The 72,089-nt window shown below is 37.0% G+C and overlaps 1 long non-coding RNA gene across 2 annotated transcripts; it reads left to right on the top strand.

Moving 5' to 3' along the window:
- The first annotated feature begins 38,633 nt into the window (after positions 1–38,633).
- On the top strand, positions 38,634–64,742 carry LOC140622645 (uncharacterized). Of its 2 annotated transcripts, XR_012022338.1 has the most exons (8): positions 38,634–40,735; positions 41,817–42,033; positions 43,448–43,524; positions 58,108–58,359; positions 58,607–58,788; positions 61,162–61,356; positions 62,280–62,447; positions 62,995–64,742. It is a non-coding gene; the product is annotated as an uncharacterized lncRNA (long non-coding RNA). The 2 variants fall into 2 exon arrangements; XR_012022339.1 differs by lacking the exon at positions 62,280–62,447 and having other exon boundaries at positions 38,636–40,735.
- The last annotated feature ends 7,347 nt before the right edge of the window (positions 64,743–72,089 follow it).

Raw genomic sequence — 72,089 nt, 5'->3', positions numbered from 1 at the left:
AATGGAGATGTCAGGAGGCAATATTGTATTGTTTAACTGTGTTAATTTATTTTATGTATGTAAATTTCATGCTTCTCGGTATTTCACAAGCTTGAATACTGGCTAATTGTCTAACCAGAGAAGACAGAAAATTGGGTACAGAAAGTAAATGACAGTCTAAACACACTAAAGACTTTCTTTAAAACCTCGGTTCCTAAGATTAGAAAGACTCTTATAATTTTAATGAGATTTATTTTGATTTCTAAAGTGAGAACAGTTGTTAAATGTACCTTAAAGTTTGGCTGGATTTTGGGGTTATGATCATTTATAACGAAAGGAACCTTCAGGCTGATAAATGTGAATTATGCTATCAAAAAAGAAAATAAGTATCTGTGGGACTCATACTGTTCACTCTAGAATACTGAAAATGTCTTGATATTCCAACCTACTTTTTCTTTATAGGTAAAGATGTATTCTTTAGAATTCATTTCAGATTATTTCTTTCATGTACTTGCTGTTCTCCTGATTGTTGTAGAGATTTTGTGAAATTGTGGGAAAATGAATCTGCAAAATTAGGTTACAAGAGAGTGTACTTTGAAACCGTGGATGGGAATAGAAGTAACTCTGCGTATATTTTCATGCACCATCTTTGTATCACTAAGCTGCACATGGCATAGGAGTTTAGCAAAGGCTTGTACCATGTGAAGTTGATGACTTAATAGATTCCGAAAACTGAGTCACAGTCCACAATGAAGCAACACTCACCATCTGCTAGTTTACAGAGGTTTATGACATACTTGCATTAGCAAAATTGTCGCCCCCATTATTTTTAAAAAACACCCACAGACACTTCATGTTTTAAACAGACCTTCAGTGGAAAGCCACATGTCTACAAGTGTTCTGCCGTGGGTTTCTGCCATGGGCTAGCTTCACTGGAAGCCCTGCCTCTGTGCAGGAGGCATCCAGAGTTGGGGATGTGGGATGGGGAGTGCTGCACATGACTCTGGGTCCCTAATCTGTGGCAGGACTGTTCCAATTAGAGTGAGGAGCCAGAAGTCCCGATGTCAATGTGTGGTGGGACAAGAAGGAAAACACTAGCTCAGTCTAGGCTGGCTGATGCAGACAGGGCTGAGATAAAGTCATTGGTGCCATGAAATAGGAAGAGGCTCCTGATAGAAGACAAGGAGAGAGGAGGCTGTCATCACTGCTCTTCTGGGTGGTCCATGCAGGACCGCCCAGGACCATGGTTTGTGTGGAGTGGGGGGGTTTTAGAGACATAGTCTGGCCTTTAGGGAAGGTTGAGGCAGGGTGTGAAGGTCTCAGCTAAGTAAGCTGAGAGGTTCAGTGCTGTACTCCCAGTCAGGAATCCTCAGAATGCTGAGCAAACGTCTAGTCATGAGAGCTGGGGAAGCAGGCTCGGGCAAGGAGATAGTGGCAGCTGGACAGACATACCCAAATAGGATTCACATGGACCTTGGGGTGCAGGATTCAGTCCAGATGCCGCTGGCCAGCGGGATTGGCATTGCTGAAGGTTCCCAGTGCCAGAAGCTTACCAGGGCAGGGGCTGAGACACAGTTACTTCTGCTGGAGGACAGAATTTGAGATTTGCTCTTGAAGTGTCAGATCTTGTAGCTTTATTTATTTTGCAATGGTCTGATATTTGAAAAGGACTGATTTGCTTTGGGCCTAATGTTTTTCATTCATTCATTCATTCATTCATTCATTCACCTAACAAATACTGATTGATCAGTTACTGAGTGCCTTCTTAACTAATTCTTACTGTAGGGCTCACAAGTACTTTTAAGTGGACTTTATGAGTTATAACTTATCAGTCTCTCTCTATAATGTTTTTGGAAGTACACTTGAGGTCAAAATATATCATCTTCTACATTTTTGTTCATCTTTGAACTATCTTGATTTTTTTCCTTTTCTTTTTAAAGTTTATTTATTTATTCATGAGAGATACACAGAGAGAGAGGCAGAGACATAGGCCGAGAGAGAAGTAGGCTCCATACAGGGAGCCTGATGTGGGACTCAATCCCAGGGCCATAGGATCACGCCCTGGGCCGAAGGCAGATGCTCAACCGCTGAGCCACCCGGGTGTCCTGATTTTTCCCTTTTGATTAGATAGATACATATTGCCTTCAGGGAGTCTCTTACTAGAGCTTAGTGGGGAGAAAAAAGCAAGTGCCGTGTAATTAATTCTGAAATGAAGGCTTTCACAAGGTACAGTGTGGCACACCAGAGAGTATGCTCACCTCAGCCCACCAGGTATCTGGGCACGCATCACAGTGGGGTTCTTTACCTGCCTTCTCTGTTCTGTATAGATGTTCTCCATCCTTGCCAAACTCCTACTCACCTTTTAAGGCTGAGATCCAGTTTCCCTCGTTGTTGAGGTTGCCTCTGTCTCAGGTTCTTGACCAGAATGGAGGTTCTTCTCATTTTTCAAATTGGTCAGTTGAAGAATCACAATTTACTGGATCTCTATATAGCCGAAAGTGCCATTACTATTGAATCTATAATGATGTCTGCTTGGGAACAGGCGATTTAATCCTGGAATTGGCACTACCAAGCTGATGTGACAAATGGACTCATGAAACAGAAATGTGTTGCATTTAGAAACTCTTCTCTTTCTCTCTTTTTTTAATCTTGGGAATTTGATGGAATAAACCTAGATGAAAGGAGAAGTCAAGTCACATTAGCACTGGGCTTCCTTTTATGGAATATATAGGAATAAATGAGGGAAATGTCCTCTCAAAAACTGTAGCAGTGTAGCATTACAGGTAAGATGAACCTGAACAAAAGCAAGGATGTCAGCTTGCCAATTTACAGTGGCCTTTTCTTTGCCTTATAAAGATGCCTTGGCAAGGGGGGTGGGTACAAGGGCTGATCTAGCATCTACCAAGTGCCAGGCTTTATGTGTATTGTATTTCAGCTCACAAAAAGCTTCATACATTAAATATTGTAATTCCTATTTATGGTGCTTTAGAGCTCACAAAGGTAATCGGCCCAAGGTGTCAGGATTCAAACCCTGGTCTCTCTAACACCAAACTCCACTATATCAGTTGCTTCTGATGTAAGACTTAAAAATATAACCACCCCTCCCAGTCTGCCTTCTTTTCTACCCCTACAAAATTATCCTGATTGTAGGTAGACTCAGACATCTTTAGGTAAGAGGAGTATTAAGATCACAGTTACTTATTATTTATTTTGACCAAAATGTGTAAATATCTGGATATAAAGGAAGGGATATGTGATTGTTAAGGTGTGTATGAATTGAGTAATACTACTCAATGGATATGAATGCAGCACATATCCAGAGCTAACATATGAGTAGTAGATTCAGTATATTGAAGATCCTCATTTCTATTCTTGGTCACCTCACTTTATTGTCTTTGTGTCTAGGGTTTCACATAGCAGTGTTCCGTTACAAATCAGGTAGATGCTTTGTCCATTGTTTGCCTCTTGAAGTGTCATAAAAGTCAATTAGGTTATAAGTATAAGGTGGTGCACATAGTTTAGAAAAAATACCTGTATAAAATATCTGTAACAGTCTGATTATGACAGCATATGGAGTTATGAGATTCTGTGCTTTCTCTAGGCCAACTCTTGGCAAATTATAGCCCAAGGGCCAAATTCCACTACTGTTTTTGTACAATCTACAAGCCAAGAATGGTTTTAAACAAGTTTAAGCATTTGAAAATATAATTTTTTGGTCAAATATCAAAATTATACAAAAGTCGATTTTCAGTGTCCCTAAATAAAGTTTTATTGAAACACAGCTACATTAACTTACTTATGTATAGTTTATGGCCATTTTCATGCTAGGATGGCAGAGTTGAATAGTTGTGACAGAGAGTCTGTGGAAACTCAAGGCCTAAAGTATTGATTATCTGGCTCTTTCCAGAGAAGATTGCCCTCCTCTGGCCTAGGCAGGAAAGCGGTACTTCTCTGAAGGTACGTGGCAGCAATTACGGAATCTACCCACTAGGTATGTATTTGAGCCCAAGTGTTGAGTGTACGAAAGGAATTACTCTCCAGATGCATACCCGAAAACTGGGGAATGGAGATGTTGCTGAAAAAAAAGTAAGATTTAAAGTTGCATCCTATCCTCAGACAGTCTAGAAACAGAAAAGAGGAACATTTTTAAAAAAGATTTCATTATTTATTTATGAGAGACACACACACACACAGAGAAGCAGAGACAGAAGCAGGTTCCATGCAGGGAGCCCGATGTGGGACTCGATCCCGGGACTCCAGGATCACACCCTGGGCTGAAGGCTGCGCTAAACTGCTGAGCCACCGGGGCTGCCCAGAGGAACATTTGTTTTAGTCAGTCCGGCTTACACAGGGACTCCACAGTGTTAGTATAAACAACGCAGAGCAAAGGTTAATTTTAATTGCTTTTGTTTTTCCATCCTTGCTCCTGTGTGAGGGCAAATGATTACCCGTACATTTGCTTGGAAGGGCTTTTTCATTTCTCTATCGTTAGACTTACATGCCTGAGAAAATACCAAATCAACATCCCTTTCATTGTTACTTTCTTTGTAATAATAGCCTCTTTGCCAGCTAAGCCTTCCAGTGTAGGGGAAGGACTTGACTCCTTGGTCCAGGCAGCTTTGCTTTTCTCTGCCTCCTTGAAAAAACAGCCTCAGTGGGAAAGACATTCTGGTCAAGAGCCCTCAACCCAGGATACTGCCAGTTTCCTGAGTGGCACTTCCGACCCACCCATCATTATTGAAATACACTTGGCTGCTAATTTCCTGGAAGATTCAAATGCTCCTACTTCAAGGTCATCTCAAAGGAGAGTTTAAAGAGCATTCCTCACCCCCTCCCTTCCCTTGTAAAATATGTATATTTACAAGAGCATGCATAAATGGTCACCAGGGAAGATAAGCTATCAGAGAGTTGGGAGATGTCTTTCCTCATACAGTTCACACATCACTGAAGCAGATAAAATTGGTTTTGTACCTAGCCTCCGAATACACTGTTAAGAACTCTGTCCTGAAAATTGATCTATACCACTACAATAAAATTCAGAGCATCTCTTTCATAAATATCTAACTGTGGCATCAACGGTTGCTGCTCCTGCCTGGCTCCCGGAGACTCTGCTCGGGCAGGCAGAGAATGGCCTGCAGCTTGTGGCCTCCATGTGCGCCATGGTTGTCATTGGCCGCATTGAAACTTAAAGCATTAGGTTTGCTGCAGTACAATATATGCCTCAGTTTACAGTTATAAAGTCAGTTGCATGACTACCCATGGAATATTGGATTACATCTCTGAATAACAACAACAACAACAACAACAACAATAATGGCATCCAGATCTGCAACTTGTCATTTTCCAAATGCTACTATTTTCATTCATGCCTTGCTGCCTATGGCCCTGAAAGCTGCCTGTGTTATTATCAGGCTTTGTAATTCACTAAAAGAAGACAGGACTACAGATTTCTTTGTTCTATTTTATAGTACTAATGCTATTTGAAAAGTCAATGCACCCTTGTACCGAGATTTTACAAAGACCTCACTTAGAAGCCATATGTGTACCATATGGGGCATCTATGAGAAACAGTGGTAATACGGTAGATAAAAAGTAAGGAAGCATAAGGTCAGTTCTTCAACATTATCTCTAACTGGCCATTAGATCCTGATTGGACAAATATGGGAAAGTTGTACCCTAATGTAGGAAAAATAGGAAAAAATCTTTAAGTAATAATAGATGACCCCAGGATTGAATCCGAAGCCTGGTACATGGCAGGTAACTTAGTAAATATTTATCAAATAATGGAGTGAAGGATAATGAGAAATGTCCTTGGAGCCAAAAGATGTGGGTATGAGACTCTGCTCTGTTGTCCACAATCTCTGGTAGCTAAGACAAGGAACTTAGTCTCAATTTCTTCTCAACAGAGGAAGAAATAGCTGCTTTCCAAGACTTCTGGACAGGCTGAATTGGATAATTAATATGAAAGTTCTTTGAGAACTTGTTTAGATATATGTAATGTATTGTTATTCTTTAATGAAATTGCTACTCATGGCTTACTGTTTAAACAAGTGTAAGAGGGTCTAGGATACTATGAGACAAAAGACATTATTACCAATTAAAAATCGGATTTTTGAAAGAAAGTCACCATGTAAATTAAAAAAAAAGTGATACTTTAATGATAGGATAATTTTGGTGACATAAGAAAAAAAGACTGAGAATCATGAGATCTAAAACCTAGTACTGGCTTTGCTAGTCCTTAAATATGTGATTTTTGGCAAGTCCCTCTGTTTGCCTCATTTGATCAGGAGACTGGACTAAGTGATTTTGAAAAGTCTTTTCCAGTTCTTTGATTCATTGATGCAGATCTGAGCAGACTCAAAAACATGTCAGGTTTTCTGTTTTTAAATCCATATGCTTGTGTTTCTGTATACCTCAGAGTTTTATTTTGTTCTTAGTATTTGAGAAATACTAAGTCTCCGCTTAAAGGAGCCTCAGGAGTTATAGAAGGGGAGTCAGAAGAGAAGGGACATCGGGAAAGTACGGAACAGGTAATTTGGTTTTGTGTGGCCCATCATTTTGCAGAATTAGATATATCTTTAAAAATATTTTATTTATTTAATTGGCAGAAAGAGAGCACAAGGAGAGGGGAGGGATAGAGGGAGAAGTAGGCACTCCAAGGAGCAGGGACTCTGATGCGGGATTTGATCCCAGGACTCTGGGGTCATGACCTGAGCCGAAGGCAGTTGGTTAACTGACTGAGCCCCCCAGGTGCCCCAAATTAGATACTTTAAATGCAACTGGAAGTCTCTGAGTGACTGCAGGGTTCCTGAGGTACTGTCCTGAACTTTCTTCCTTTCCTTTCTGTCGTTAAGGGACTCTCACAGAAGAGTAGTGGCATCTAGGCTAGGAGCTACTGGCCTGCCTGGATATTGCCAGTGACTCTCCCTGGGCTCTTTGTTCTGTTTGAGGAATGGAAAGAAAGCTCTCTAGTAGTCACAGCTCATGGAGACTTTGTTTACCTTTCAATGACAGGTGATTTGTGAAGAGCCAAGAGAGGCAGCGATCCTGACCTGAGCGAAGAGCAGTTAGCCAAGCGTTTTCTGCAGGAAAATGACCTGACTCTGTCACTGTGAGAAGGGGATTGTGGGGACATCAGCAAACCTATCACTGTCATCCTTCTCACTGCTGCCTTAGAAATGCACTTCTAAAGTTTTGAACTTACCCAACCAAATTTGCATTTTGAAATATTTCTGTTGCTTGAGTTTCTTATGTGGTTTCCTTACTTGTTAGGAAGATAAATCTTGCATATATAGCAGTGGGGGTAAGGGACTGGTGGTTTATTGCATAAATTTAGAAAAATGCTACTTTTTTCTAAAAAAAAAAAAAAAACCTTCTATGACAAGGGCTTTCCTCTTATTTACTACTACTACCGTTACTATTATTTACTTTAAAAGATTTGGAGATCAGAGGTGCCTGGGTGGCTCAGTCAGTTAAGCGTCCCTTGATTTGGGGTTAGGTCATGATCTCAGGGTCGTGAGATGGAGCCCTGGGTCAGGTTCTGTGCTCAGCAGGGAGTCTGCTTCTCACTCTCTCTCTCTCCCCCTCACTCTGCCCTTCCCCCACTCTCTCAAACAAATAAAATAAAATAAAAAAATTTGGAAATCATGTTCATCCATATATACTCCATCCAATTTCAATTTATTGGGCCTCTTCCTGCTTAGCAATTTTAGTTCATGGCTCTTTCTTGAGGGAGGTTAACAGTGAAATAAACTATTATGCTCCCAAGAGGGGAAAAAATAGAAACCCAAATAAGACGTCACTATCATACCTCGTTTAGGGTTTCCTCTGAAGTCTCTTTCACCTAGAATTCACTTCTGCTAACCTGAGGCCTGTGATCTTATTTAATATCAGCTGGTAATAAAGAGCCCTTCAGCTAACTACGGCCACATTCCACTATTAACTGCAGCTCTTGAAGCAGTCATCGAGGGAAGGGGAGTCGGAAGCCTTCAATGTCAAGACGTTTAGAGGTACTCTAGCATCAATCAAGATGCACGTCGCTAAGTGCCTGCTTTCATTTACATGAAATATTCATACAGCATTCCGTTTTGCTTTTCTCTCTCCTAATCATCACTTTTCGGAAGAAGCTACAATCATCTCAGTTAGGGGAGGGTGTTATGGGACGTGCTGTACCTTTCAAAGTCAGGCTTCCTGCAGATAGCTAGTTCTGTAATGAGGCAGCAGACTGCATAGACCACCAAAGGTCTCCCTCACAGAGGCTGGCCTTGTTATCATGTACTATTCATCTTCAAGTATACAACTTAGTGCAAATGAAAGTAATTAATTAACCATAACAAACCTGTCAAAAAGCTATTTAGGATTTTGACAGAAAAAATGTAACATTTGCTTTAAGTGGAAAACAAAAATCGTCTAGCTCAGAAAATTCAGAAGCAATTCTATTTACACAAGCTTTCCTATTACTGCCGTCTGTTAATTACATGATAAGTAGCATTTAAATTAATTTCTAGTTCTTTTGACTTATATTAATTGTATGATGCTTTTATAGTTGATACAGATTTTTAAAAAAAGAAGTCCTAGGTGGGAAAATTTGCTGCTAATAAGTAATTTCAAAAAGTAGGTATAAGATACATTGGTCATCTAAATAATAATTATGAGTATATGGTATTTGTGGCAACATGGATGGACTTTGAAGACATTATGCTAAGTGAAATATGCCAGAGAAAGAGAAAGACAGTGTATTATCTCACTTATATATAGAATCTAAAACAAAGCATAGAAACAGAGATTAGCATGTGGTTAACAGAGGCAGGGGTTGATGGCGAGAGGATTGGAGGAAGGTAGTCAAATGGTACAAACTTGCAGTTAAAAATAAATACTGAGGATATAATGTACAGGATGATGGCTAGCTAACACTGCTATATGATATATAGGAAAGCTAGTAAGAGAATAAATCTTGGATTCTCATCACAAGGAGAAAAAATTTTCTTTCTTTAATCATTTCTTCTTTTTATTGTATCTATATGAGAAGATGAACCTATTATGGTGATCATTTCACACAATATATGTAAATAAAACCATCATGCTGCTTGCCTTAAACTTACGCAGTGAAGTATATCAACTACTTACTACTTCTCAATAAAACTAGAGGGGGAATAATAAAGAGTACATGGTAACTGGAGAGTCTCTCCTTCCTCTCTCTTTCCCTGCCTTTCTCCATTCTTTACTCTTCCTTCCTTCCTTCTAAAATAGTGATTTACTTGTATATTGGATTTCTCCTCCTCAAACAGTAAGCTAGGTCCCTAGAATGGCATTCATTTGATACAATCCTTTGGAATGATACACCAATGATGAAATTGTTTCCTTATGAAAGGAGTATTTCATCTGCCTTTGTTTCTGATAGGTAAAGAAAAAGGGTAATGATCTACTGTGCAAGATTTCTGATCCATCATCTAGAAGTTAAAATTTCTTTCCAAAGATTTTCCTGTGTTATATCTATTCCTACTTGTCTATCCAGGTCTGGTCATGGCACAGGGAGATATAGGAGTTGGTCTTTGCTTGTGGAAATAGCTTTTGCAAATGTTTTTTTACATTGAACAAGAAATGTCAGATGAATTGTTAAAGTCTAATGGCATTGAATAAACGTGCAATGTTTTTACTTAGAGCACTATATTTTTAACAGGAACATTTCATAATCGGTACACACTAGAAATGTACTCATTTTCAAAGTTAGAAATGTTAATGGCCCTGAAACAGTTCATTCTTCTTGTCCGTTTAACCCTTCATGCTATATAGACTGAAACAGCAACCTGAGTGGGCAGGATGAGGTCAGTTTTCATTTAGGTAGGCCGTTTCTGCTTTAGAACAGAATGTCAAAATTGTAGCTGATTGCCCAGAATTGGAATATAAATGACAGATTGGTAAAACCTTTGAAAAAAATTCTCAAATGCTAGTTGAATCCTTATACATTTTACCACACAATTCTAAACGTATTTGTCTCCCTTTTGACCCATTTTACATGGAGTCATCTTTTTAAAGTCATACTATATTTCTCTAAATAACACAAAATACACTAAAGATTATATTTTAAGAAAAAAGAAGCCCCTAAATTCCAATGATTTGTGCTCAGATGGATTAAAGTGGGTAATATAAAGCAATTTGGAATAATTCAGATCAATGATCTTTAGTTATCTTAAATAAACAATCATACTTAGTCACATATAAAGTACAATTGTGGTTTTTCAAAGTGAAAAAAATGCCGAAGATAAAAATTTAAGAAAATTGTATATGCTGCTTCTTCATTGTCAAGATGGTTAGGAGCTTTGTTCCAAATGAAAAAACAACAACAGAAATAATAATAAAGAGTTTGAATACATTCCCAGTGTTGCTCTTCACTGTGTGATCAATGTTTATCAATAAACAAGTGGGGTAAAAATTGAGGTAATCAAGAGTTTCATAGTAACTTTGTTTTAAATGTTATTTTGTGGCTATTTTTTTTATTTACTCTGGATAAGAATTTTTTCCCTTCTCTTTGCTATTTAAACTTGATAACAATTTGAAGAAGTTTTGTCTTTGTTTATTCCTCTAAAAGTGCTTTTCTAGGAAAAAGAAACCCTGAGAGTAATAGAAATTGATATTTCAAACTACAACAAAAGTTGACACAAGAATTGTAAACAGAACACAATTTGCCAGTAATTTTAAAAGATGCTGGAACATGGAATAAAAAGAAAATACCATGGGGTTTAAGATCCAGTATATTAAGCATTCAAATACAAATAATGACTCTAGAATAAGCACCTTTTTAACATTAACGAGTTGCTGAGCATGTTAACACCCACGGTTCCACCCATCTTGAATGAATTTAAAGCCATTTGGAGTAGTGCAATTGCGTTATTTTGTAAAACTGAGTCATAAGTGGCAAAATCCATTACTTACTCCCTCCTTTGTATGTGACTTCTAAAGTTGATGTGCTTCTACTTTATGGCCTGACACTATTGTGCACGTATTTAAACATTTCAAGTAACTAATGTAAAACAGGTCATTTCCCTTTCTTCTTCCCACCATAACATATGGGTTGGCTCAAATTCCAAGTTTGCTGAAACCTGCTGAAGTTTGCAGGGTTTGAATCAGATGTAACCTATCATACCTGTGGGATATCATTAATCCCTGGAAGTAGTGGGAACTTTTGAGTAATTGTTAGCTTTTGATTTTATGACAGTGGTTTTGACTGTAGCTCACTCACTAGGCAGATTTAAAAGAATTGGTTCTCCTTGTCCTGTGTCCCTTTGGGTTCTCAAAATAGGAAATACTCTGAAATATGACATTAGGGATGGGTCTTGTGGAGGTAAATTTTCATGGATAGAAGGAAGGGTGTGTGTGTGTGTTAATGACTCGTGCTGGAGTTTTACAGTAATATGGACAGGCTATTGGTGAAAAATTGTCTTTGCTTTTCTTTTCAACCTAGCTGTCTGATGGTTACTTTTTCTGAAAATGGCTCAGCTGCTTTGCTTGGGTTGAGACCTCATTTCAAGGCAATAGTAACCATTAGTAAGCCATTTAAGGCAATAGTAACCATCCATATGGCAACACACAAAGGCTCATAAAAAAGGTAATGATTGCTATTTCAAATTAATATCATTCCCATCAGCAATCACCTTAGGAAGTGTTAGTAATGCTAGTTTCTCAAAGGCCCTCTTTATAATTTGCCTTCCTATTCTGTTCTAAACTGTTCTTGCCTTTAAAAAATATATATCTCATTTAATTTTTTTCTTTCTTGTTTTAAAAGAGCTTTACGGGGGTATAATTTACACACCATAAAATTCAGACATTGTAAGTGTAGAATTCAATGAGTGTTAGTAAATTTACAGAGTTGTGCAACCAGTACCACAATTGAATTTTAAAATATTTCCATTACCTCAAAAGGAAATCTCACACTCATTTGGAATCAATCCCCATTTCCACCCCTCTCTCCAGGCAACCCCTAATTTGTTGTTTGTTACTATAGATTATTCTTTTCTGGAAAGGAAAATCATATAAATAGAATTATACAATATTCATATGTATGTATCTTGCTTTTTTCACTTAGTAAAATATTTTTGAGATTTATCCACATGGTGGCATTTATCAGTAGCTGATTCCTTCTTATTGTTGAGTGGTCTTCCATTGTATGGATGGATATACCAAGTTTGGTTTATCTGTTCATCAGCTGATAGACATTTGGATTATGTCTATTTTTTGGCCATTATGCATAATGGTGCTATTTAAATTCACTAAAGAATATTAGTAAATCTTTAACAACTTAAGGTAGCTTTGGGTTTGGAAAACAGAAAAACTCATTTGAGGGCTAGTGGATAGGCAGATAAAGAGTGAAAGTATTGATTGTTATTAAAAGTAAAGTGTGATTATAGGAAAGATGTATGTGATTGGCCAGTTGTTCTGGAGGCATTTCCTAAGAGCACCTATCAACGTATTTTTAGTAATGTCAGTCTCTTTATCATTTAATTATTCTCCCTATAGATTAGATCTAGTATATTTATTTTTAAAAATGAATCTGATTACTGTGTAGTCAGGTCCTGAGCTATGTATTCATTTTTTCCAAGTTATGTTTCAGAGAACAAAGTTTAGTCATTCTACACTTTTTCTTGAATAATAACTCTGACAGATACTCAAAGTAATATTTATCATCCAAAATTTTTTTTTAATTTTTTTTATTTTATTTTTATTTATTTATGATAGTCACAGAGAGAGAGGCGCAGAGACACAGGCAGAGGGAGAAGCAGGCTCCATGCACCGGGAGCCCGACGTGGGACTCGATCCTGGGTCTCCAGGATCGCGCCCTGGGCCAAAGGCAGGCGCTAAACCGCTGCGCCACCCAGGGATCCCATCATCCAAATTTTTAAATCAGAAATTATAATCAGATTATTAATACATTGATAGTATGATCATTATTCTTTAAGCACTTTGTTACTATGGGATAATTGCAGATTTTGAAAGATGAAGCACCCTGTATTTACTCTTTTTTGCTACGTATTTGTACATAGATATCTCATGACATGTATCATTTCTGTACAGTGTGGAATAGATATGTGGGTCTGTGTTGGAATATTTCATTAACATAATCACCTACAGGTATAAAACCGGTGAAAATCATCTCACTTTAGCTGTTTATTAATACTCTGAAAAATCTATGGTCTCTGGTTAACAATTGTTAGTTTAGGGACGCCTGGGTGGCTCAGCAGTTGGGTGCCTGCCTTTGACTCAGGGCGTGATCCTGGAATTCGGGATCGAGTGAGTCCTGCATTGGGCTTCCTGCAATGGGAGCCTGCTTCTCCCTCTGCCTATGTCTCTGCCTCTCTCAGTCTGTGTCTCTTGTGAATAAATTAATAAATCTTTAAAAAAACCAATTGTTAGTTCATATAATTGTCAGCCACAAATAGTTGGTTGATATCATTTATTTAGCCATTCAAAATTATGGAAACTATGCTTAATTTAGAAATTGTACATTTGTATTTCTGGCTCCTGCAAGATGAAACATAAACCCATTAATCCACCTTAGAACTTTTAAACTTCCCTTCTTTTACATCTGTAGTTCTCATTATCCAGAAGTTATTCTGTCCCTTCTGTTAAATTACTTTATGGTGCAGCTTATACGAACATGTCTTGCTTTCATCTAACATTTCAAATAGGGCAAAGACTGCTGTACAATTTCCAAACACAACTGTGCTAACAGAGATGAATTACTAGAGTTTATATAATTTATATTAGGAATTCATAGACCTAGCAAAAGGGATTAGTACATTTTATTTCAGGGTAGGAGATGATCCTGTCATTAATGGTCGATACTTTCATCATCTTTTAAACCTGAGGAATTTCCTGGGTGACAAGACTGTAAGGACATATCAGAGATTCACAGCTGTGAGCTTTATCTGGACATGCACTGCTTTACTCGCAGTATGTGGACTACGTCCCATCAAAACTGGATTAGGCTGTCAATCACATCTTCCGATGTATATTGTATTATGATTTTTTGAAAATGTCACTGAGATCAGAGTAATTTCTTGGCTAATTGCATCTTGTCTCTTCTTAATACCGTGCATTTAATGGTTTCATTACCTGACGTGACAATCACAGTTTCTAGTCTAGTATTAGGGGCAGTTTTATTCCCCTTCTTTTCTGCACACACATGCACACACTCACACACATCTAAGGCACTTCTTTAATAAAAAAGAAAAAAGATATATTTAAGACACTTCTGTTTTTTTGTGAAATAAAATGTATGTGTAGGATTCCTTGTTTTCTCTGTGGTTTAACAAATACATAATACTTGAAATTGTTTCTGTAATCCCCAAAGCATACCCAATGCTTAATACAGTATTTTCCTTCTCTGTTATGGAAATATATTAAGGAAGATATTAACCTTTAAGAAACTGTCACTCATTACTCACGTTGCCTGTGCTTTCCTCTAGAGAATCTGCTCCAAACACAAAAATATTTGTGTTTCAGTATTACCTATTTAGCCATGAGAGATTCATTTGGATGAACATTAGGTTTCATTAAATCCTACTTCGGTGCATGCAGCTCTAGTACTACCTGTTACTGGTAGAAAAATGGGCAACAAGAGATATTAAAATCCCTGTAATCATGAGTTGCTCTGAAAAGGTAGTTATTAAGTCTTCCTGAATATACTCAGGTTTAGATTAAAATAGGTACAAGAGACACATGGATGAATAATGTAATGTGCTAATCTCACATTAGTATGGACAAATAACTGTGATTTCTGGGTAGAGAGAAAAACAGAACTTCGGTTTTGTTTTATTCTGTAGTTGTTAAAGATCATCTTTAGTACCATAGTGTGATATCACGGTCTTTAGGGGTTTAGCTATAGGCCTCATGGGGAGAGGGTTTCAAACAAAGGTTTATGAGACATTGTTCCAGTCATTAAAATGAAGTAACTTCCAATGGGTTCTGTTGATTATGTACTGCAAAGTAGAATGATGGTGGTGGTGGTTGGGGAAAACAAGCACTAGCTGGAAAGCAGTGCAGAAGCGTCTTAGGGGTGGATTTTGTTCCGTTGGTGCCTCTGGCAGCTCTCATGTCCATCAGTGGCAGGGAAGGGTTGTACTTCTGGTGTCCTTTGATTTTCCTGTGCCACTGAAAATACTAATTGTGAGCTACAGGGAAAGAGATATGGATGAAAGATGGGCAGATTTTGCCTGGCTTTCATGGTAGGGGGCGGCAGCTGAAGGATGCACTTGTGTTTAGATCTGACAGCAGCTGTGGTATCCAATTCAAATTCACTGTGGCAGGAAGAAAGAGTGTGAATGCTAAAGTATCCAAGGTGTTTGTAAATACTCTGCTTTGCTAACCATTCAAATCTGGTTTGCATAGATTGCTGCAGTTGCCTGTATAAATGTAGAATGACATTTATAAAAAAATAATGTGCAACCGGTGATGAGTTTTCCTTCTAAATGTTTTTTAAAACAGTACTGCACGATTCATTGGTATTCATATAAAATAGAGGAAGAGTGATGATTAAGAAGCAGCTTCTGACTACTGTGTATTTCAGGGGAGAAAATTAATTGTGATTTCAAAAACCTTCCTCCACATGGGTTCAAGGATCACCCTTTTTTTTTTTTTTTTTTTTTTAGCTTCGGGTAGATTTCAAAGTTAACGAACTACTCACTTGTCTTGCAAAAAGGACTTACTAAACTGGTTGTGATTTTTTTTTTCATTGAATGGGTAGTGCAATGTCCCAAGAGCTTTAGACATTGGAAAGTCACATAACAGTCATCAGGTACCCACTCTTAAGTAGGTGACTTTATTAGTATACTTACTTCAGTGCATCTCTAAAGGGACTTCTAAGTGATTCATCCTATTTGCTTCTAAGTACCGGAATGTGGAACTTATTCATATGAGGCACCTTCTGAGGTGACAAGTGCCCCTCTGTAAATCTTCCCATGTCTGTTTTCTCAGAGCCTCCTGGAGATGTCATCATTGTAGATAATGTTACCAAGAAAATAGGTAAGAATAAAGGTAACTTGGAATCCCATTACCCATTTTGTTTTGTGGTAGCAAAGAATAGATTAGGGAGAAGTAGCTGAGATTTAAAAAGGGGGAGAGAGGGACAAGCATAGACACGTTGTAGTTTTGACATGAAAAGAAGAGTCAACAGCTGCATTTTAGAGCCGTATTTACATTGAATTGTGTCATTTTTTAAAGCACATTCAGGCAGATGTGGGCTTAGGTTGCAGTTGCCATTGGGTACTTCTTTTATTTCACTTGGACTTCTGTGGCCCTGTGCAGAAAGTCTCCCGGCCTAGTCTGTGGCAATGCAGAACATCAGATCTCAGTGTTGAATAGCTTGGATTTTCAATTTTTAACCTGTCCACCTGGGATTACCCTTGTTGCCCTGGCTTATGAATGAGACAGCAGTCCCACTTTGGCCTGAAGAATCCACGGTGATAGATGGTTGGGTGACCCTCGACTGTTTTTCATACTGTCTCCTGAATGGATAAATGTGTCAGAATTAAAAGATAGTTTATGCCTTGACATCAGAGAGGAAAAATGAAATAAAGCTGTGTTGTCACCTGCCTGGTAATGAATAAACACCAGAGATCGATGTCTGTGCTCCTTTGGAAAAGATCACCAGTGACATTGGGGCTTTACTTAGGAGAGGGCAAGAAATGCCTTGATTGAGAGGAATTACTTAGGCAATATTTTGTTGTTATACTTGGAATTATAGCTGACAACCCCAAGTATGTCATCAATAGAGTCTTGGGCTATGCATATAACTAAGGGCAGCCTCCTTTAAATTAAAGGACCCTTCATGTGAGCTTCAGCAGGCTCAAAACCCTTGTGAAACGGTGTGCAAATTCTGTGCAAACTCTGGATTTTCCTGTGTCTGTGTGTGGGGAGACTCTGAAAGAGTCTGTGATTGAAAAATAGATTAAGAACACCTCTGATAATGAAATGTCAAGATCATTAATAGAGGAATACACCATCAACACTGAATTTTTATTATACCTAGTGGTTGGTACCAAAGTCATTGAGTGAGGCGAAGATCACAAGAAGCCGAATTTTCCATAAAAATTTCTTAGGAAAGCACATAATAAGACTGATACACTTTCTTTGGAAAACGCCAAGCAGTTGGTTTTCCTTCTTTCCAGGTGAGCCCCAGATTTCTCTACCAATTTCACAGTCATCATAGGATACAGAAGATGAAAAAAAAAAAAACAAAAAAAAAAACACCAGCACAGTTTAAATTGTTCTCTCAGCCTCTAAACTTTGGTTGAACATATTTAGTTGAGTTCAAGCAGAATAACAATGCATTTGTTACATGATTTGATCATCCTGGTAGTTTTTGAAGATGGCCAAGCAGATGTAGAGTTATTCCTATTTTACATATCAGGAAATTGAGACTCAGAAAGGGTGACTGAACTAAATATCTTAGTTTTTAGATGGAAAATCTTATTTATTACCTCAACTCAGAGGTGAATTATGTTATTTCCTATGGTTCCTATAGTAAATGGCAGAATAAAGACCAGACTTTATTTCTCAATATCTAAATCAAAGATATTTTCACTAGAAGGAGAAAGTAAATAATGCTAACCAGTAAAAAATGTTAATAATGATAGAAGTAGCAAAGATATTGTAATTACAATATGATAATATCCCAGGGTCCTTTAGAAAAAACTTTTCCCTCGAATGTGTTTTTTTTTTCAGTAATCTGATTTTCCATTTTCTAATTTTTCTGTGAATTACAAGTTCAAGTATCTATGAAAACACTAAATATTAGCCATCGGGTTAATCCTGCTATTGGAGTCTTTGTAGGTGTCTAGTGAGATATGATATACATGAAGGTCTTTTGACAAATCCATAAATATGAGCATGATTGTAAGGTCAAATGTTATGAACAACATTATTGTTATGGTTATTACTACTACTATAGCATATTAGCTACTGTATACATTTGTGCTTCTTAACAGGAATAAGGGGTGAGGAGAACAGGATATATTTGAATTATCCAGGAAGATTTTTTTTCAAAATACACATTATGCCCTTATTAATCCTAGGTCTTCTTCCACCTTCCTCCATTTTTCAAGATGTATGAGAATCTTAGACTTGTGTGCATATTGTAAATAAGCAAACAACAAAAATAAACTCCCACATGATTGTGGCTTGTATCTCTTGGTTGTTAACCAGTAATACTCTCGGGAATAAATTTATTCATTTACTCTCTTGCTCAGCCATCACATACTTTTGAGCATGTACTGTATGCTAGGCACTGAGCCTGCTGGGCGATTCATGTACTAGCTTAAAAGATAGTTTCCACTTCTGCAGCTTTCCATTTATATTTGCTAGTAGAAGCATGTTGTAGAGACACTGATACTTATCCTGATATCAGTTTTCATGTTACTGAGGAGTTGATAAGACAAAGAGACACATTTAAGGGCTACTATCCTTACTAGAAACAGTGGACTTTGGCAACTGCCAGGTATGTGTCCAGTCACCTACATCTATGTCATTTCAGAGAAGAGATGTAGAAAGGAAGAGGTCAGAGGAGTGTTCAGTGGGCCAAGGATACTATGGCTCTTTTAAAAATAGCCCTTATTATGATACGTGGTGAATATCAAAAGCAATGATGTACTATTGCTATGTGTACTCTTTTGTTGGGCTTAAAGATAGATTTTTATTGAAAATCAACAGATGCGGAATACATTACAGGTACATGAAATAACAGGTATTCACTTGATGCTATATATAGCATGGGAATCTCCTTGGCCAAATTGTAATGCTAAGGTAGGCAAGGTCTGAGATTCTAAGAGTCATATCAGTCGTTGGTAGCCTTGTCTTTATGTACACTGATTTCTATTTTACTTAAAATCTCCTTTCCCTTTTTTCTAAATTCTTTTTTTTTAAATTTTATTTACTTATGATAGTCATACAGAGAGAGAGAGAGGCAGAGACATAGGCAGATCCTTTCCCTTTTTTCTATGGCCTTCCCAGCTTGTATGGCTCATTTGACTTGTACTTGTCCCTGCAAGAAAGTATCAAATAACATGGGTGCTCCATACTTCACAGACCTAGCACTGAATCTTATGATATCTTATGATTTATCCAGTTCTCTCCTACTTCAGAACAGGTTATATACTGAGATCATGTTTTTTATCTTATTTTAAAATCACTCTGTACTTTGTTCTGCCTATTAAAAACTTTAGCTCCCCTCAGTGTGGCTATGCTACTTACTATGAGAAAATAACCCTTTCATCTGGATTTGGCCCTGGTACCCTCAGTACAAACATAATTCTTATACCTAATTTCCAACTGCCTTTCCAATTTCTTTCATTTCTGTTTATGCTTCACTACTACATATTTCAGTGATTCCTAAATCTGACTCTACTCTGGAAGTACCCAAGGAGTTTCTAAAAATATAGATTCTAGGGCCAGATACTAGATTTGCTGATTGACCTTTCCAAGGTGTCAGTTTCTGGGATGATAAAAATGATTTATGTCTGTACTGTGTCATATGGTTGCCACTAACTGCATGTGGACATTTAAATTTAAAGTCAAGAAAATTAAAAATGCAGTTCCAAGGTTGTTTCAGCCACATTCAAGTGTGGGTCCCAAGAAACTAACAAAATGGCCTTGCTTTGTTCTTCACAGAGAACCATGATGTTGGATGACCAGTAACTTCCCATTGATTTTAAACTAATTGATTTACTTAATTTCACACACACACACACACACACACACACACACACACACGTTTAAAAATGTCTGCTGAGTCTGGTCCAGGGGTTAAGGAAGGAAAGATCTTAAAAGGTGAGGAGAATGGAAGGGAGGTAGCTGACTCCTGTCCTAAGACAGGAACTTGAGTAGTCTAGAAAAATGCTGATATGAACCCAGTGGGTTTATGGTAGCGTCTATGACTCAATATTTTAAAACATGAGGAATCAAAACAAATATAAGAATGGCTCTGTCACATAAGTGAGAGGATACAGTTGGTCACCCTCAGATAAGTAACTAATTAATATGTCAGAAAATGGTGGCAGGATATTTTGCCCAGTAGTATGTATACACACATACACACAACCCACATATATGAAGATACTCCGAGATGTTGTATTTAACAATGAAAAAAATGGTACAAAATTTTGTGCATGTTAATTAGGAGAAACACGAACCATAGCAGGTCAATTGGACCATATTAGAGTCAGGTTAGATACTATCACTGAGTGGAAGAATGACACATTGAAAGTGCTGAGATATGTAATATCTGTTCTGATTTGCAGCTGAAGGTGGTAGCCATAGTAGGTGACACAAGAATGAAACAGTGAAAGTTAAACTAGAAGTCACTGTTCCCATGAACCGAAGTGATAGGTTCATGATAGACTCAGTGTTAAATGTAATGATGTTGATATGTATGAAACCCATTTTTAAGGCATAAGATTTAGGGTTAACTTATTTATTCTTTGGAACACAGACACACATTTACAAAATGGGTTTCATATTTAACACAATGTCTGATTTGCTACACAGGGCCACTGTCTTTCCAGCCAGCAAACTGTGACACAACCAATGTTTGGAATTATCATGGGAAGAGATTTATACAAAAGGGGAAAAATGGGATTTCTACCAGTAGAGAGGATCCCAGGAACCAATCAAGCTCCTGTGAGAGTCTCCAGAGTAAAAAAAAATCCCAATAAAAAATGGAATCCATTTGCCATATGGATTATTTCCATCTTAGGCATGATATTTAGGTAATGTCTACTCTTTTTCACTTGGTTCTGATGAGATCAACATAACTACTAGTTCTGCAAATTGTAAACCTCACTAGGGGATAAAATTATCCACATCACTTGTCAAGCAACATGGCAAGGAAACAGTTTTCAGATGTAAATGTTAACTTTCCTTTTCATCTGAGACATTTTCTCTCTATATCCTCTACCACATTGCATGGCAATCTCTTAAAAATACAGAAGATGTGCCTATTTGAAAAGTGTTCCTGGCTACCATTTTATTTATAAAAATTAACTGAATCACTAAATATACTAAAGGTATTTTATTGCTCAAATTCAGTAGAATATTCTAAGACCTGTCATAGTACAAAAAGACAGAATGACAAGTTTAAAAAAAAGAGGCTATACTTAGTTTGGTAAAATTGTTGAATTGTAGTATAAACTAAATATTATAAGTAGCTTTTGTTGTTAACTTAATCAGCAAGTTTTAGTAGAGGATCTTATTTCACCAACATTGTAATTATCATCTGAAATATTTAAATCTATTTTTGTTTATACAATCCTTACCCTATGTAAAGACACAATTTAATGATGATTGTAATTCTGGTGAAAGAATTACAGGTCACAGTTTATACCAGGACCTAAACTGAATCAATCATTATTACCAATATAGGTACAGATTAGCCAGTAGGCTAGGAAGAACATAGAATTTGCAAATGTAATGATCCTGTAAAGTTAGCTGTATCTCCATTATGTTTGGAAGCAGTTAAGTTATGGTTAAAAAATGTTCTTTGGAAACACATGCACTGGGATAGAATTGAGGCTCTGCATGTGAGTCTGGACAAATTATTTATTGCCTCCAGTTTCAGTTGCTCTATCTACAGAATGTCCCTACTCTAGAGCATTATGAGGAATAAAGGAGATTATGTATATAAAGCAATTGGCATAGTGCCTGGCACATATGGGTTCAATGAATACTAAAACGCTGTTGTTGTTTTTTAAAGTATTTCAATTGATTTGGATTCTTAACTCCTGTTACATAACTTTTACTTTTTTTGAAGACGTATTTACCAATTTTAGAGATTTTGTTTTTTGTTTTGGATGGATGTTAATTGAAAAGCACCTAAATAGTATGTGAGCATAAATGGTGAAAAGTGAAGAAAAAGGTGAAAAAGTTATGGGCAGTTTCTTCAAAGTATCCCTGTAGATACATATAGAATGATTTTTACTTAGTTCTGTATTGTGTGTGTGTGTGTGTGTTTTAAGGTTTTATTTATTTATTCATGAGAGAGAGAGAGAGAGACAAGGCAGAGGGAGAAGCAGGCTCCATGCAGGGAGCCCGACGTGGGACTCGATTCCAGAACTCAAGGATCATGCCCTGGGCCAAAGGCAGACGCTAAACCGCTAGGCCACCAGGGCTGCCCTGTGTGTGTTTTTAAAAAGACTTTATTTATTTGACAGAGAGAGAGAGAGAGAGACAGAGAGACAGAGAGAGAGAGCACAAGCAGGGGGAGCAGGAGAGGGAAAGGCAGGCCCCCTGCTGCGCAGGGAACCTGATGCAGGTCTTGTTCCTAGGCCCCCAAGATCATGATCTGAGCTTGAAGGCAGGCACTTAACCAACAGAGCCACCCAGGCGCCCCTCTGTATTGTTTATATAGTTCTGCAACTTACTCTTACAAGTACACTGGATTTACTTTGTTTTTTTTTAACCACTGCATAGTATACTATGGCAGCCACAAGTTCCATACTTCAATCATCCTCTTTAGTGAAAGGCAATTAGGATACTTCCAGTTTTTCAGGATAGGTTTTTTTTTTTTATTTCCCAAACAGATTTTTTTTTCCAGAATATGTGGGCCTTTGGGAGGTGCTTAGGTCAGTGAAGCCCTCATGAAGAGGGTAAGTGTTCTTATAAAAGAGGCCCATAGAGCTCCCTCACCTCTCCTACCATACAAGGAAAATGCCCTATGAACCAGGAAATGGGTCCTCATTAGAATGTGTCCTTCTGGTGCCTTGATCTTAGACTTTCTAGCTTCCAGAATTATGAGACATAAATTTCTGTTGTTTATAAGCTATCTAGTCTGTGCTAATTGGTTTAGTATCCCAAATGGACTAAGACGACTTAGAAGTTTTCTTTCTTTTCTTTCTTTCTTTTCTTTCTTTCTTTCTTTCTTTCTTTCTTTCTTTCTTTCTTTCTTTCTTTCTTTCTTTCTTTCTTCTTTCTTTCTTTCTTCTTTCTTTCTTTCTCTCTCTCTTTCTTTCTTTCTTAGATTTTACTTATTTGTTCATGAGAGACACAGAGAGAGGCAAAGACACAGGCAGAGGGAGAAGCAGGCTCCTCACAGAGAGCCTGATGTGGGACTGGATCCCTGGACCCGGGGTCACGCCCTGAGCCAAAGGCAGACGCTCAACCGCTGAGCCACCCAGGAGTCCCAGTTAGAAGTTTTCTGGAGACTTCTATGACCCTATGCTATAGGACATAATTCATTGATAAATATGTTTTAAGAAGTTTTCTCCTTCTGGATTTCTTTTTACCTTAAACATATGCACTGACAGCCATTTGTTGAGTATCTACTATGTACCAAGTGCCTTTTGTTCCCATTTCTGATAGTTACAAAAACATGCCCAAGGTTAAAAATTTAAGAATTGGCAGAGCTCATATTTGAAGTCAGGACTCAGAAACCTTCTGTATTTTCAGCAGGCTAAAAATGGTCAAATGACAAGAAACCAATCAGATTGAACCAGAGGGATTTATATAGCATGATTAGATATATTTTAAATATTCATTATATGTCATTGTAGTCCTGGGAGCAGAATCTCAAACCTCTGTTTTCTAATTACATCCTTCTACCCCCCTGCTCAAAATTTTCCAGTGACTCCTAGCACGGTAGGAATAAAATTCAAGCTTTACATGATGCCATCCACTGCATGTTTGATTTGGCCACTCATCAACAACCATGTTTTCAGCCCACTTTTCCACAGCCATTCTGGCCTTTATGAAATTCCAGCAACTCCAGAGATCTCCAAACCTTTGCATTTGCTTCTCTGTACCTGGACCCTTTCCAGCAGATCTATTCAGGGCTTGCTCCCTTATTTCATTCAGGTATCTCTTCAAAGTTCACCTTCTCTTGGGAGGCCTTATGGCCTCATCTGATCATCCTAACCCACCACTTCACTCTGATTCCTCACCCTGCCTTACATTTCTTCCCAACGCTTGTCCCTCCCTCATGTCCTCGTGTGGACTTAAACGTTTTCCTTAGGTATCACCTAGTTGCTGGCCTTCCCCAGTGGAATGTGAGCTACCAAATGCAGGAGCTTATTTCTCTGTACTCACAGAGCCTAGAACAGAGCCAGGTGCAGGGTGTACATGCAGGAAGCTTTTGTTAAAAGAAGGAGTATTGGATTGCCTCAGCGTAGTTTTGCTTGTTTCCTAATATTCATTTTTTAAAGAACTAAATGATCCCATACTTTACCTGTGGCCATGTGTTATTGTGGGTATTTCTTGGGAGCCCAATATTTAACAGAGGCTGGTTTGAATATTAAAATAGAACCAAGTTTATTTTTTCTATCAATCTATCATCTCTCTCTCTCTCTCTCTCTCTCTCTCTCTCTCTCCCTCTCTCCCTCTCTCCCTCTCTCCCTCTCTCCCTCTCTCCCTCTATCTATCTATGTAGGCACCGTGCATAATGTGGAGCCCACCATAGAACCTAAACTCACAACCCCAAGATTAAGACCTGAACTGAGATCAAGAGTAAGATGCTCAACTGACTGAGCCACCCAGGCACCTCTATTTTTTAATATTTTAAACTTTTATTATTTTTAACTTTTACTGAAGGATCATTTTTTATTGAATATTGAAGTTTTATTGAAACATATTTCAGAAAAATGCATAAAGTAGAAGGGCTCATTTTCACTAACTGTACGGCTGTGTGACTACTACCCAGATGAAGATAAAAGAACATAACTAGTACCCAAGAAGCCCACTCTTGTTCCCTTCCATTCACTACTCACCCTTTTGCCATGGGTATTATGTCCTTGGCTCCTGATCGCATAGGTTAATTTCACCTATTTTTTCACAAATCTTTATTTTAATATTTATTAAAATCTCTGTTCATAATGTTTATCCCTTGTTTGGGGCCCGTTCTCCAAAGTTCTAGAATCTTTTTACCAAGAAAAAATAATTAAGTCCTTTAACATCTTTTATCCTTTTAACAGTTTTGTAGGAGCAAAACTGCAAAGCCTCATAGTAATTCTCAGTAGACACAGGAAATTCAAGCAATGAGCTGAGAGTTTGAGTGCATTTGATCTGTGAAATGATTTGGGCTCAAAATACATTGGGGAATAGCAACTTTTTGTGTGTGTTATTTTAAAGGTAAACAATATTTAGTGGGATATTGAGCAAAATGATGAAATATATCAGGAATGGTAATATGTTTAGAAAAACATATACAGCCCAACAATGCACTTTAAAGAGATGAAAATTATCTGAAAAACATGATTCGTGATTTTACTACCTTCCAGGAAAAAGGAAGGAAAAACACAGGAGAAAACTATAATGAATTAATGTATTTAAAATACAGTAGTAACTTTCAAGAGCATTTTCATGGAAATTACAGTGTTGTTCAGGAGCATCCATTATAGGATTAAAAAAAATGAACAAAAGTGTGTTGCTGATTCATTCATGATGGCTACTGCACAGATGGCGTTAATATCATTATGTTCTTGAATCCTTTATGTGAACATCTTAATATTTTTTTTGCCAAAGTCAATTATTTTAAGCCCAACATATGTTTTTAAAACATATCACTTACCATGTAAATTTATATCATTTGTATCTTTAGTCGTTGGGAGCTTCTGTGTTTGAATACACAGTTGTACTGTTTGGATACCATGCATGGTGTCGTGGTGAGAAAAAAAACCTGTCTTGCTAACAACAGCCTCTGTGTTTATCATTGGGGGGGGTGACAGCAGGGAAGATGGTTTCAGTTTTGGTCATTTTCTTTTTTTAGGTTTACTCTTCAAGGTGGCTCATTTCCACTTTTTATTCAAGCACCTGTAATACTCAGTTGAGGCAAATATACCATGTGGAATGGGCAATGTGTTTCACTGCAATGATCTGAAAGAAGAATCAAACCTGAGAAGTGTTTTTTTCAGGTGATTGCAAACAGGCTAGAGAGAGATCTTCTATCTAGAATAATTCCCTAGTGTGTTAAAACACTGATGCATGGGTCCATCCCCCAGAGTTTCTGATTGAGGACGTCTGAGGTGGTGCTTGAGAGTTTGTATTTCTAGTTCTAACAGGTTTCCAGGTGATGCTGGTGATGTCTGTACCAGGGACCACACTTCTGAGAATCACTGAGCTAAATGAGAGATAGATATGACTCAGAGAACAGTGGTCTGGCCTCAGATACTTAGATCCATTTTGGGGAAGCCTACCTGCAGATATATATATATATATATATATATATATATATATATATATATATATATATATATATATTTAATGCTTCCTTAACACTGTTCACTCAGTTAGGTCCTGATCCTTTGGTAGCTCAATCCCTTTGAACCTCTCCAAGCATCTTTTTGATGTGGATTTACTTGGCTGGGGGTGGGGTAGTGTGAGGGAAAAAAAGTTAGTTTGGGGAAAACAAAAACTTACCAAGTGATTTTTACCTCTTTTCCTGTTTTAGAATTACTAGATTTACCTTACCTGTCCTATTGCCTTAGGGGTTTATGTCATGGAACAGCTTAATAATGGAGGACATTTCATTCTGTCAGCAACTCTTAAGCAAAAACTCTGCTTTTTTTTTTTCTCCTATGCAGGGAAAAACCCAGTTTGTGCCTACCTCACTGTGGGTCTCCTTTACTATTTATACAAAACACTTCCAATACTTCTGATTACAAAATACATGGAAGTGTTTCCCTCCACCAAGCAATTCTCTGGGATACCAAGTGGATGTCCTACAAATTCAGCTCGGTTCTGACCCTATGTACCCAGAGATAGCACCAGATTTCACAGGTTAAGGATTCAGTCTTATTAAATTGCCTCCCATCTCTTCACTCCCACCCCATTTCCCATGCCAGTTGTAAGTCCAGGATGTTTCTCTGACCAGTTGGCTATAAACAAGAGGTTCCCATGATCCCCTCTTCAGGTTTGATTAATTTGTTAGAGGAGCTCACAGAATTCAGAGAAACATTTTGCTTGCTAGATTACCGGTGTATTGTGAAATGATATAACTCAATAACAGCCAGACAGAGGAGATACATAGAGCAAGGTATGAGAAAATGATGGGGAGCTGCCATGCCGTCTCCAGGTTTGCCACTCTCCCCACACTCCACCTGTTCACCGATCTGGTCCTGATCCCAAACTGTATCCTCTTGTTTTTGTTTTTGTTTTTTTCTTTTTTAAAGAATTTATTTATTTATTCATGAGAGACAGAGAGAGAGGGGCAGAGAGACAGGCAAAGGGAGAAGCAGGCTCCATGCAAGGAGGCTGACTCAGGACCCAATCTCAAGACTCCAGGACCACGCCCTGGGCGGAAGGCAGGCGCTAAAAAGCTGAGCCACCCAGGGATCCCCTTATCTTGGTTTTTTATAGAGGCTTTATTACATAGGCATGATTGATGAAGTCATTGGTCATTAGTGATTGATTCAAACTGTAGACCCACTTTCTTCCCTTGTGGTCAGTGGGGTGGGAAGGGAAGTTCCAACTTTCTTATCACATGGTTGGCTCCTCTGGTGATCAGCCTCCATCCTTAGGCACTTTACAGAAGTCACCTCATTAAGATAACAAAACACACCTTTGGGATCCCTGGGTGGCTAGCGGTTTAGCACCTTTGGCCCAGGGCGCGATCCTGGAGACCCGGGATCAAATCCCACATTGGGCTCCCGGTGCATGGAGCCTGCTTCTCCCTCTGCCTATGTCTCTGCCTCTCTCTCTCTGTGACTATCATAAAAAAAAACAAACAAAAAAAAACCAAAAACAAAAACAAAAAACCAAAACACACCTTTAAAGTACTCTTATCACTTAGGAAATCCCAAGGAGTTTAGGAGGTCTCTACTAGATACAGGGAGAAAGACTATATTTCTTATAAATCTCAAAATCACAAAAACCGTTAACATCTTTAGATTGGGCTAGCTATTCAGTCGTCCAACATTTTCTAAGCACTCTTTTCATGATTGTTGAGGTAAACTCTCAGTTCAAGGAGACTTCCATCTATTGTGAGAGGGAGGTATGTGAGCCCGTAGAGAATAAGTGCTAGGGTGGGGAGGCCCAGGCCTATGTGCTTTATGGCAGCTGAGGAACTAAAGCATGCTGTATTTTTCCAAAAATTTTTGATCATGGGGATGGCTTTTGTTCAAGAAACATCTCATTGAGCTTCCTGGGTTCTGCAAAACTTTGAGAAACTCTAGAGGGTGCTGTTAAGGGATGCTTTCCTAAAGGAAAGAGAGCAGATCTCTAAGTAGTCTCAAAGATCTGCAAGGAATTTTATTCTGGGAATTCCTGCCCTTATAGAACAGTTTCTGTGGAGAATTCCTACCCACATCAAAGACTTTCTCAATACAAAGGAAAACATGTCATGGGTCCAGTGCTGGGGCAGTTGGGAAATATTGCTTACACATATGAATTGAGTATAAAATTTTAGATCGTCTGATAATGCAAAAAAGACACTGGAGTTAGAGTAGGTAGCAAATAAAAGCTCATCTTTGTAAGTCATTAAAATGGCAATGAGGAGGGTTGTCAAAGTAGACGTGGACTGTTAAGGTTTACCACTGTTTAGAGGAAGGTTATAATGGTCACTTGAGCCCTCCTGGTCTCATCAAAATTCCTGCAGATCAAGTACAATAGCTAGGCCTGGGTGCCTAAGCGGCTAGTCATGAGAAGGTCCATCACTTTGTCTTAAGAGAAGGCACCAGTGACAGTAAACTGGAAATAATTCATTCATCAGTGAACTAGTTATGTGAAATAGACTCAAGCAGGTGCCTGGTTTTCCAAAGCTTAATAAGACCTGCTTCTGCCATTCCTGGCACTGGTTTAGAAGCCCAGTAAGATCTGAACATTCTGTAGAGTTGTGAATGTCCCTAGTCAAACCTTCAAAAGGACTGTGTATAGTGTACCATGTTCTTCCCTAGGCTCTGGGCTTCTCCTGACTATGGGAGGATGGGGGCTGGAAATTTTGGGGGGATGGTACTAAACACCTGATGACTTAATGCTAGCCATCTCCACTTGCAGGAACTCAACCCCACAGTCCCGGGCAGAATAAGTGCTAAAGGCATTCGAAATAAGGACCTAACTCTCTCTATCCCTAAAGTACTTTACCTGTTCAGAGATAAGAGACAGCATGATACTTTCTCCTAAGGAATTTGAATTTTCTTCTAGAGGCAATGGGGACCTATTGAAGGATTTTAAACAAGGGAATTTGCATAATAATATCTGCATTTGGAAAATTCACTCCACTGATGGTATTGAAGATGCATATGGAGGAGGTAGAAGCTAAGCACAGAATCCCTTTATACTAAATTTTGTTTCATAATGAATAGTAGATGACAAGGATTCCAGTGAATCCATAAAATAAACTTTGATCTATTGAAAATATAAATTTAATTCCCATACTTAAAACTCCATATGTGAGTTAACTCCCATATTTAAAACCCTCCATAAGCTCCATATTGCCTAGAAAACAGTCTTCAGTCTATTTGACCCTACTCTTATCAGTGAAGAAAAAAAACTCACGCATTTCGCACACCAATATATCCATATTTATTTAGTTATAAATACCCACGTGCCAAGTAGTAGTGTATTAAATGTTTTAAAAAACAGATATACAGATAATTTTAAAAGCACGGAATAAAGCTAAATATAATCAGAAATTCTATTTTTTTTTTTTTCTAATCTCCAAATGATCGTTGTATGTCCCTTTGGAGACCCAGTCCCATAGCATAGAGAAGTCCCTCTTCAGCATGACACAGAAGCTCCTTCATTAAGTGATACACAGTCACATCTCTCCAGGCTTACTTTCTCCAGTGTTGACCACCAATGCCTCTACAGCAGTTCCCCTGCTTTGGTCCAACAGATTTTCCCCCTCTGGGTCTTTGTTCATCTTCATTTTTTTCATTTGAGCTGTTATTCTCCTATAGCTTTCTCTCCTTTGTTATTGTCTCTGAAGTATCTCTTCCCATCCAATGTGGATGTTATCTGCATGTGGATCTCTTTTCCTCCCCTCACTGTGAGCTCCTTGAAGACAAGGACTCTATCTGAGGCTTGGCTGTATTTCCAGTGGAACTGAACAGACACATCTGACACATCACCAGCTACAGCTTTAATCAGATGCAAATAGAAGATATGTTTGGAGACATGGAAAGGACCAAATATAGGATGGGGGTAATTATGTGACTATATTATTTTTTTCCTCCTCAACTATATTTTTCTGCTAACTGTGAACATTTTATAGTTTATAAAAAGTATTTCTAGTGGTAATAATAATAAAGGCTAATAATTCTTCATGAATAGGAACACTAGTTTAATTACTAGTTAATAATACTTGGATCTTCCTTTCAAATAATAATAATAATTCCTTACATTTATATTTTGCTTTATAATACGTGGTTTAATCTGGAATATTTACTTCCAAATATATTTCCTTTAAGGATCTAACAGGAGGGGTAAAATTCTTTTCAATTGAAGCAGGCTTTCCAAAAACATTATCTAAGTATTTTGCACGAGAACAATTATTTGGGAAACACTGGGTTAAATAGTGAAAAATGCCTCCTACTGTAGGATTGTGAAACACTTATCCTGTAGGGATCTATATAAGCATGCTATATGTTTCCAAACATTTTTGATCATGGGGAAGGCCTTTGTTCAAGAAACATCTCATTGAGCTACCTGGGTTCTGCAAAACTTTGAGAAACTGAATCAAGGTGCTGAAGACCTCTCTTAGAAGGTACAAATGGTTTGGTACTGACTACTTCAAATCAGTTGCACCTGTTAATATTGTACCACTATCACAGTTTAGCCACTGGCTTTTTTTTTTTCTAACTCCCAGAGTGTATGACTTCAGGAGAGAAAAGTTTTGGTTTATAAATGCCATATTTTTTTACCTCATAGATTTTCAATAAATATTTGTTGGTTAAAGTTGGTTACAAGGAATAAGTACGTAGGAATGATAAAGCAAGGCAACAGATTCTAGGTGTGTTGCAGTTGAGGGGACAATGTAGTGGCATTGGTGGGAGAAGGTGAGGATGGGATACAAAGAGGGGATGGAGGAGCTCAGAAGATTTAAAGATGCATGCTACACTGTCAGTCTGGCTGTTAATATAGGTACAGGGTTTGGAAAGTTGTCATATTCCTAATACTACTGTCTAGAAACTTACTCCAAGAAACTCAAGTAGCTTTTTCAGGTAATCCTTCTGACTGCTATTTCTGATCTGCTTGCAGTTGTTCTGTGAATAAGTAATGGATGAGTAAAGAGAACCTTCTTTATGGCTACCCTGTTTTGTTGGCATTCATATATGACTTGCCTCCTCAAACGGACTATGAATTCTTAGAGAGCTTAGGTCATGTCAAATGCATTCAGATATTTACCTTATTGACTACCATGACTCCTTGTCAAGTGGGTGCTGTATCAATTCATTAACAAATGAATACATAAACTGTTTTTTTTCATAAACTGTTTTATAATAAAGAATTTGATGGGCCTTTATCCTTGGTTGTTGAAAAGGAGACTAAATCCTTAGAATTTCCTGGTATCTGAAGTGAAGGACTGAGGACTGAGTTTTATGGAGGACTGAGCCCTTAACTTATGGGGTTTGTGCTAATTCTAAGTAGTTATTGCTGGAATTGAGTTGCATATCTGCTGGTATCAGAACATGAACTGACAAAAGAACACTGGTGTTCTGACTCCCAGAGGAGTGCCCTAGCTTCTAGTATGTTCTATACAACCTAGAGTGGATATACACTTATTCCTGTTGCTATCATTCCACCCTGGCATCTTACACATTGCATTACTTATTCATGATGGTTGCTTAATGCATGCATGCTGTATAGAGTTAAATTTGTTCAGCTGTGATCTCATGATCAAGGACTTACATACTCTAGTGAACACCCACACTTAAGCCAGTATAGAAAGCTGACATTGTTAACAAGTTCTACACATCTGACTTTCGAAGTGATTGGAAACTAGTTATACCACACTTAGTGTGTCTCAGTATTGATTCCATGTACATCTCTGCTTCACAGTTTTGTTGCTATGGTATATACTCTTCAAAATGGTTTGGAAAAAATATTAAACACATCTGAGTAAGATTCAGGATTGAAATTCATTTCTAGGTTTTCTAGTCTGAGAAATGATCATTCAAAAAAGTCAGGTTGGGGTTGTATGTTGAGTCCCTCACTAGATTTTTTAGCTAGTTAGAGACTATGCTGAACTGAAGTATAAGTTCCCAGAAGTCAGGCCCCAGGGAATAACTCCTAGGAAGCCATCAAGTCCAGCATCACACTTTAAGTATAAGATTCAAAAGGTGTCCTTCCCTTTTTAGCAGCGTCCAGGGAGATTCCACAAATTACCAAAATTCCCTTTGATTTGCTTGTTTTCCAGAAATGAATCATACTTTTAAAGAACTCTTGTTTTGATCTCAATAATCTCCTTTTAGCTTCCTCCTTTTTCTTCTCCTTGTTCTTTTTTCTCCTCTTCCACTTTTGCTCTCTCTTCTTTTCTCTTTTTTAAACCTCTTGTCATAATATCTTTTCTTGCTTCCATTTTCCTTTTCATCTTGTCTTTTTGTCCACATGTGTACTCAAGAACACTACACTTAGGTTCTCTTCACAGGCAGATTCCTTTTTTGTTTAACAATAGGAAATACTCCCTCCAGGTTTTGAAACAACTTTTAGAGGACACTTCCTAGAATACTCATTTTCATATTTGTGGCTTAACAAGAATGAAGGAATATTATTCAACTTTAAAATTGGCATTTGTTTCATTGGCAAAGAACCAGAACCTGACTGAGGTCAGGACATGTTCTTTATCCTATGACCTCCTTAAATGCATGGAAAACCTCAAGCTTTCTCCAATTGAATTGCTTTGCTAGTGTAGGGGTAGAAAATTTTTCCTTCTACTTTATGGGTTCTTTGCCTGATCTACAATTAAATTGACATAAGACAAATTAATAGGAGAAAAATAAATTTAATTTTGCTCGTATGGGAGTCCCAAAGATATGACTCAAAGGCAAGTTGAGTAGTGAGGTTTATATGCCATCCTGAGCTAAAGAATGAGATGAGAGTGTGGGGCTTCAAAGGGGAGGAGGGTAATTCACAACACATAAAAAGAGCAGCTGTTTGGTAATTAGATGTTTGCCCTGCCATACAGATAGGTCTTTCAAATAAAAGTTATCTCTGGTAATAGCTCTCTTTCTGGGATAGGCCCCCTATCTAAATTCTTGTAGGTAGTTAAGAGAGAAGTAAAAGGTTTTGGGGTTTTGTTTGTTCGTTTGTTTTGAGTCTGCTGCGTCTTGATTGCCTTCAACTCAAAAGGATCCTCATACCAAAGTGGCATATTCTGGGGTCGCGTATTTTCCCTTTCAACGGGTATATAATCCACATTAAACCTACATATAGCCTGACAAAAATATATAGTAAAAAGTGCTTAATCACCATGCCTTTAAAGCCAATTAAAACTTCCTAAATTGTTCACTGAAGGATGGTGTACTTTAGAGTCGTGAATTCTGTCCCTGTAGGTATCACGAGAGGGGTTTAACTGGGCACACAGCATTTACAGATTCTGATTGGCATTTCCTTCTTTGTTGAAAAGAGAACCAAGCTCAGTTTGCAGCAAATATGACAGTAGGCTGTACAAATGTACATCTGAAATGCAGCTCTGGGAGGGTTAAACCTTCAAGCTTATATGAGACAGCATCCGTTTCAGGTCAAAGTGCTGTTCTTAAATGATCAGCAGAGAACAGAAAAAAGGCATTGAAGTGACCTTGCTGAGGTTCTCAAACTGCACCGAAGCCTTTTCTGCATGATTAAGTGAGCGGAATCTTAGATTAGCTAAAAGCAGTGCAGAAACATAATGAGTTCACTTATTTTGGAGCATTTAATAACAGTTATAGACAGTTATGTGATCAAGCGGAGTTATGACTTATTCATTCTTTCATTGCTATTAAAATTACTGCATTTGAGGTTTTTAAAGTCATTGAAATAAAAAAAAAAGTCTGATTTATGTTAGGAGAATTTAGCTTGCCCTTTGGTCTCTCAGTTTTTAAATGATATAATTAGACTTTTTAAAGACCATTCTAAAAGCATTATTAGCATTTTGTATAGCAGAAAGTAAATGCATGTTTTGTGGATAGTTTAATTTTAAAAGGGATAATAATACTTGATTCAGACAGTGATATTCATAGATTATTAAGGAAGGATTTTTTTGTATGAAATTTCTCAAAAGGCAATTGTATAATTTTAGTAATAGACCTCACAGAATACGTGTGGGTTTTGCTGTGTGTACACACGGATACTTTTTCTAATGCACTCTCTAATTTCATTTTGAATGGACATTACAAAGACGTGGAAATAATACAACACAGCTTTCCTCCCATTTGGGAAAGCAAGGATGGGAAGAGAAAGTACCAGAGGATGTATTAACTCATGACCTTTAGCATATTTCCTCCGAAATTACAGAGCCATCTATCAGCCTGGGGGGAAAAAGCTCACTTTAATCATAACAAAGAGATTTGCAGGTGGTTTGAATTAGCAGTAAACAACAATCATTAATAAATCATTTTCGAGGAATATGGAAATGTCATGGATGCATCGACATTTTTAATATGATTCTACTCTTAAACTTTTCTTACACAGCTTATTGTATGCAAATACCATTCCCTGTCCAAATGGTTCCAAATTAGACATTGCTTCCATTTTCAAGTGGGTTATTGCATAATGCATAAAAGCACAGAGGAAACATATCTCCCCATAAAACTGTGAAATAAAGTGCTGATTTTACTTGGACACTACAGTAGGATTATTTGATACACACATCTTTGCTCATAAAACCGAGCTGACTGCAATCTCCTTAAATAACAGCTATTTGTGCCACATGTGTGTTCTGTAAACTGTTTGGATATCTCTTTTGAAGGCTTAAAATGCAGTGGACTATGCTATTGAAGGATGGAAACTGAAAAACACATTACTAAGGGGTGAACACAAAGAAGCCCTTCAAACAGCCAGCAATGGAGAATTATCCATGTGAACAAATGGATGGTCCAGGTTGTATGTGTTAAAGCATGACTACACAGCCTTTTAGGAATATACGTGTTTGTACATGAGTACATACACATGTGTAGTTATACCTCACCATTTTATTCAAAAGTATTTGAATTTAATTATTAAAGTTTGCCTTCCATGTGAGTAGCCATCCTCTGGTAAGTGAGTCCTTAGGTAGTCTCAAATAGCCAAGTGATCAGTTCTGTTTGTTCTAGTTTGTTAATTGGCAGGAAAAGGTGTCACTCAGTCTATAGGAGGGGAAGGCCAGGTTATTTGGGTGGCAATGAAGGGGGCATGATGGCAAAGCAGCAACGGTAGTGCTATTTGAGGAGGCTGCTCTGGAAATAGTTTCTCGACAGTGACCTTAGTATCTACTTGGACTGTTTCTAAAGGGACATGATGGCCTGGAAACACAAAGCACATCCATCCCACTGATGAAGGTCAATGGTGCATGGGGCAAGGGTTATTGTGGCAGCCTCCAACTCATGCAGTGCAGATCTTTGTCCACTAGAGACTGATCTTTGCCCAGTAAACATGTGGGTTCAGGCTTCACAGTTTAGACTTGAACTATGGTCTCTGAGGTGAGAGGCTAGCGTTTCATCCGCTAAGCCATTTAGCCTTTTCCTTTGAAGGAAGATTGATTTTAAAAAAGCTATTAACCTTCAGTGATTTATCTCATCAGATCATCTTCATTTTCTTCTGCTTATAATAAGACTATATTATATAGTTTTATTGTTCAGTTAATTCAACAAGATGATCTGAAAGGGAAAATGCATGAGAAACATAAAGAAGGCAGAGATAATAGAAAATTATCAGCAACACTGAAATGAAAATGTTAACAGGAAAAACAAAAGAAACTGAGCAAATGTTATTGCATATCTCAGAGATGCAATCACATAAGACATTATGGTTCTACGTAACCTAGTTTTACAGAAAAACTTTCCATGTGTCACATTGATTCTAGGGCCACACACCATGCTAATGACATAGGCACTACTTTTTCTAGTGAAAAGACAAAGAGGACATGTTTCTTTTCTTTTCTTTTTTTTGTAGTGACTAAAATATAAGATAAGGAACCAATGGTAATTAATTCACATTGAGTATATTTTCAGAGGTGCACAAGAAACAGCAATTTTCAAGGAAATTGCATTAAAACACATTCTGTTCTGAGCCTGAAATTAGACATTTTATCTATTTTTAGTGAAAAATGTGAAAAATGTGTTAAACAGTAACCTGTTCTGCTGCCTTATCCTGAATCCCTTTAAAGTGAACTAGAAATCGGTTGCTTCCTGTACTGAATCATGTTTGATTTATTGCATTGTATTGATTGAGTTTCTACTTTGGAAGAAGTGTTACATTTTGTGAATAATGTGTTAGCATTAATGACTTTAATTCATTCCCCATAACTTTATGACAGACACTAATTTACATTTCTTCTGGAGTACCTGAGAGCAAAAGAAGTTCTGGCAATTTAATTTTTTTCATGTATACTGCTGGGCTGAGCCATGAGTGGAAAATGTAAGAACACAGCATTTGGAAAGTATCTGCTTTGGGGAGTGTGAGCTCCCCTCACCCCAACCCCACCCCGTCCCACCCCCGACACTCAGGTATGTACATTGACAGTTGAAGTGAAGGCTATGATAACATTTCAATATTTGATGAGACTAAGCAGCAGTAGGCATTAGGTCTCTGCCATTTTATGGGCTTACTTATTTCTCATGGTTGAAATCCCTTTTGTTTCAGGCACTGTTAGTTTATTTAAGTTGGTGTTTGGGCAGGTGAGGCTCACTCAATCCTGGCAAGTTCTGACAACTTGATTCCAAAGAAATCAAAGAAGCTGAGCCTGTCAAGCTCTTGTTCTGTATTTACTGAACTGTCCAGTAAGGATACAGAGGAAGGAGATTTGAAACTGGAGAAATAAAGGCTGAAAAAATATTTGTGGTAATAATGTCACGTTTGCATTTTTTGAGCAAATGACAAGAGATGATGAAGTAATTCTTTGGTAGCTGGTTGTAAATGCCCTTCCTAGCTATTTCATGGTATATCATGACAAGAGTTTATAATATCTTTTCTCTAATTTTTCGCACAGTTCTAATTTCCTCACCCCACTTTAGTTACATACAAAGACACCTCTTAATTGCTTTTTCTTATCTGGATTAACTCTGGGATTGATATTTGCAAAGTGAATTTTGATGGGATTTTGAAACTCAGGGTTGATATTAAAGGTGAAGGAAATAACAAGGAGATAAAAGCAGTGATTCATGAAGCTGATGTGGTTCAGCCTCATGAAAAGGAAAATGTTTGATTTTAAGAAAAGGGAAGAATAAGGAGGTGACTGCTGCCCGCTACTGTCAGCTTTGATTCAACTCAAGTTTGAGGACAGAGTTTTGGGTTGCAATCTGTTGTTTCCTTGGCTCTTGATTCCATGGTGTGCAGAAATCTATCATTTCTGCCCATTTTCTATCCCAACCCCAAGCCCACAGAAATATCCATTCCTACTGGGCTTCCTCAGTTGTGACACTTTTCTTTTTCTTTTTTTAAAAATAAATTTATTTTTTATTGGTGTTCAATTTGCCAACATACAGAATAACACCCAGTGCTCCTCCCGTCAAGTGCCCCCCTCAGTGCCCGTCACCCCCACCCCCCGCCCTCCCCTAGTTCGTTTCCCAGAGTTAGGAGTCTTTATGTTCTGTCTCCCTTTCTGATATTTCTTCTCCCTTCCCTTCTATTAGTTGTGACACTTTTCATGTGGTTATCAAAACCACAGTGTTCTGATGCTTCTTGGTTATTTCCTTTACCTCACTGATTGGGAAAAAGGAGAAGAAAAGGTAATAAGCAAAAATAAGAAATGATCAATGGCTCTAGATCTGTGAACTTTAGAAAACTCTGGAACAATCTTTGGCATAGTGAGCTCTTTCAGATTTGGCTACTTATGGTAAAGTGTCCTATCAAAAAATTTACAAGTTGCCCTTTCCTACAATATTCATATTTTTTTCTATGTTCAGATTGCTCCCTAATATAGAGAAATGCAATAGTGACAATAGGAATAACAAACAAAATCATAATTAGCTGGGCTTTATTGATACATCGTAACATGATATCCTATTTGAGATATGAAATGCCAGGTCATTATCAAAATATTAAAGTGTTTTAAAAGGTTGTGAAAAGTTACAGAATAAAACCAAAAAGATATGCAGATTGCTCTTTTCCCATATTGACCAAAGTCATATTTCTTATTCCTCTTTGCTTACATTCATCAAAATGTTGCAGTAGATTTTAAAAAAGATAGTGGCTTCAGTTGATGAGAGATCTTACTCATTTAAACTCTCAGCAAAACCTGCAATAAAGATAGAAAGTTCGGAACTGAGGGTGTACAGTGTCTCAAATCAAACATACTCCACACCTTGCACAGATGTGAAGTGGTACAGGATTTTGATGGGCAAAGGTTCCAATGGCTTAAGAGTCTTTGTGCTACTCTAGCTGGTTTTTGCAGCAGTCCATACATAAAATAAAATATCATTTCCTTAAGGACTTCTGAATTCTTGGCCTTAGATCTGATCCTTTTGCCCTGCTCATTCTCCCCTCTGCACGGCTACCTGGTTTCCCTTTCTACAGCTTCTGCTAGCATTGCTTGTTTTCTGCCTAGGGTCTCTCCCCAGCTGTCTTCATGGCTGTGATCACTGTTCTTCATAGGTAATGATTCAGGTCTTGCTGCCACCCTCCATCATTCTTGCAACCTGCCTCAGACTACTTGGTTATATATTATCCCCCCTGACTTTACCCAGGTCTGCATGTATTCTAGTCCCTTTTGCTCTGCAGGCTGTGTTCTAGTATGATCTGTCCCAGTACCGAAAGGACAATACCTATAGCAAATGTCTGTGAGTGTGTAGCATCAGTGGTTTAGAAGGGACTGACTCCACCAAATAGAAGGTGCTGAAAATATTTGTAGACTGAATTTTAATAATTCTTTAATTAAGCTGTTAGGTTAAATGTTAAGAGGTGCTTACATTTGCCAAAAACTGTGGCAGGATTATTTTTGGAATCTCTGAGCACAATATGCTACAGTAGTGTTTCCATAGAATTCAGCTCCTTCCCCCTGCCCCCATCTGGTGCTGCATACATCTTAGAGGAGCCTCTACTATGTAACTGCCATGTGAAAATTCATGTAACTGTTCTTGGCAGAGTCATGATCCCACTGGTTAAACCCACTACGTATGCTAAACAGCATCGAACCAAACTCATTTGAGCAAAAAATGGAAGACAGAACCTGTTTCTAGTCATTTTTCATTTCTCTTCTGAAAGCCAGCATGTGATTTTGAGGATGCAAAATGAGTAAGTTGGGACCGCAAAGAATGGAAAGTAACGCAGTTCCATTTAATTGTTTTTCTCTTAAAGGGGAATAATAAATGTATCATACTATAAACTGGGCAGGTGAAGTCAACGAACCAAAAAAACCTCTCCCTTTATACTTTTTTTTTCTTTCTTATGATTGTGTCTTGGCCCACTCAGGTTTCTACAACAAAATACCAAGAATGAATGCCTTATAAATAGTAGAAATTTACTGCTCACAGTTTCTGAGGCTGGAACCCCAAGTTCGGGGTGCCAGGATGGTTCAATAAGGGCCCTTTTCCTGTTGCAAACTTCTCATTGCAAACTCTGTGGGGTCTCTTTTGTTAGAGAATTTAATCTTGTTCATGATCTGATCACTTCCCAAAGGTCCCACCTACTAATATTACCACCTTTCGGGGTTAGGATTTCAACATATGAATTTTGGGAAGAATGTTTATTCAGATCGCAGCACATTGAAAGTTAATATTGACTCACTTTTAATCACATGAGTCTTCCACAGAACACTCTTCCTACTAGTAATTGGTGTGAATTGGTATATTTTCCATGTTGAGTCACGTTTTTTTACCTTTGTTTCCAGCCAGAGTTCTTGAAGCGAAACATTTCTAATGCCTTATTCAATCATTGAGGTTAGGCAATCAGTCATTCAAAAAGTATGTATTGAACACTTACTATGTTCTGTGCAGTACTCTGTCTAGGTGATACCCATTTTAAAGTCATAGACATATTGTTCAGTATTGCCTCTAGATGCAATTAAACAGAATTTATGGGTCAGTGATCTCTGCCTCTGCCCAATCTGAGTTTCTTCTAGCCTCTTGCAAGAATTTCAGAATGAATATTTTCTTCCAAATTCCTCTTCTCAGAAGGCAGCAGGGTATTTCTGTAATCTTAATGAGTACTTAATCGGCATTTCGCGAGGGGTCTAGTAAACTCTAGATGGGCAACTGACAGCATAAATGAAACATATACAATGTGGTAAAGAGCAAAACTCCTCCAGATAGCCAGGGTACATCCCTGTGAATTTTCCCAGTATAGTCCAGTTTAAGAGTTTAGCTTAATCTTTAAGTTATGGTCCTGTGCCCAATTCCAGCTTCCAAAAGAGATGATTCTCAGCTCTTGCACTTGTAATTCAAACTGGCCATGCTTGAAATGAAAGGTTATTGATGGAAATTAAGAATTGCTTCTGGCAGCACAAAAAGTCATGCTTAAAGACAGGTGCAAATAAATGATGATATAAGAACCTGGTGTTTGACTGTTTACCAGAAACAGCTCTGCAAATACTGCCTATGGGAGTTTATTTTTCACCTGGCCTTTACCTGTTCTTCTTTTAGGGACATGGAAGGTGAACATTAGGTTAAGAGAAGTAATAAAAAAAGGAAAACAAAATTGTAAACCCAATTAATTAAAGGCTTGTCTTCAACAGGTAAGTGACAGATGTGTTTGTGTAGGGTGATTTTGTCCTAGTTACAAAGGCATCAGTGCAATATTTTCCCTGGGCTTTCAGCAGTCTCTCAGGTAGAGTGGACTCATAAGTGCTCAGCACACAAATGAGATGTAGTTTTCAGTGTAGTTTCCAACCAAATGTTTAAAGTTGGTGTATAAAAATAATCTGGTTAGAGTAAAATTTTCCCCCTCAATGAAATAAAATAGGAGAACTTAACCATAAAATAGTGGTTAGGTCACCACAATAGATAATTAAGCATCATTGCTTTTGATGAAGTTCTAGCCTCTTTACAAATGGAGAGGCAAATGCCTTAGAATAGCATATATTTTTTCTTGAACTTATTCTTGTCCATTTAGAAGTCTAGAATTTAGGTGTTTTTCTTCTTGCTTTTCTGTTTTCCATTCTTTAAATCCCTTCACACCTCCCTTCCAGAATCTTCCACCTTCCACTTGCTTGGCTCAGCCTCTACTTTCTAATTGGTCATCTTATCTTCCTGTAACCACCTCTCGCAAAACATGATCACCATCCGCACACCAACATACACCTCCTTATCGCATAGCCACACTTTGGCTTCTATGGCTCTGGCCATTGTTTATCTTGGCTTCTCTCAGTTCCTGTTTCACCTTCTTCAGCTTTGGCCTTTTTAAACTTTCTGCCCTCAACACCTCCATAATTCAGACTTCTTCTCAGACTGTGGCTTGATTATATTTATTTCCTTCATTGTCTTCTTTTTCTTCCTAGCTTTTTATTCACTACCAACCCACTATTTTCTGGTTGTACCCAACCACTTTATAGAAACTTTTGTTTTTTTAAAGTCACTAATGACTCTATTGTCAAATCCAGTGACACCTACACAGCTTCTGACAATTTTGACCACTTACCCTTCTAATTCTTTCCCCTTTTTTGATCTTCTAACTCCACAGTACCTTGTCCTTGTTTTTTTATCAGCAACTAAAATGCTGATAGTTATTTGATAATGAATGCCTAACAACCATCTCTGGAGGAAAAACAAAAACACCAAAACCCTAATGTGTAGTGTTTTCTGATGCCTATGATATAGGTGCTCTCACCATGGTCTATGTTAGGCTACCAATGTGACATCACTGAATGCTGAACTGAGAAGAGGTGTGAACAATTGTTTGTCTTCAAATGTGCAAGCTGACCCCAGCGTACTACAGACTCTTGGTAGCTTGTTCCTCTAAATAGGAGTTCTCCAAAGGAGTGGTTTCCAAACTGGAGTAAATGTATTCCATGGACTCTACAAGATACCTATTGGGGTATGGAAAGACTGTATTAGAAACTCTATTTATACATAAATTTTAGTGTATCTTTTTCAGTGTATGTGCTGCCGAAGCAAGCACTAGTATAGGTTTTTCAAATTTTTATTTTATGTGGGCTTTATTATGTATGTACTACATTAGTACAGTATACATATGATATATTATGTATGCATGTGAGTGTGTGTAAATAGCATTTATTGGAGTCTTACTATGTACTAAGCCTATGTTAGGTCATTTAAACTTATTACAGTCTTACAAGATAATTGCTAAAATTCACAAAAGTTAAGTTATTAGCTCAAGATGAAGTATGATTTAAAAGTAAGTAAATATAGTGATGGTGTATCCTCATTTAAAAAAAAAACTGATGAGTTAAGCAATCAAAAACTTTTGGAGGTTGTGATCTGAAGCTTGACTTGCTTTTCACTCTATTTACTCTTACCAGATTACTTCCCATGCACTGATGGTTTCAACAACCATTCATAAGCATTTGATTTTGATTTTTTTCTCCAGCCCTGTAGAGTTTCAGACCTAAATTTTTAAAGCCTTCTGGTAGCCCAATATGTTGAAGACATAATGAGAAGACTTCAGGGCTCATGTATTGAGTTTTTGCTAGTATAATTGATTCTAATTAAAGAAAGTTAAATTTCCAGAAAAATGTCAAAAACATAACATTAAAAGATATCACTTGTTATAGTATATATTTATGAAAAACTATTTTGCAGGGCTCTCAAAAGCTAAATACAATACATTTTGGACATCAGTTTCCTTACCTATAAAGCAAAAAAAAAAAAATGGACATGAAACTCTTTTTGTCCTTGATTCCTAAATAAACAATAATAATAATAATACCCCACTCTATTAGTGTTTTCAGTGTAAAATGATGCTTCTACCTTACTTACCAATCAATAACAATTTACTGGTTTGTGGACTTATGTACTTAATAAATGGAATTTTGATTTTTCTTAACATGAAACTAACTCCTTTAAAAATGGATACATGTGTCTGTTCCAGACATGACCTCTGACTTCTGACTTGGAAATGACTCTTAATTTCAAGGTAATAGGTCTCAAACGAGACATTATTTAAATATATCTCAGCAAATACCCAGATTGACAGGTCTCCAAGATAATTTATAGTAAGCATTTAGGAAAGAATGCAATATGCCCTTTGCACTTACTACAGGCTTAAGGGAAATCTGGGCCTGTAAAACATTTGGTGATTGCTGAGCTTTTGACACTTACCTGCAAACCTTATTGTATGATTGGTTTAGCCTTAAAAAGACAAAAAAAATGATTAAAATACAACGGGGCAGAAGGAATATAATATTGCGTGTTTATTTCGCAACCTCTTTTCGGAGTTCTAATTAGTTCTAATATACTTTTCTTTCCTCCTCTTTACTCTGCCTTCCTAGCTTCAAAATAAATGAAGAATTCTTATTTAGAATAAGAACATTTATGACTCCAGCAAAGGTGGTTTTGGAAATAGGAAGTAAGATTTTTATTTTTATATTGATATGTACTAATTTATAAGAATTTGAAAAAAGTTCTATAATTTCTTAGTTTTCATTTCTTAATGTGAGAAGGTAAAAGTGGCTAATTTTCTAGATAATATTTAATCCTTGCAGATTTTCTCACTTCCAAATGAATTGAACTTTTTCTTCATTGATACATCTGAACTTTATGAGACTGCTATGAATTAATTTCTTATTCCTATATGAGAAGCCTATTCTATTTACTAGGTTTTTTTTTAGTCAACAGTTTAGACAAATTTAGTTGGCTCTGAAATTGAGAAAGTCCTTTTAGCTTTTGGTATACACAGAAGATGAAGATGAAGAAAATGTTTGCTTTAAAACATGATATTCTCATGATAAGATGCATAACTATCCTGGGTCATTTCTGAACATATGTTTGCAATTACCAATGTTTACTGTCCACCTCCTACAGAAGTTACTATTTGTTCCTCATTCCCAGTTTATCCATTTATAAAAGAGAGAGAGTGGGAGCTGGTAGAGAGTTATAAAGAGATATCCAACCATGCTTAAGGAAGATCTTAAAATTCCCTTGCTTTTGTTTGCCACTAGAGCTGTGTGAAAGTTAATATTTTTAGTCCACAGAGATTTATGCAAATTATTTTTAGACTCGTAGTCATGGAGGTCATATCCCTTGAGTGTCATCAGAAATTCTGGTTTGTGTTAACTGGAATTCCCAGAACTAAAATAATAAAAAAATAGCTGAAAGGTATCATGGAGATTTTGTGTTCAAGAGATCTCTTCCTTAGAGGCGGGAAGATAAATCTGATAGCTATCTTTTGTTTGTTTTTAAATTATAAGAATAGTACTTTCTCATTTTAAAATATCAAACAAGGGTTATCTGGGTGGCTTAGTGCTTGAGCGTCTGCCTTTGGCTGAGGTCTTGATCCCGGCGTCCTGGGATCGAGTCCCACATTGGGCTCCCTACAGGGAGCCGGCTTCTCCCTCTGCCTGTGTCTGCCTCTCTCTCTCTCTGTGTCTTTCATGAATAAATAAAATCTTTACAAAATAAAATATCAAACAAGATAGAAGTAAAAACCAGTAAAAACCAGTAGTAGTTCCATATATCAACCACTAGAGTTAACCAGTATTAATAGTAGTTTGTTTGTTTTTTAACAAAAATGAGATTTATCTATACTGATTGCATAACTTACTTTTATTTACTTAAAAGATCGCTGACATCTTTTCAGGACAAAGATCATACCTAATACATCTTTATGTACTTGTTTATAGAAGGGTGTTTAGGTTATTTCTAATTTGAGACTATTACCAACTATAATAAATATTCTTGTTCTTATATCTTAATGCTTTGATGCTGCTAAATATGAAGGGTTGGGTACCAGAAATAGGGTTGTTTGGCTCATTTAACATCTTATAGGTGCTGTTATGGAAGGACTTCATAAGATGTGACCTTCTATGCAAATAGAAAAATCCTATATTGTTAGATCAGTTGGAGCTAAGCTAGACTTGGTCTTCAAAACAAGGAATGTTCATGTTTTTGTTCATGGGGTTTAACTGTGTGTCAGTCAACAGCCAACTTTGTGAACTAAGGCAGTCCATATCTGTGAAAATGAAAACCACTGAATCACTTATGCAAGTTTAATTTGGCTTTATGAATATTTTTTAACATCACTCAAAAGGAAACTATAAATAATCTTCCTTGAGTATAATCTCTCTCTTAAGGAAAATAATACACACCTCACAGATTGGGTATGTTATTGCCTGCTGCCATTACTGATTTATGTCATGCTGTTCTGCATTTTTATACTCTGTAGGATACTTTGTGAGTTCATAAATTTGCATTGGCACATCTATACGTTTATCACAGGTAGTGGACACACTGCCCCTAGGCAACTGGGCACAAATAAACCGTAGAGAAATTAGTGTAAGGTGTAGGGTAAAACAATATCACTGAGAACAAAACCTCTTCTGTTTTACTTACTTCCCACTATTTTCTGGCTGTTTCTGTTGCATCCTGGTCTATTCAGGAGCGCAAAAAATTACTTTTTAAGCTTTTTTCCTCCATGCCTTAGGACAAAATGACTATTTACTCTATTGCCTCATCTGGTGGTTTAATGGAAGAAGTGTTGAAGAATCTCAGGGACAAGAGAATTTGTTTAATACCAACAGCAGCTGTGATTTTGCCACTCAGGTCCTGAAAGCTGGAAGGTTCTTGGCTAGAAACAAGTGCTGGTGATTTTCCATGCCCTTTTCCAGGCAATCATTCCACTAATGCTGTGATGTCCTTCTAAACTTCTAAGTATGCAAGCAACAGACACTCTTGAGGTCTGGGCACACTCACAGAAATGTTTGGATGAACATAATATCTGTTTTTAATGTCAGTTAGTTGTTCATTTTGGACTTTTCAAAAAGCTCATTTTCAACACATGGGATTCTGAATTTCTGTTGGGGAGAGCCATGAGTAAATTGATTCCAGGGCTCCCTCTTACTATCAAGAGCCAGGGCTCTTCCTATCATGAGCCCAAGTTAAGTGCTGGTAAGGTCCCAGCTGGGGCAGTTAAGAACCCAGATTTCATTATTGTATTCAAAAGTAGAAATTGCACCAAATGGTCTATAGTGGCTCTCTGCTGATGTGGTATTTCTCATCTTGCTCTGCTTTCTACTTTGAGACAGAATTAAGGCATTTCAGTAATAATAACCACTTCATTTCCACCACACCCCAAGTGTAGGTAGCCAAATCTCTTGTGAAGACCATTGTGATGGTTTCAGACTACTTTCTCTGCCTTTATCCAGTCTCCGTGGTTACTGAATGCTCTTTATACAGAATTAGTTGTATTGATTGATTCCCTTTTGCCCATGGGATAAAGCTCAAACTCTGGTTGTGAAGGGTGAGGCCTGCCATGATCTCAATTCTTTCTCAGATTTGCCATTCAAAAATACCCATTAGTCTCATAAGCTTCGATTATGAGAAACTGTTCTGTTTTTTTTTTTCTCAGAACTCTCTAAGGTTGTAACTTCTTCCACACAGACTTTCTTCTATACTTCTCATTTGGATTACCTTTCTTCATCCTAACACTCCCCTGGGGAATTGGTGCCTCAGTCTTTTGTCCCCACTCTGTGTCTATAAGTATTTTAATTATAACAAATGTATTATTTTATTAAGTATATATGCCTGTTTTGTAGCAAGGCTGTCAGTGCTTCATTGACAGAGGTAAAGTTCTTTGTTTGTATATCACCATGTCTAGCATAGAGTAAGCAATAACTAATTTGCTAAATAATTAATGAATAAATATTAATGTCTCCATTACAACCAAAGAGAAATCAGACTTAGTTATCAGAGTCATAAATAGGATTCTATATATGTGTAATTGCCTTTTGCCTTTGTCTTATTCCAAAAAGGGTTTAAGACAATTAAAAAAATTATGTACATTCTAACAAGATAATAAATGTGGACATTAGAACAAAATAAATTAAATGGAATTGTAGAATTATGGTTAGAACTTTCAGTCCACTTTTATTTACTCACAATTAAATGCACCCATAGTTACACTGTTGGGAAGAGCAAGAGGTAGATTAGAGATTCTTCAAGGAACAATCTTGGATTTCCTAAAGGAGCTGTGGGCTCCTTTTTTTTTTTTTTTTAAGATGGACATAGAAATTAGAATATTTTGTTTTTTTGTTTTTTTTGAAATTAGAATATTTTGAAGGGAAATGTCAATCAGTGAAACCAAGTATATTGTACTCATATAATTATATATGTAGTGTTAAATTTATCTGTTTCAGAGTCCACACATCTTAGAATAATGGCATCTCATTGTTATTGCTGAAGGCCTGAGAATATACATGCATTATCATTGGATATTAAACTGTCGTTCTTACTATATATAGTATTCTCAGGAATGTTTAGCTTAAAATTTTGAAACTTCTATTCTGGAGGCTTGCCATCAAGTAGAGAATGAAAGACAAGCTAGACATCTATTAATTCAAAGAAATAAATGTTTTCTTTGCACAAGGGAAAAACAATAAAAATTTGATTTGCTTTTCTTTGAAACAGTTTTATCTAGTTATTCATACTGTTTTGTTGTTGCATTTGCAAGACATTTAGGACCTTAAAAATTAGAAAGTCTAGGGAAGCTTAGAGATGAAGAAACTGTGTGGAACTTGAAGGGACATTGAAGAATGAAAGCCAACAGATTATTATAAAACACAGAGTTTGTTGTATTTTACACACACAAAAATAGTTTGTCATAATGACAACTCCCAGATTTAATGCATAAAGCTTAGAGAAAGTGTGGAATATGTAACTTTTAGGTATAAACGTTAATTACATTCTACACACTAAGCTAAGTTGCAGTAAGCTCAAGAGTAGTTAAAATTTATCATGATCAGTGATTATCTAATTTGCATATACCCTTATTAAAATACTATTAATCTGATTGACTCTCAGGTAGAAGAAAGATACATATATCATAGAGGTATGATAGCTGCTTTCAGAAAAGATGATCAACCACATTTATCCAGTTCATGCATTTCGGAGTTGAAGGGAAATAAAACATTAAGCGGCTCTCTTATAAAACAAAACAAAGCAAAACCCTGTAAATTCAGGGTTAATATCTAGTATTTTAAGAACACATGTTCCCTTAGAAGTGTCACTAAACCTATTTCATGTTTAAGAGTTAAAGATGATGTTTAAATACATATTCCAGTTTCACCTTAAAAAGTGAAAATCTCTGATGAGATCTGTTCATCAGATTTCCATCTTTCAAGAAAAATGTGTTTTCTCTTTCTACATTTTGAATTGTAGAACTTTAATATCCATTTGGCTATTGGAAAGGAAAATGAGAAACATGACTAATTTATTTCCAATTTAACAGTGTGAGTAAAAGAAGGGTTTTAATTAAGAGTCTTCAAAGAAACTCCACCCACAAAATTCTTTAGTGGGTTACAAAGCTGAGATTTCCTTCAGTGAACGCCAACATTCTGTCAGTAGCTTCTTTTTTCCAGTATCTTACTCTACATCAACTCTTTTCATAGGCTAGAGATGAGGAGGAGAGATGAGTTTGGTGGAGGCAGAGACCTGGAGATGGCAAGGCGAAGTCAGTCCACACTGAATTCTTACAGAGAAAGTGTGTTTGTTGGATAAGATTTGTTCAGGCACAAAGTATAGTGCTGTTGGCCATGAATTCAGTGTTAATTAATCAGCAACATATATTAAATAAGGTATCTTTAAACATAAATATATAAAACCAGGTTATATATTGAGGGTTAGTAAAAAATGTTCTGATTCGAGGCTTGAAGAACTTAACTACGTACATCCCCTAGAACAATGGTTCAGTATTTGCTAATTTAGCATTTGCAATGACTTTATAGAACATCACTACTATGGATACTGAAAATCAACTATACACATATATGCGTATATACAGCATATCCACATCCATTCTAAGTAATAAAATATCAACACCTTTGAAGCTACTAATATGCTGCTTCTAGATGAAACTCGAGTCTTTTCTCTCTGCTAAGTTAATCACTGTCTTGAATTGTTTTTTTGCTTTACGTTATATGTAAATGATCCTAAATAAGTAGTGTATAGTCATGTTTTTGAACTCCATATATATGATATCAAGCAGTTATGTATCTTCTGCATCTTTCTTCACCCTGCCTCCAGCTTTGTTAAGATTATTGATAAATAACATTGTGTAAGTTTAAGGTGTACGATGTGATAATCTGATACACATATGCATTGTGAAGTAATTACTACAATAAGGTCAGTTAACACCTCTATCACCTCACATAATTACCATTTTGTGTGTGTGTGGTGAGAATATTTAAGGTTTATTTTTTAGTAACTTTCAAGTATACAATACAGTATTATTAACTTTGATCACCAGACTGTACACTATATCCCTAAGATTTATTCATTTTATAACTGCAAGGTTGTACCCATTGACCAACATGTCATTTCTCCCACCTCCTAGCCCTAGAAATCACCATTCTACTTTTTAATTTTAATTTTTTTATTTTTATTTTTAATTTTATGAGTTCACCTTTCCTAGACTTCACATATAAGTGAGATCATGCAGTATTTATCTTTCTTTGACTGATTTCACTTAGTATAATGCCTTCAGGGTCCATCCATGTTGTTGCAAATGGCAGGATAATATTCCATGATATATATCACATTTTCTCTGTCCATTTATCCGTTGATAGAAACTTAGGTTGTTTCCATGTTTTGGCTCTTGTGAATACTATGCAGCTTTTTTTTTTCTACTTGAAATTATGTCTGTAAGATTTCATAGTGTATTATACAACTAGAGTTCACTGATTTTTCATTGCTATAAAGAATTCTGTTGTATAAGGAAGCCACAACATTTATACATTTTCTCATTGTGGTGGTTAATTTTGTGTATATTTGACTGGGCCACAGAGTATCCAGACATTGGGTCAAAAATTATGCTTGGTGTGTTTATGAGAGTTTTTTGGATCATGTTAGCATTTGAATTGGATTGTCCTCTCTAATGCAGGTGGGCCTCATCCAATCAATTAAATACCTGAATAGTACAAAAAGTCTGCATAAGAGGGAACTTCTGCCTACCTACTGAGCTGGACACCCATTTTCTGCCTTTGGACTTGAACTGAAAAACTGGCTCTTAGATTCCTAGCCTGTCAACTTCAGACTAGAACTCAGAATATCAGCTCTCCTGGTTCTCAGGCCTTCAAACTTGTACTGGAACTCTACCATCAGCTCTCCTGCATCTCCAGCTTGCCAAGTGTTGATTGTGGGACTTCTTAGCCTCCATAATTATATAAGCGAATTCCTTATAACATATCTATCTCTATCTCTAGCTCTATCTTTATCTATATATATAAAACTATCTATATAGGATCTCTTTCTCTGAGTCTCATTGATTAACATGAACATTTGGGTCATTTTTAGTGTTTTTAAGTATTACAAACAGTGCCTATAAATATTTTCACACAGGCTTCTGAATACATGCTCAAGAGTTTTTCTAAGGTAGATACACTGGTATGAATATACCCATCCGTATTATGCTGAGTGAAGTAAGTCAATCGGAAAAAGATAATCATCATATGGTTTCACTCATATGGGGAATATAAGAATTAGTGAAAAGGATTATAAGGGAAAGGAGGGAAAATGAGTGGGAAAAAATAGAGAGGGTGACAAAACATGAGAGACTTCTAACTCTGGGAAACAAAGGGTAGTGGAAGGGGAGGTGAGTGGGGGGAATGGGATAACTGGGTAACAGGCACTGAGGAGGGTACTTGATGGGATGAGCACTGGGTGTTATACTATATGTTGGCAAATCGAACTTCAATTAAAAAATTTTTAAAAAGATTATACCCATCTTAAACTTTATAAGATAATGAAGTGTTTTCTCCAGTAATTGAACAAATTTTTCCAGTCTCACTAGTATGCATAAGAATTTTTTTTCTTGTAAAAATTTGGTATTGTTCAAAGGTTTCTTTTTCTGTCAATGGAATAGCCATTAAATTTTAGTTTTACTTTTTATTTACCCGATTTCTAAAAAAACTGAGTAAGTTTTCATATGCTTTTCATACCACTTGATTTCTTCTTAGAGAATTTTTTTCCCCTAATTTTGCTTGGATTTTTGTTTTCTTTTTATGTGTTTGTAGGAATTACTTTTGCATTTGAAATACTGGCAATTTGTTGGTTACATGATTAGTAAACATCCACTCCAGTTATGGGGCTCATCTTTTGACATTGATATAGTCTTTTGACAAACAGAAGTTCTCCTTTTGGTTCAGTTTGGTTCTTCAATGTGTTTGAATTCATCTCTATTCTCCTTTATGTTTGTCCCTTTCATGTCTTATTTAATAATCCTTCCATACTTTGGAGTTATAAAGATAAATTCCTATGTTACATTCTAAAGTTTTTCCTTTTTTGTTTCACATATGTCTATCCTTTACCTGAGATTGATTATCCTAAATAGCATAACACAGTGACTCAATTGCACCTTCCTAGATGAGGTACTGATTGTCCAGGATATTTTATTTCATAGCTCATCCCCTCTTCACTGATCTGCACTACCTATCATATATAAACTTTTCACATTCAAGTGGATCTGTTTCTGGGCATTCTATTTTGTTTTGTTGGTTCATTTGTCTTTCTCAGAGCTGTATTAGTTATTATAGCTATATCAATCTGATTGGACTAGGTTATGCTAGATGAGAAACAACTCTTGAAAATGCAGTGATTTAGCACAACAGAAAATGTTTTTCTCTTGTGAAAAATCTGTTGCAGGTTTGGAAACCTGACCAGAGCAGTTGTCCTTCATGGAATGGCTCAACATTATATATCATATAAACTTATGAATGGCAGAAGATGGCTATGGAGTATCTAAGATGGCAATTAAATATTTCTGCCTAGAAATGTCACATGTCACCTCTAGTAAAACCTTTCATTAGTCAAATCAGGACTTATTGCCAACAGTAAGAATTTGCATAATTATTTAATGTTATAATAACCATTCATTACTTGAATAAATCCATATTGGTAATGATGTATTGTTTTTCATAATTACCCTTTGGTTTAGTTGCTTTTGCATTCATGTTATAATTGAGTTGACTTGTAATTTTCCTTTTATACTTTTCATATTATTAGTATCTGGTTTTGATATCCAAGATATACTGGCAAAATAAACTAATTTGAGAATTGTGCCCACTTTTTCTCTTTTTTTTAAGTTAAAAATTTTTATTTGAGAGAGGGAGGCAGGAAGGGGGCAGAGGGACAAGCAGACTCCCCACTGAGCAAGGAGCCTGGCATGCAGCTCAATCCCAGGACCCTGAGATCATAACTGAGCTGAAGTCAGACATTTAACTGACTGAGCCACTCGGACACCCCTGGTTTTTTCTCTTTTATGGAAAAATTGATATAAGATTAAAATAATCTGTTCCTTGAATATTTTGTGGAGCATTCCCATAAAATAATCTAGACCTTTTTTTTTAAAGGTGTTTTAACTTCTTTAATTGTTTATGTGATTATTGAGTTTCTATTTCTTCTAGACTCAGTTTAGTTGAATTATACTTTTGTAGGCATGTTTATGTTTAGTTTTTTACATTTAATGGCATGAACTGGCCTGTAATATTCTATATTTAGAATACTGTAATGTAATATTCTATATTGCATAAATAATGTATTAATAATACATTTTATCATATGTAGATAATGTATATTTAGAATAATTTAAATGTAATATTCTATATCTCATGTCTGCTGAATTTCTAATTATGTCTCTGTTTCACTCATACTACTGATTATCTGTGCTTCTCTCCTTATAATCTCTCTTGTTAAAGGATTGTCAATTTTATTTGTCTTTCAAAGAGCCAGTGGTTGATTCTTTGATCTTCTCTAATGTCTTTATTTTTCATTTCCTTTTCGTTTCATAAAGTTCTGCTCTTAAAATATTTTTTAAAGTTGTTAGATGCATAAATATGTAGAACTTTAGTACCTCCTTGGTAAAAGGACCCTGATTTTTTTGTAGAGACTCTATACTAGCAAGGCTTTTTGCCTTAAAGTATATATCTTATAATAATACAGCTACAAAATTGCCATTTGGTTAGTATTTTCTTGGAATATCTTTTCCATTACCTACCTTTCAATATTTCTATATCTGTATGTGTCAGTTATAGGTCTTAAAAGTTTTGTGGCCATACCCTGAAAATCTTATTCTTTTCATCGAAGAACATAGTTCACTTGTATTTATTGTGATTAATGATTTATACAGATTTAATTTTTACCATCTTAATTTGTATTTTTCTCATTTCTGTATTTCTTCTGTGGTCTATTTCTTACATTATTTGGATTTTTTTTTCTGACTTCTTTTAACCTTTCTACAAGTTTGGATGCTATGTAGTCTATTTATAGTCTTTTAGGTATTATTCTAGAAATTTTTTAGTATAATCTAAAGTTAGCTAACATCTTTGTCCTTCTCCCAAACTGTACAAGCAGCCTAGAAAACTTTATCCTAATCATCCTCCTGACTTATATACTATTTTGTTTTTATTTCAGTTTTCTCTTTATTAAAAAAGTAAAACATTATTAGTATTTTATTCAGTTCTTTTTTGTTAATCTCTATTGACATGTTTGTAATTTTCTTTGCTATCATTACGTCTTGTATTCTATACTATTTTTTCTGAGACCCTAGTGCTTCTTATTGAAGAAGAACTTTTAGAAATGTCCTTATTGAGAACCTATGAGTGTTAAACTCTTTAGTTGTTGTTTGAAAGGAGTATTTCCATTTTACTCTCATTTTTCAAAAGATGTTTCACTGAGTATAGAATTTGGGGTTGTTGGATTTTTCTCCAAGCATTTTAAATATGTTTTTCCATTATATTTTGCTCCTGTTCCCCCTTTTAATTTAAGAAACCAGCTATCTATTTTATTCATTTATTTGTAAACTCTGTTTTCTCTCTGGTTGCTTTTAGGACTTTATCTTTGGTTTTTCAATTTTAGGTGTAATTCCTTTTAATATGTGCTCATTGTTCACAAAACTACTTCAAACTGAAGATTCCTTGTAATTCATCAGCTTTGGGAAATTCTTACAACATTTCCATTATATACTGTACTTTCCCCATTAAAATAAATCTTCTTTAACATAAATTAGATATTTGTTAGATCTTCTCATTTTATCTTTAGAACTTGTTTTTCATTTCCGTTTATTTTCCTTTTCTTTTCTTCCCTGTATAAAAGAATGGCTAGTTTCTTCATTTTTATTTTCCAGTTCTCTTATTCTCTCTTCAGCTATATCAAAGCTGATTAGCTTATTTATTGAACTTTTAAAACTTTTTACAGTTTAGTTTTCTTTTCTAGATGTTCTGTTTCATTCTTTTAAAAATATCATGACCATTTCTGATAGTTTCTGGTTCACTTTCACACTGAATTCCATTTACCAAAAGTTAACTTAATCATGAATGCAGATATGCAAATCAAAAGTAATCTACATAACGTCTTTACGTCAACCACTGATTCTACCTTTTAAAGCATAAGTGAATTGCTTAGTGGAGTGGGCATAAAGAAAATGTTTCCAGTCTGGTATTCATTTCTTTTTGTTGTCCTGAAGTCTTTTTCTGTATGCAATTCTATTTTTTTTCCTATGGTTTTCTAAAAAAATAATTTTTTCCTTGAATCATGATTTTTTTAAAATTTTTTTTATTTATTTATGATAGTCACAGAGAGAGAGAGAGAGAGAGAGAGGCAGAGACACAGGCAGAGGGAGAAGCAGGCTCCATGCACTGGAAGCCCGACGTGGGATTCGATCCCGGGACTCCAGGATCGCACCCTGGGCCAAAGGCAGGCGCTAAACCGCTGCGCCACCCAGGGATCCCCCTGAATCATGATTTTTTAATCCTAGTTATGAAATTTCTTAACTTTATAGTTGGAAATTTCTCAAAGTTCAGACTATTACATATGTAGTCTAATGCTCTGAAGTTTTATTTCCTTCCAGCGCATTCTGCAAAATGTCCACCACTAATTTCTTACTGCCCTAGGAATGGCTTCTTTGTGTTTATGAGTTTCTTTAACCTTGTTTTGTATCTATAATTTAATAGATAGCTATAATTTGATAGATATCTATAATTTAATAGTGCTGTGCACATCAAGTCAGATCATTCCAGCTAACATGGCCACAAATCTTTACCAGGATGTAGTGCCAAATGCAAACATTTGTAGACTGTAATCAAGGCACTAACGTGCCCACCATTGTGGATGGTGAAAAACTCACCATGATGGTTAATTATGTTTGTTAACTTGACTGGATCACCAAACACCCAGATATTTGGCTAAATGTTATCTTTGGGTGTGCCTGTGAGAGTTTCTGGATAAGATTAGCATTTGAATCAGTAGACTGAGTAAAGAAGATTGCTCTTCCCAATGTGAGTATGTACCATCCAATCCTTTGAAGGGTTGAATAGAACAAAAAGGAGAGGAAAGGAGAATTGATTGCTTGATCTAGAATATCACTCTTCTCCTGTCCTCAGATTGGGACTTATACCATTGGTCCTCTCATTTTCAGAATTGCACTACTGATTTTCTTTCTTTTTTTTTTTTTTTTAAAGATTTTATTTACTTATTTATGACAGACACAGAGAGAGGTAGAGACATAGGCAGAGGGCAAGAAGCAAGCTCCATGCAGGGAGCCCAATGTGGGATTTGATTCGGGACTCCAAGATCACACCCTGGGTCGAAGGCAGATGCTCAACCACTGAGTTACCCAAGTGTCCCACAGTACTGGTTTTCCACAGGTTCCATCTTGCAGATGGTATATTGTGGGACTTGTCAGCCTTCATAATTACATGAACCAATTCCTTGTAATCTCTTTATATCTATATGTAATATACATATAGATGATATATGCATGTACCATCTATATGTATATAATATACAGATATAATTTCTATATCCATACATATATCATCTATATATGTATATAATATATAGATACAGTTATAAAGAGATATGTATATAATATATCGATATAGATTAAGAGATTTTATTATATTATTATAATACATCCTACTAGTTTTGTTTCTCTGGAAAACCCTAATACACTGGCCTAATCAGATTTCCTTTCTTGGGTAGAATGGAAGCCAAGTACGTAAGAACATGTGGGCCACCAGAACTGATAATTGTCAGGCAATGTTCCCACTGTATCAGGGTTACCTACCTTAGTTATGGACCACACCAATCAAATGTAGGAGAGTCACATGTTAGATCTAAAAAAAAACTACAAAACTTCAAATGTATATTCTAATACCAATGCTATTATTGACTTGATGTGGGTTTGAGGAGCAGAAATGGCATGAAGAAAAAATTAGTAGGTCAACAACAGTAGGGCAAATATTAGCTATAACTTGCAAAAGTACTGAAGTCTATAGTTTTTCATTTGTAGAGTATTATTGTTTTATATTGACTGTGATTCATGAAAATAACATAATATCACTAATTTTCTTCATATAGATGGGTGGGTAGAGAATGGCAGTCTCCTTTTCTTACAGTTGATTGGTGATCTGTAACCACTGTTTGATAGGTTACCCTATTACACAATGGTGACATTACTGGGCACTTGATCCTTCCAAATTCACCTCTGTTTCATCCTTCCCATTCTTTTCTCCACAATCAGCACCCACTTCCTTTTATAATACTAAACCACTTGACTTTTCATTTTCTTCTCTATTTAGAATTTCTTTTGTATCTGCTTTTGGCCTATTGGTGAAACAGATACTGTGATGACACTCCAGGCCAAGAGAACATGACTCATGACTATAAGGCATTTTGACACAAATCATGAAAACATGAAGCATTTTCATCAACAAAGAATTTTTATAATTAAAAAAATAGCATTAATGGGAATAGTAAAAGACCAGAACATAAGCTAATTTCATCCTAATATGTTGGTGTATTTTTCTTGAAGTTCATATTTGGAGGTTAGTGTAGGTGGAAAGAACATAGAAGGTACAGTTAGACATTCCATTACACAGGACAGGAAAAAGTACCTGAGGACACTTGAATTGTTTTCCACAGGATTTCTCACACTTTTATCACATCATGTTTATTTTAGGGCACAAACCTTCCCTTGGCACCAAGAGATCTGCTTGGGATCTGCTCCAGTCTGTCATGTCACTTAGTTGTCACAGAAAGACATTTTCTGCTAAGTCATAACAGACCCGTAGGGCTATATTTTTAGTTTATATCTCTTTAAATGTATATGTGTACTTGCTGCTACCACCAACACTGAGAAGAGAAATTTTTCAGTCAGGGTGGGAGACCTGTTGTCAAATTTGAAAGTCCAAAAATGGTGTTTGCAGATACTCTTTGGAAAACTGTGCATCTTTAGTCTGTGATGATGATGTAAAACACTGTAATAATAAGTAATGTCAGTAAGGTCAATATGTGTCTTCAGAATGCCCTGGATAACCAAAGTCGTGGTTGGCAAATATTACACTACTATTCAGTCATTAAAAGCTTTCTTACTAAAATTTTTTTCCCAAAGGAGAATTTGTTAAGAAAATGATCTGCTTGGTTGTACATTATGCTAGTCTCTGGAAGACATGCTTTGCATTTCTCATAGCAACAGAGGCTAACTCTCTGTCATCTTGGAAGACTGTGTTGCCTGTTTGGAGTGGAATTTGTGAGAGTGGTTCATGCATGTTCCGTATTGGAAGATTCATTGTTGCCTCCCTGGGAGAGTGATTTTTCCTTTTTAATCCTGTGCTCTGTGGAGTTTCTGATAATAGAATGTAGTCGAGAAAAAGGATAGGGAGACAGTGATAGCAAGTCCAGTTCAGCAGTAAATTTTTAAGTGAAGGGGTTTGTTAATTTTGTTTGTGTGTGTTTTTTTTAAATGTTAGGATCAGGTTCTATTTGAATAAAAGGGTAGAGTAGTTAAAAAGTAAAAGAAAAAAAAAGAAAAAAAAGAAAAAGTCTTGACTTAGGGCATTTTTATAAACATTCTATGTATTATTTTCCCTAGGCAAAAAATAGCAATAATAGTTAGACCCTCACCCCCATAATACTCACTGCTTGTCCTCTACTTTCTTCCTAGATGCCATTGATGTTGTGGAGGAATAATTAAATCAAATCTATAAAACACTTTAAGCTTTGAGAGAAGGGCCATCTGAAAATACAAGATGTCATAATGCTTGTTTCTTATAGACACATTCAACCACAGATGCTTCCATCTTAACTCGGGGCCCATCATTTTGTGATATTTAAACTTTAGAAAACAGTTGGAGCTATCTGATAACTTCTAAAGAACTGAAGATCTGTAGATCTTAGTGGGAGACAGAGCAGCAGGGTAATATGCCCAGGAAACCAAATATGTATTCTTTATTGTTCTTATTCCCTACTCTACCTTGTTGTTTTCTCTGGTCACCTTCTCCCTTCTCAGCTATATCTCCAATCTCCTCTCCATATGGTCCCAAGACCTCAAAAGAAATTTTTTTAAGGTATTAAAAGAGGTCTCTTTATTAAAAGGGGTGGCTTTATTAAAAGAGTACAGTGATAGATCATTGTCATCACTGCAGTCTTTCTCCCTCATTTAGAAGCTGGCGTGAAAGGCTTGATGTACAGAACAATATCATCTGCTCTAATGATCTGTAGACTGGAACCGGAGCTCAAAGGCTCCAGCCTTTCTGGCTCATACTGTGCGAGGGAAACGGCTGTTGCTCATGTTTTATTGGAAGGATGGGAACAAAGGATGTTAAGAGGACTACACAGGGGCCATGTGAGTCATAACAAGCCTTGTGAAATTGTTTCAACTCCTTTCCTCAACCTTAGCTGTTGTGACAAATGTGTCAAAGCTTTAGACAGGGAATACAAGATGCTGATGGAGCCTGGGTCGGTGTAGAACAGGATTGTGCCTCCAAGTTAAGGTACTGAAGCAGGAAGGAGAGAAAAAGGAAAGTCTTGTAGAAAGATAAGGTTACTGACATTTAACTTCTAAACCAGCTAAGCATTGCTGTTTTAAGAAGAATTTCATTTTTGGTTTGGAAAGCCACTTTGTCCCAAGCATTCCAACTGCTTTATATTTGTATTGATGCCATTACAATTCTTTGACCTGAGATTGAAATATAAAAAACAACCAAGTATTCAGAAAAATGTATTCGTCTCAAAGGGTACAAGTAGCTCACTCCCGGGGTGTTCTTGCCTTGCCTAGGCCAGCTGTCATCAATCTGGAGATTTCATTTAGATTGTCTGTGAACGAGTATGTTTGGGTAAGTTGTGACTTCTCTGCAAGGGAACAAGACGTGCATTAAAGCCCACATGGCTTCCCTCTGGGGCATATATCTAGGGTTGAGCTCAAAGCAATGATTGCAACAGTGCCCTGAGTAAGTTGCCAATGTTTCTGCCGCCTACCATACAGAGATTTCAAGTTCGCAAGCCTGTGAATTCTCCACGACTATCCAGGAACACAGAGAGAAGTAAATATTGAGTTCTGCAGATGGCACCTTATTTTCTGCTCATTTCCCTTCAGATCACCAGTTAGTCAGTGAAAGAACACTAGTAGCCTTTGCCAGAGGGAGCAAAGGCCGCCACATGTCTGGGAACTGAACTTGAAGTTTCATTGGCTTAAGCCCCACTGCGTTTCTAAATTGTCATCCAGCTTTAAGTGGAAGTTAAAGCAGAAATATGTTTCTAATGACAGCAGCTACACTTTGGCTGCCGTTAAAGAGGGGTACAGGTCGGAGATTTGTTTCTGGATTTTAGAGGCTGCTTCTTCACTGGGAAGTGAAGAAGTGGGGACTCAAAAGAGCTGGATTCTTATTTTTTCTTATTGGACACAACCTGATGGAAATTTGTATTTATTTTTTGGTACTTTAAAACTTGCCTCTGCAAAATGGGGATAAGTGACTTTTATTGACCTCTTAACACTGTGAGGCAGGTAGTTTGGGTCTGTAAGTTCAAGGCAAGTAGCTGTTCAATCAAGAGGGTTTTCTTTATTATTATTATAATACCAATCACAGAGTGGGCTCACACAAAATAATTGTTTTCTTTCCTGTCTAATGATACATTCTTAAAGCTCTTAGGGAGCCACTTTCATCACAGAGTTAACTGGAGTCCTGTTGATTACTCTTTGAAATTGAGTGCAAAAGGGTTGCTAATATCCAGTGGGGAAACAGGTACTCTCAGACACTGTTGGTGGGAGTGTAAATTGGAACAGCCTTTTTGGAGGGCAATTTGGCAATTCCATCAAAATTTAAAGTGCTCAGACCCCTTTAACTAAGCAATTTCACTGGTAGGTTCCTTTTGTAGAGAAAAACTTCCACATGGGCACAAAGTAGCATGTACAGTGGTGGCCATTTGAGCTTGATTTTTGATAGGAAAATATCAGAAACCCTTAAATGTCTGTCAGTGAACCAAAGGGAGAACAATGATGATTCACCTGTACTGTGCCATCCTATACAACAGACAAAAAGGATGAAGATCTCTTTTACTGATGAAGAGTTCTTCAGATATATATTTGAATGTGGGAAAAAAAGAATGACATGTTCCCATTTATATCAAAAAGATATATTTTATGCATGTGTAAATGTAAATGTAAACAGAATTTGGAAAGTTTAGGAATGTGTATACCAAACTATGACCTCTGAGAAGGAGAATGGAAAGAATACAAAAGAGGGCAGGTGACTTTGACTTTTACTCTATCGTTCCATATCTTTTGAGTTTTTGTGAGCTATACACAGCATACTTAGATATTTTTATATAAAAATAATAAATAGATTTCAGAAGACATTTCTGTTTGGTCTGGAAAAAGTCTAATCATCTTCCTCTGCTTCAGGTGTTCCATTTAAAAATTGTCAAAATAGTTCTACAGTTTCTCTCTGTTCTAGGTACCATCAGAAAATGAAGGGGAGAAGATCCAAAATTGTCAGGGGAAAGTCAAGTCTTGGATATATTGTATTTCTTTAGTGACTTCAGTTTCCCTGATTACCTTTTTTTCCCATTTTTCCATAAGTGATCAAAGAGAGCAAGGATAAGAAAAGTATAGAGTGATATTTTTGAAAGTATACTGCACACAACAGTTGTCTCAGATTTGATTGGAAGTCCTATTCAAAACACATTCTATAGGACTCTGTTTCCTCTTTGTCTTTATTAGAAGGAGCCTATTTCCCTGTTATATGGTTTGGAATTGGCTTAACTCTTAGCTTCAGAGATTGGCCCTGAATGGCATCAGCCAATATACTTCATCCCCATCAGCTGAAGAATTATGAAACCTCAAATAATCAGCACATCGCATTTCCACAGCCATAGCAAATGGCCCATGGTGAACATGTGACTTACTCAGAAGCCGGTAAGTTTATTTGATGGTTGAGGAAAAGAAGCTTTCTCTCCTATTTGGCAGTAAATAAGGGTTACCTGGGAGTGACTACCATAAGGCAACCCACTTGAGGATGAAGCAACACAAGGAGGGGTACAAAGATGAATGAATTTCAGGGAGAGGAACTATACCCCTAGTGCCCAAAACTCACACTGCTTTTTTAGTTAAATGATACAATAAACTCCTCTTTTTTGTTACATTAGTTTTTTTTTAAAGCTTTATTTATTTATTCATGAGAAACACACACACACACACACACACAGAGGCAGAGACATAGGCAGAGGGAGAAGCAGGCTCCCCAGAGGGAGCCCGACATGGTACTCGATCCGGGATCCTGGGATCACACCCTGAGCCGAAGGCAGATGCTCAACTGCTGAGCCACCCAGAAGTCCCAAGTTACATTAGTTTTGATTGGGGTTACTGTGATTTGTAAGTGAAAGCATTCTGAGAGACATAATATGCCTCACATTTCGAGAAGAGATATAAAGTGTTGGTTCAGAACACGACTCTGGTGTCAGAGTGCTGGGATTTGAATCCTGCTGTCACTTACTGGCTGAGCAATCCTAGGCAAGTAAAATAGAATTAATTATGGTACCTATTTCATAGTATTGTTATTGTGATTTAATGAATTAATACATGTAAAATGCTTGACACTGTGGCTGGCATGTAATAGTAACTAATGAATCATTAGTGCATCAGTAGTCGTTGGATGAAAAAAAAGAGTTGCATTCAGATAGGTTTGGGGAATCTGTGTCAATCAAAGTAAAGATGGGTTTCTCCACTGTAGGACTTCTTAAAGCCTTTAATATGCTAATGTGCATTTTGAATTTCCAAGACTGAGATGTTGCGTGTAGTATTATCCAGCCATTTGTCCATAGGAAATTTTTTTTTTCTAGAAATAGCTCCAGTGGCTGACTCATCTTTTCAGGATCTGCTTTCAGAAATATTGACTTTGAGAGAACATTAAATAAAATAGGACTCAGTGTGTCAGATGCCCAAGGATCTAGTGGTTTGACTCCATTATAACCACTTCCTATTTCTGCAACTGGAGATATACACTTGAGGTATTTTGTCCTATGCACCCTGCAAATGAGTGACACTCTAATATTCAATCTGGCTCTAAAAATGTATTTTCATCTGCAGCCCAAACTGAGAAATTCAGGGCAGACTGTTTCTAATAATAAAAGCCACCATTTATTGAGTAGCTAAAATGCACCTGAGTACCTTGCTAAGCTCTTCACATTTATTACCTCATTAATCTTCTCAATAATCATGTGATGTAGGTATGATGATTCTCTCCCTTTTGCAGATAAGATAACTGAAGCTTAGAGTGAATCAGTAATTGGCCAGGTCATCAGCTGGTTAGTGGTAGAGCCTGAATTTAGAGTCAGGTCTGTCACCCCTTACTATAGAAACCAACATAGTAAGCAGACAGAAAGAAAACTTCCATTAGAAATTGTCTTAAAGTACATATTTAGATATTTATAATTTCAGACTGACCCAATAGAATCCTTAAAACTAATCTGTGCATGGATAGTTAAGTGTACAGACAATACTACTAGACTAACGAAAGTGTTTTTTTTTCTTTTTCGTCTTATTTGGATTTCAAAGTCATCCATATCAAAGCACCATCACCTGAGAAACTGAAAACCCAACAACATGGCTTCTTTATCAAGGAGCATCTGTTTCTTACAGTGATCAGATTGCCGTTCAGCCTTTTTCTGCATAGCTGATAATTCAGAAGCATCCTCCTATACAGTAATTAAAGATGAGTTTTCCAGCCCTGTTGAAAAACTCCTCAATTTAGCTATGACAGGTTATATTTTATAATGAGGTGAAAGGATATCACTGCTGGAGAAAAAAAAATCCATGGACTCTGCTACTCACAAAAGGCTGTCAAATATCATATGCTTCAGTGTAGAGGCTCGTTGTAGAAGGAATGCTGCTGTGGGGTTTCAGATTTTCCTTGGTCTATCTGTATTCTTAGAACAAACAGTGTGGAGAAATGGTAAATCTCTGGAAGGAGTCAAACTCTCAGTGACTGGCTAGGCTGTTTTTCCCTTGGAGCAGAAGCAAATGTTCATAAATAGCCCTGTTCACCATCTCTCCATTGCCCATTCAGAAGAGCCCTAATTGACACCCACACCTTCAGAGTAAAGGCAAAGGCACAGCTAGGGGACGGAAGAATTCACTTCAGTTTCACAGTCTTTCTGTGGGCCTGGGATGTTTATTATAATCAATTTTTTATTCTGTTTTGGTAGATTGTCCAACCCTGTCACACCCTTCTGTTTCCTCATCAGCGTGTATTTTGCAAAATTATCATGATTGTCACCTTTGCCCTAACTGAAAGGTAACAATGAACTAACTTTATTTCCTGTTCAAACTTAGACCAGAATGTTGGTGGAGTTCAAATCACGTTTATTGGCTCTGTATGTGTATTTTTTTAAATGTGCATGTGCGCGTGTGCACACACACACACACACACGTTCATTTAAGGCTGAAACTGTTGGACCAAGGCCAGTTTTCAGCTTTGTTGTGCCATCTCAAATGAGATCCCTCAGTCCCCAAGGGCGGGCAGCCACTTGCAAGTGCCTGACAGATTGGAAGTACGTTCATTTCCTGTAGTCCTTTTAAACACAGCCAGCTGTGTAAGATGAAACTTGCTATCTTCCGTATTGTTCCAGTAGGCATTTCGGAAACTTCCTGAGTGGGACTCTCTTAATTCCTCCCACTTTTTTTCTTGCTAAATTAAGACATTAGTATATATGTATGAATTAAGACTTTGGAGATATAGATATCATGTATAAATAATTTTTTATGATAAAATGATTTTATGGGAAGTTCACACTATAAATGAGAGGTAAAGAGTCAAAAAAGAAGGAGAGGGACCTGGAACACCTAGTTTTGTGTTCAGTTCCATGACACCAGGGACTCCAATGTATAAACAAAACCAAAAGGGGAAATTAAATTTGTCAGCTAGAGAATTTTATTTAAAAAATAGTCACAGTTATAGGAAATGTTACAGATTATGTGACACCGGATAGCCTTTATTTATCTGCCTTTTCATTGCCACAGAGTACATGTTAACCTTGAGAGCACCTGAAAAAAATTCAAGACATCTGGGTCCTTGATTTCCTATTTACTTTCAATAATAACTCAGGTTTTGTGTCAAAATACTAATAAATATTGCCAAAAAGAGAAATTATTTCTGGACTTTGTTTCTTCAGAGAATGATATCACATTAAAACTTGGCAGAAAACGTGTTTGTTAAATATTAACTTCAATGGCTTGAGAGGAAAAATATTGAGAACCAAAATGTGTTGGACATATAACATTATATCTTCGCATATCTACAGAGAATCTAGTCATAAAGTAGAATCTTTAGTGATGTATGTCCCAGTGGGACAGTACTATTTCAGCATATTTTGTTTGTTTGTTGCACTATTCTCTGCATCACTCTAATGTTTATTGCATTTTGGTGTATATTTAATCTTTATTGCTTTTTCTCTAAATTGTTTTTTTTTTATTTTTATTTTTTTCTAATTTATTTTTTATTGGTGTTCAATTTACTAACATACATAATAACCCCCAGTGCCCGTCACCCATTCACTCCCACCCCCCCGCCCTCCTCCCCTTCCACCACAATAAATTGTTTTATTTATAAGTTTAGGGCCCACAGAGTACTGGCCATCCCAATTTGTGGCAGTGCCATCTAGTGGCAGAATGATAGCTTTTTCTCACTAGATTTAAATTGGGTAATCTGTGAAGAGCATGCTGGGAGCCGAAGCCATTTTATGAGGCACAGGGCTTGCCTAAAATTGACTAAGACTCAAATTACACTATGTAATACTTTATCTGCTTTCTGTTCTTTTATTTTTTTGTAAGGAATAATTTATAGGAGGAAGATAATAACCAAGGACAATTTATCAATTCAACTTCTTTATGAAGACTTACGGTAGCATCTTGGTACTCAATGAAAGCTAATTTTCCTATGTCTGTGTTCAGTCATTCCTTTGCTCATCAAATTGATAAGATTACTGTTTTATAGAATTTACACCTTAATTGGTTCCCCGGTCTGTTTTCTTTCTCCATGTAGGTTTTCTTAAACCATTCCATATGAGAATCCCATTTTTAAAGATGTCTAAAAGAGGAGATATAAGGGCAGCCCAGGTGGCTCAGCGGTTTAGCACCGCCTGCAGCCCGGGGGGTGATCCTGGAGACCCGGGATCGAGTCCCACATCGGGCTCCTGCATGGAGCCTGCTTCTCTCTCTGCCCGCCTCCCACCCCCCCCACCCCACCCCGCGTATGTTTCCATGAATAAATGGAGGGTACTATGCTGAGTGAACTAAGTCAATCGGAGAAGAACAAACATTATATGGTCTCATTCATTTGGGGAATATAAAAAATAGTGAAAGGGAATAAAGGGGAAAGGAGAGAATATGAGTGGGAAAATATCAGAAAGGGAGACAGAACATGAGAGACTCCTAACTCTGGGAAATGAGCGAGGGGTGGTGGAAAGGGAGGTGGGCGGGGGGTGGGGGTGACTGGGTGATGGGCACTGAGGGGGGCACTTGCTGGGATGAGCACTGGGTATTATGCTATATGTTGGCAAATTGAACTCCTAAATAAATAAATAAATAAATAAATAAATAAATAAATAGGAGATATAAGACCTTATTTACTTCCAGTGTTAAACAACTAAAGGAAAATATTTTTCATGTGAGGTACTTCCCAAATATTGTATGCTATATTTAATTCCATTTCCTTCCCCCCTCCCCCATTTTCAGTGGAATTTACTTCTGGGGAATTAAAAGTGGTTTTGTTGCCCTAAATTTGCAAGTGCTAGATCTTTGTGCTCAGCTAATTGCATGTTTTTCCCCAACTCTTCCATACTTACTATTTTGACTAGGCTTCTGCCTTATCAATCACCTAGAGTCCTAACCTTGAAACTCAGCCAAAGTTCTTGGTCTTTAGAAATATAGGTTCTAGAATCAAAGAAGTTGATGCCATTTCTCAGTTGTGTGATCTTGAGTAAAATAATTAACTTCTAAATGTCTATTTTATTATCTATAAAATATATACTTTTTAGAACATGGTTTTGAAGATTTAGTACTTCTACACTTCTTGGCATATGGTAAGGACTTAATGAATTTCAGGTGTTGTTATTATTGTACATCTCTTTCTGTTAGAGGCTGGATTCTGTTCCCTCTAGCTATAGTTTCAGCTCCAAATGGGATAGATAGGACTGCTGTGTGAAGATTCCTGTGCACTGGCCATTCCTTAAAGGAGACAGCTATGCCCCTGCATCGGTTTTCCTAGATAGCCAGCTCCCTACAGTTCACTTTTTGTTCCCTGACAATCCTTTAAAACCCTGCTATGATTCAGAGGTGATCTCATATGGATTATAAATGGTAAATTCTTCCCCCTCGCCTTTTTCTAAACCTACTTCTATCATCTGATGGTTAATGGGGGTTAGAAACTAATGGGAAGGTGACATCTGCTCATGGTTTACTTCATAAAATGATCTGTAGCTCCTGGTGCTCAAGCAGGAGCTACAGATCAAATGAAAATGATCAAAACTCGAAAATGAGACTCTCACAAAGAACCACTTTTGAACATAGCTTTTATAAGTAAACTGAGAATTAGTATGTGATTCTCTGTTCTAGACTATCTTATAATTTATTATTGGATAGTGTTTCTCTCTTTTTGGCATCTGAGGAGAAATTGCTTTACTCAAAATTTTTTGACATCAGTGACTATGGCTTATTTTCCTCTGTAGCCCACATAGAGCTTGGTACAAAATCTCTCATGTGATAGATGCTTCTTAGATATTTGGTTGAGAGAAGTGACTACCTCCCCCAAATAGCCCTTCTAGAAAGGCCATTTCAGAGAGTAAAGGCACACAAGTTTGATGGTTGATACAGGCCCTGAGTATTTTGAAGTTGACTCTTGTCATTCATTAGTATCATTGTAGCTTCCTCCAGTACCTTCCTGCCAGTTTTCATAGAAATTCGAACTACACATAATCATAAGTTGGTTTTGATTTTTTGACAATAGAGTATTATTATTTTGTGGTTTATTCAGTGTACTAACCTAAGTCAGAAATCTAGGAATCTCTGAGAAAGAGAACTACAGCTTTATAAACAACTAGCTGGAGAGTTTTGTTTTTTTTTTAGATTTATTTCTTTATTTTAAGGAGGAAGTAGGGGCAAAGGCAGAGGGAGAGACAGTCTCAAGCATACTCTACACCACTGAGCAGGAGCCCGACACAGGGCTTGATCTCATGATCCTGAGATCATGATCTGAGTTAAAGACAAGAGTCAGATGCCTAACGAACTGCACCACCCAGGCACCCCCTAGCCTGAGTGGTTTTTATTTTTCTTCCATGTATCAATCAATAGACCATATACATTATTCCTCATCCTCATAATATCAATGAAGTAAGCATTTGATGCCTGGAAAACATCAAACTTCTGGGATAAAACTTGGTCTAGCACTCTGCTCATCAAATGTCTTAAGAGGAAGAATTATTTTGAAGAGCAAAAAGAACTGTGTATTTCTTTTACCTAGTTCAGTTTTCTGCATGATCCCAAGATCAATGTGTATTCATTTATTCTTTTCCTTACTTATTCAATAACTCATTTACATAGCCAACATTTAATGTACGCCTTCTGTGTGCCAGGTACAGGAGAGTTCTTGCAGACCAGAAGCATCAATTAAGTAGTATCTTAACCATGCTGAGCTCACAATCCTATAAACTGGAGAGGCAGGTAAACAAATACTTTGTCATTGTAATGTGACCTGTGGCCTGGTGAGATATAGAGATCTTTGGGAGGTCTGAGGGAGGCACATTCTGTAGAAGACCTAGCACTGGAGCGGTGGGGGTGGGGGTGGGGGGGAAGGAGGGGTGAGCTTCAATATGGATATGAGGAGGACTGGAGGTTTTATCAGGTGAAGAAATGAAGGAGTTAGTATAGAGTCCTGAGAGGATTACTAACCTTTTGGCTTACTCTTTTAACACAAAACAGGGCCTTTACTCTAATTTTAATTAATTATTTAATTAGATATTTTTTACAGAAAGCCTGTAATAAATATGGAACAGTTGACTCAGTTTATCTAAAGATGATAGTTATGTAGAAAAGTCATTATTAGTGTGATTTTGCTCACTCATTCTGTCAAATACCAAAAATAATTCAGATTCACTCCTCTATTTAACCTAAGCGCTTTGGATAGGCTTTCCTTTGAAGGGACAGGAAAATCAAGTAAAGTGACAAGTTGCCACAATTACTCATAGCCATGCTAAACGTCATGAGGAGATTGAGATTTACCTTATCCCAGTATGGAGGATTATTTATACATAGCAATGGTGCTTGGTATACTAGACTGTGATTTGTCTTTTCAGATTTAACCATATATTTGTTTCATTCATTCGATTAGTCCACAGATATTTACTGAGTACTTCTTATGTGCTAGGTTCTGGGCTGAGTGCTAGAGAATTAACAGTGAAAAAGACAGAGTACCTACTCTCAAGGAAATATACATTTAATTGTGTGTGTATGTTTGGGTGGGGCACAGGGAGAGAATATAATTGGAATAATATGAAAAATATGTATAATATGATAAGGCATAACACCATACAAAAGGTAATGGAATAATTTTGGTAACACTGTTATGATGAAAAAACAAAGTAGGGAAGGAGAATAGAAAGTATTAGTGTGGGGGGCCAGGGTGGTTCAGTTGGTTGAACATCTGACTCTTGATTTCGGCTCAGGTTATGATCTCAGGGTTGTGAGATCGAGTCCTGCATCATGCTCTGAGCTCAGTGTGGAGTTCCTTAAGATTCTCTCCCTCTGCCCTCCCCACCCTTCAAATAAATAAATAAATAAATAAATAAATAAATAAATAAATAAAAATAAATAAATCTTTAAGAAGGAAAAAAAAACTATTAGTATGTCAGGGCTTCCTGAAACCACTGTCAGCCAGGTTCACTGTTTCACTAGAAGGACTCACAAAATTCGGAAGACTTATACTCACTATTGTGTTTTGTTAAAGCAAAAGAACCAGACCAAAATTAGCAAGGAGAAAAGATGCCTAGGGCAGAGTCCAGAGGAAACCAGGAGTAAGCTTCCAGTTGTCCTATCCCAATGGGGTCACATGACTAGTACTGAAATTTCCTAGCATTAATGTGTGTAAAACTTGCAAAGTATTTCCACCCAGGGAAGCTCACCTAAGCCTTGTTGCCCAGGGTTTTTTACATATAGGCATGTATCATCTTCATGACTGAATTTAGCTACTCAGGCTCCAGGCTCCTAAAGGTCAAGCTGCTACAGGGTGGCCCAAAGCCTCAGGTATACAAACACATTCTTGTCAGGTAGGATACTGTCGAATACTATGCCATGTGTGTATTCATAGAAAACAAATACATATGTCATTATAGCCTCTCTTTTAAGGTTAAATTGACAAAATTTAGATATTTCTGAAAACATTCATTTTTATCTTCTGTCAAGTGGCAAAATTGACAAAATTTAGATATTTCTGAAAACATTCATTTTTATCTTCTGTCAAGTGGACAAGGGAGGGTAGGCCCAGCCTTTTCTTTCTGTTTCTAATAGGGTGTGTTTATACTTGATGGAAAACCCATAGTTGTGAAAATTAGAGAAAAAAAATGAAGGGCCAGTTCTCTTTTGCTGATGGGGAGGGCTTAAATTAAGGAATCTGTTCCCCTAGAGCTCACAGACAAGTATCAACTCTGTGAAGAGGAGGAAGACTTTCTTCCATACATGTCTTGGAGCAATTGGTTTGAGAGAGTGTTACCTACATGCATCATCACTACTGTCCTTTGCTTAGGATACCTTTCTTGTGAACAGGGAACCCATCTAGTGAACAGGGAATTTTATGTGGGAGGGAAATCTACAACATGTACTAGGGCTACTTCATGTGTGTTACTTAATAGTAAAACAATGTTTGCCCTATTACATATGTCCTATGTATGTACATATACCTAATACATATATACATACATATAAAATACACACATACATTGACTTGGCTAATTTAATAGAGAAGCTTGTATAAAAACAGTTTTCCTTCATTTATACCAAATCGTTAAATAGGTTTCTAATTTTTTAACTTCCGCAAGGTTGTCACTTTAAGTGAAGCTGTCTCCATTTATTCCACAGAGGTTTTGGTTGGGATTTCTAATCTATTCCTATCTACCCATGCACTTCCAATTGGAGTGAGGAATATTAATTTGTCTGCCTATCTACACATATGTCTCCTAGAGTCTTCACCAGTCTATGCTTTACACTGGTTGTTGTAGACATTTTTCTTTCTCTGTCAAATCCCTGACTAAGCTCCCGGCCCTCACTTTTAGCTGATCACCAGCACTCCTACTTAAGAAATCCAGTTTGCCCCCCCCTTATGCACTGCCCACACTTTCATTCAGACGTTCTTCATCACTTTGCCACACATTCTTTGTGTGTTCAACTTATCCTTTTCCTCTGTGCCTTTCCTCAGCTCATCCTGTCCGTCCACATGCTCAGACCTTGGACACTCAAGCCCACCACCCGCCCACACCTGCTGCTGTGGCTCCGGCTTCTCCCTGCCTTAGTCTCACCTCACTAGGCCCCGGTATGTGGCTGCCTGGTTGTTCTCCTGCTTCAGTTTTTTCACCTTTTCCATCTATCCATCATGCTGCTGACTGATTAATCTTTTTAATATCTTCATGTCATTTTATTCTCAAAAACTTTTAGTAGCTCCCCAGTGCTTATTAGCAAAGTTCACACTCCTTGGCTTTGCGCTTTGCCAAGCTTTCCCCATGACATGACTTACTGCCAGCCTTCTCAGCTTTCACTCCCTCTCTTCACCTGTACATTCTCCACCTTTGGTCCATGCTACATTGTTGGTGGTTGTTCCCTCTGTATGCTTTGTGCTTCCCAATCTTCTTCTCTTGTCTCACACCATCCTTCAGCCTGGGTTGCTCTCTCCCTTTTGGTTGTGTCTTCTTCTACTGCCCCTTGTGACCCAAATCCCATGTTAAGGTCTAGCTCAAATTTAACCTCTTCCTAGAAGCTTCCCTAGGTAGAAGTGCTCTCTTCATTCCAGATGGCTTTCTGTACCAGGACTAGTTTATATCCTTACAGTACTTATTCCATTTTGTACTGTTACTGTTATTTATGTATATACGCATTATCTCTTCTAGAGAGCAAAGTCTGAAGGATAGAGTTCATACTTCTTTGTGGCATGTTCTATAGTACCTATTTTTAGCGTAGTATCTGAAAAACACTAATGATGTGTTTGCTGAATGAGTGACTAAACGAGTGCATATCTCCAGAAGAAAGAACTGCTGATGGAAGTATACCTCATATCTTAATTCAGTATCTAGGTGTGAATAAATTAAAATAATTACCCTCAGCACATCAATTCTTCCAGATATTTTGTAATTGCTCTTATCATGTAAAGCATATCAAGGTAATTGGATACAATGTGTTTACGAGCTGTAAGATATATTACTGTCCCAGATTGAAATTTGTTTCCATCTAGATTAGTAATACTGCTTTGTAATGACCTCTGAGTCTTGCAGCAGAAGTCATTAGGGTATTTATCAGGAATAGAAATCACATGGAAAAGCCATCATATCTTTTCCCCCTATCTCTGCCCTCACCTATATGCAGAAAACACTACTTCCAAAACATTTACTCTTCTG

The sequence above is a fragment of the Canis lupus genome, chromosome 32, assembly GCF_048164855.1.
Source record: "Canis lupus baileyi chromosome 32, mCanLup2.hap1, whole genome shotgun sequence".
Lineage (NCBI taxonomy): Eukaryota > Metazoa > Chordata > Mammalia > Carnivora > Canidae > Canis > Canis lupus.
This window is presented reverse-complemented; position numbering and strand designations above follow the sequence as displayed.